Source organism: Dermochelys coriacea, chromosome 2 (genome assembly GCF_009764565.3).
Source record: "Dermochelys coriacea isolate rDerCor1 chromosome 2, rDerCor1.pri.v4, whole genome shotgun sequence".
Lineage (NCBI taxonomy): Eukaryota > Metazoa > Chordata > Testudines > Dermochelyidae > Dermochelys > Dermochelys coriacea.
In genome coordinates this window covers 171,868,823-171,926,146 of record NC_050069.1, presented here as the reverse complement: position 1 = coordinate 171,926,146, position 57,324 = coordinate 171,868,823, and the positions used below count along the sequence as shown (strand labels likewise).

At 44.2% G+C, this 57,324-nt stretch overlaps 2 long non-coding RNA genes across 2 annotated transcripts; one reads left to right on the top strand and one right to left on the bottom strand.

Annotated features, from left to right (window-relative positions):
- Positions 1-220: 220 nt before the first annotated feature.
- On the bottom strand, positions 221-15,990 carry LOC122458873. Its single transcript, XR_006279174.1, has 3 exons — positions 15,979-15,990; positions 4,239-4,242; positions 221-503 (listed from the first exon to the last, which is right to left on the bottom strand). It is a non-coding gene; the product is annotated as an uncharacterized LOC122458873 (long non-coding RNA).
- Positions 15,991-31,407: 15,417 nt separating this feature from the next.
- Positions 31,408-49,157, top strand: LOC122458872. Its single transcript, XR_006279173.1, has 3 exons — positions 31,408-31,536; positions 34,200-34,205; positions 49,148-49,157. It is a non-coding gene; the product is annotated as an uncharacterized LOC122458872 (long non-coding RNA).
- Positions 49,158-57,324: the final 8,167 nt, after the last annotated feature.

The window sequence follows — 57,324 nt, the reverse complement described above, 5'->3', positions numbered from 1 at the left end:
TGGTTGGCTTACCCCGGAGTGGAACAGGGGGCGTGCGGTCACCGGAGATTTGTCCCTCCTTTGGGGGGAGGATGGCACCGGGAGGTGCATGAGGTCCGTTGCCGCCTCTAATGCCTCCAGCGTCGATGGTGGTTGTATGTCCACCAGATGGTCTGGGGACTGAGGAGGGTTCGGACTAGAGCCCGGCCGGGGCAAGAGTCAACGAAACCCTGGATGGAAGCGAGGCGGAGGCAGTGTGTCCCAAGCCACTCGCAGACGCCGCCGGCCCCTTAGGTTTCAAGGGGGGCAATTGGTCCCTCACCGGCCTCTTCTTCTTTACCGGCACCGGAGATGGAGAGCGCTGCCAAACTGAGGCTGACGCCCTATGGCCCGAGGTGTGGCGGTGCCGGTGGGCTTTAGAGTCTTTAGCTGGGCCCATTTTGCGCGCCGTTGGCATCGGAGCACTGTGCACCAAAGAGGATGTGCTCGGTGCCGGGTCGTTGGGTCCCGGATTGTATTGTGGTCTCAATGCCCTCTCCATGAGCAGGAGTTTTAGTCTCTGCTCTCTGTCCTTAAGGGTTCTTGGGCAGAAACCCTTGCAAATGCGGCACTTGTCCTTTTGATGAGTCTCACCGAGGCACTGCAGGCAAGACGAGTGAGGATCACTCTTGGGTATAAACTTTCCACAGGACTCACAGAGTTTAAACCCTGGAGATCCTCCAAAGGGGAAAATGAACTATCTAACAAACCACTACTAACTATATGAAAAAAGTACAACTATAGAGAACAACTATTGAACTATGTGCACTAGGAACAAAAGATGCTGCTAAGGCGCTTGCTGTAAGAGCGAGCAAAGCTCCAGCTAGCCGTCACAGGAGGCAAGAAGGAACTGAGGGGGTGGGAGGGTCGGCGGGTCCCTATATTGGGCGCCATGAAGGCGCCACTCCAGGGGGCACCCAGGCCGAGCCTACGGATGCTGCTAGGGGGAAAAATCTTCTGGCTGGCATGCACGCGGCGCGCACAGACCTGCTTGAAATGGACATTAACAATCGCTCGAAGAAGAAATAAATATTATGTGATGGTGTTTATGTAGAAAACAACTGGGGATAAATTATAGAATCTCTCCCATCTTTTTCCTGGTGCAGAGTCTATAGTCATTAAATGCAAGTAACTGTGTGAAAGCAACAATAATTTTACTGATAAAATCCAGGAAATGAAAAGGTCTCCATAGCAACATTAGCTCACCCACAATGCCCACCAAATATTTTGATTACTACTAAGATCGTTAAATGCAAACCTAAATATACAGTATGTGGGTAGTGTCAGAGAGAGTTAATATTGTTTGAAGTGAATGGGGCTACTCAGGTGAGTAATGGTTTGCAAAAATGGGGTTATAACAGAAGCCAATTTTAATCTTAAATTGGGCTTGCAGAAATCAAATACTTTTAGGATCTATTTCCATTATCTTCAAAGGGTATATCCACCTCAGATTAGGCTCTGTGGAACAGATAATAAAGCCTCAAGCTGCATTACATTTTCCTTGAAAATGCTGCTGGGCTAGATAATATACATCTTCCACTCTAACTCTGTGCTTTGAACAATGGACCGAGGACCCCAATATTTGGGATGAAGCAGGGAGACTTATTGCAAGCTAGCAAATTGAACATCACTGCTGTCACCCTGATCTACAGACTCTGAAATCAACAGTAACGTATAGCAGTGGTTCTCAGCCTTTCCAGACTACTGTACCCCTTTCAGGAGTCTGATTTGTCATGTACCCCCAAATTTCACCTCATTTTAAAACTACTTGCTTACAGAATCAGACATAAAAATACAAAAGTGTCACAGTACACTAGTACTGAAAAATTGCTTACTTTCTCATTTTTAACATATCAGTATAAAATAATTCAATTGAAATATAACTATTGTACTTACAGTACAGTGTATAGTACTGTATATAGAGCAGTATAAGTAAGTCATTGCCTGTATGAAAATTTAGTTTGTACTGACTTCGCTAGTGTTTTTAGTGTTGTAAAACTAAGCAAATATCTAGATGAATTGATGTACCCCCTGGAAGACTTCTGCGTTCCCCTGGGGTACGTGTATCCCTGCTTGAGAACCACTGATGTATAGGATTCATTTTAATATTTGAATAACTCTCTTCTCTTTTTTATATTAATAAACCTTTAGTTTTCAGTTTACTAAAGGACTGGCTTTTGAGGTAGAAAATAAGTATACTCTGAAGTGTACTTTGAAGTATACTCTGACCTGGGGTCAGCGGCTGGCTCTCTGGAGCTGGAAGAAACTAATATATGTGATTTCTGGTTTTAATAATCATTTATCACAGAAATCTGGTTTGTCTGAGTGGTGCATGAGGGGCTAGAGGGCCTGATGGGGACTGTCAGTGGCTTCACAATAACTAGTATAGTATTTTGGAAGCACAATGTGTTACTGGCTTGGTGACATCTTGTGGTAGAGTATACCACCAGTCTGGGGTATACATGTCCTGTATTCTGGCAGTCTGACCTGAGACTTAGCTTTGTCCCATACCAGGCAGTGTGACAAGTCCCTTCAGGTGAGTTCATACAAAACAGCCAGAGGCTGGTGTGGAGGAACCTTTCTTATAACCTGACTGGTTAGGGGAGTCAGCTGGGATGTGGGACACCCCTGGTTCAGGTTCCCCTCCTCCTCAGGCAGAGGAGGGATTTGAACCACGATTTGCCTTCTCACAAGTGCGGTGCCCTAAACACTGGGCTATAAGGTCATTCAAACTTTTGCTAGCCCAATTAATATTTAATTATTCATTTAACTAAAGTGGAACAACTTCACTAGGAGACCCCTCCACCCCATCAAAATATTCCATAGGCCAGTGGTTAAGGCACGCCCCTGATTGTCTCCCACAGGCTAGCTTAGGCGGTTCCCCACCTAGCATGCTGCTTTTGGGAAGCACAATGTTGTTGCTGTGATTTTTCTAGGCATCTAAAAGTTAGGTGCAGCAATGCTCAACCTAAATCCCTTTGAGTATCCGGGCCAAAACCACCCACCCCCAAAAAACTGCTGTCCCTGCTGTACATAGTTTACAATTTAGTAACAAGACAACAGGTGGGTAAAACAAGCTAACTAGGGGAGGACAGGACAGTAGTGGAACACACATGACTAGCATAATAGGCAGCAACCACAGAACACCAACTGTTTAGCCATTGTCAAACCCCTACATCTGAACATCACTGAACCTGGGACTGTTTGAATTCAAAAGCTGATATTCATGGCTTGAGTCCATCACTATAGAAAACACTGGACAAATGTCTGGTACTCAGCGATGCTTATTAATAAGCCCTGGGGAAGGAAAGAGAAGCCGACAGAATCAATGATGCAATGGTATTCGTGGGAGGCTCACTGACGATCAATAGAACACACTGAGCAGAACCCAAAATAGAGGCCAAATAAAATACAATAAAATAACCATTCAAAATGGAATCCCTTGGTACAGTAGCTTATTTTCCCCTCTTTTCCAAGCAGCTTCAGACACTGAAGAGTTGTGATCTTAAGTTATCAGTGCTGAATAGCTCTCTTGTTTTAGACCATGAAAATGCTGGCTCATAAAGCAAATTATCACGTAAAAGCTAAGCAGTCTACAAAGTAATTCCTTACTTTTTGCTTCCACCTGTACACGAAATACTGAAAAAAATAAAATTACCATTTGTCCTTATGATCCAAATGAGTTTCTTAGATAAATGTTCAGCATTGCATTTTCTTTCTCCCTTAATGTCAGCATTTATTCATAAACAGAACAACGGTTGGGCTTTACAAATATTGAGCAAAGGTTTAATTAAACACATACAAACATAAACTAATAATAATACTTGGACTGTTGAAAAATTTTTAATTTAAGTTGGTTACCAGCTAAAAGTGTTAACTTTTGACTTGCTTTTGGCTGCATGTAACAGAATATGGACTATTTAAACAGGACTTGCTTTGTGTTTTGGATATGAGAACCTGGATTTACACCTGCAGGTGGGGGAGAAGGGAGAAGGAAAGAGCATTATCACCAAGGCTCAATTAATTTTGTCCTCTAAAAGTTTGCTTTTCATTGTGACTGCACAAACTTGGCTGAATTTAGTATCACTGTGTAGTTTCCAAATCCAATAAAATGCCCCTTGTGCCAGGCTGGGGGAGGATAATACTTCCAATGTCTCTGCCACCATTGTGCACAGTGAAAGTGCCCTAGGCATTCAGCTAAAGGACTTCCCTCAACCCACCTTGCTGTAGCTATGGCAAGAGAGTTCATGACTCCCCATTGCCAGTGACTGGGAACGTTTAGCTGGTCCAAACAGTGGCTGTAGGACTTTCACACTATGGACATTTCTCTTTCCAGACTCCACTTCCCCCGGAAAATGCAATGGCTTCATCTCTAATCTCATCATCATGGTATCTGATCACCTTCTAAATCTGTGGCATTCTGGAGTATGCTGCATGCCCATTAATGATTCAGTGCTATGGGGATGAGTGCTTTGAGAAATGCATTTAATAGAATCATAGAATATTAGGGTGGGAAGAGACCTCAGAAGGTCATCTAGTCCAATCCTCTGCTCAAAGCAGGACCAACACCAACTAAATCATCATTTACAACTACTACTACTACTACTAATACTTGGACTGTTGGAAAAATATCTATAGTATCATCTAGTACAGTGTTTCTCAATGACTGGTCTGTGGACTGGCGCCAGTCTCTGAGATTTCTCTGACACAATTTAAAAAGGTAGCAAGCCGGTCCCTGGTATGAAAAAGGTTGAGAAACACTGAGCTAGCATAAGTATCGGAACTAGATAAAGAGATCCTTTAGCTCTGATTTTGCATTTTGTGTATTTTTGGTTTGCTTTTCATTCCTCATGGGGGTGTCACATGAAGGCAGCAGACTTGCCCCCCAAGGGAAACAGCATAGTCACAAAGCCTTCACCTTCCACAAAGCCTAATAGTTTTCTAGATCAAGGCCACCCTTCATCTAATTTGCTTTTTGGGTTGCCTCTTCCTCCAAGCAAAAAAACATTGTGTTGCCACTAACTGGAATGGCCTAGCTCAGCAGAAAGATGGTGGATAGAAGGACTGGCAGTTTCAGGACTGGATTGGATAGAAAGTTGAGGTTATAGGGTGGAAGGAAGAGAAGGAAGGCTCCCATTACGAGCTCTTTAAAGGGATTTACAGATACCAAGAGTGGAGGCAGGGAGAGAGACTATTTCTAAGTAGAGCTGTGCAGGAAGTGGAAATTCTGGAATTTCGACATTTGTTTTGTTCTGATTTTGAAATTTTCCATTAAATGACATTTTTGGGGAAAAATTGTTTTAGGTCCAATGAAACAATCAATTTAATCAAATACAAATGTTTTGTTCCCTTTTTATTTTAAATAATATAATTGACCATATAACATAAAATAAAATAAACTTCACAATATGAATTAATTTCAAATGAAAAATCAAAATGTTTTATTCTGATAAGGTTGAAAGATTTGAAACTGCATTTCAATGTTCTTTTTCAAAAGAAAAATTTGTTGAAATCAACACGGTCCCACAGACAGTTTGGATTTTAAGGCAATGGCATTTTCTGATGGAAGATTGTTCCACTGGAAATTTTTCAGCCAGTTTTAGTTCTGAACCTATTTGGCTTGATAGTACAGGAACTTAATTTGTGAATGTAATTATTTGGGCTAGCACCATAGGTATACCTGGTGTTTTACACCCAGCAGGCACACCACAGACCTTGGAAATATTAAATACAAATACAATCCACTGAGGTCAAATTTGCTTTCTTCAGGGCTGAAATTGGCTCCTGCCACATAAGAGGACAATGTCTCCTCCCTAAAATGTTTGCAATCTAAGGTAGGCAGATAGTATAAGGATTAATGACAACAAACAAAGGTGGGTGGGGATATAGTGAAGTAGGAGAGAAAATGGAACAATTTTGAGATGAATGGGTCAGGGACTGGATGAGTGAAAGAGGAAAATTGGACTGTGGGAGCATTTTGCTTTGAGGATGGGGTGTTGCTCTACAATCTACTGATTGAGGGTCCAACCTTGCAAGATGCTGAGAACTCTCAATCCCTGCTGACTTTGAGGAGAGTTGGGGGCACTTGGCATCTTTCAAGGACTGAGTCCTGAAACAAGCATCTGAAAGGGAGAGGGATTTAGCTAGATGAGCCTATACACAAGCTGCACGGCTTTTTCCTCTCAAACATATTTTTGTTTGTTTTCTTTTCAAGTGAAAAAGGCAGGTTTATATGAGCCTATCTGATATGAACCTATTCCAGCACAAAGAAGAGAGGAGGAGTCCAAGGGGCAGAGTGTCTTGTAAGAAGTTTAAAGAAATATTTCAAATATTTTTGGGTTAAATTCTGATCTCAGTTACACTGTTGTAAATCCAAAATAACTCCACTGAATTCTGTGGCGATTCTCTGATGTAACTGAGCTTAGAACCTGGCTCTTTTTAAAAAAAATAAATAGGTTTGCGTAAAACCAAACGGCTTTGTTTTGATTTGAGCTTGCAACTAAAATAAAGTTTCATATAAGAAAGAATGAAGATACTTTGGGATTTAGCAGATCCTGTCAAAATTCACCTAACTGCCAGAGTGGTGTTTTCTGGAAGCACTGGGAGAATGACAAACAGAAGGATTTGCATCGCAGCAAGAGGGTTCAAACTGAGTAACGTCCAATGGCTGAGGGACTAAACATAGAATCGTAAGACTGGAAGGGACCTGGAGAGGTCATCTAGTCCAGTCCCCTGAACTCAAGGTAGGACTAAGGCGATGGCTACACTATGAGGCTTTTAGTGACATGGCTGTGCTGCTACAGCCGTGCAGCTCCCTCCTGCAGACAAAAAATTTCCAACCCCCCACGAAAGGCACAAGAGCGCTCCTGCTGAGAAAGCACTGTTCACACCAGTGCTTTTCACTGGTAAAACTTTTGTTGTTCAGGGTGTGTGTGTTTTTTTAATACCCCTGATGACAAAAGTTTTGCTGACGAAGTGCCAGTATAGACATATCCTAAATATTATCTAGACCATTGCTACCAGGTGTTTGTCTAACCTCCTCTTAAAAATCTTCAATAACGGCGATTCCACAACCTCCCTAGGCAATTATAACCTGACAGTTAGGAAGTTTTTCCTAATGTCCAACCTAAACTGCCCTTGCTGCAATTTAAGCCCATTGCTTCTTGCCCTATCCTCAGAGGTTAAAGAGAATAATTTTTCTCCCTCCTCCTCGTACCAACCTTTTATGTACTTGAACACTGTTATCATGTCCCTTAGGCAATAGACTTGGGGGTGTCCTCCCTTAAAAGAGCTCTCTGAATATGATTTTTGATGCAATTTGGCTCACTCCAGTAGCAAAATAAATACATTTAAAAAGTGCTGCTTTGAAGCATCTTTATTAACCAGAGACTGAAATTATGCCTGGCAGGAATGGCTTTCCAATAGCCAGAGAGGGGATGAATTCCGTTGGAGCCAGAGACATTATTATCCTTCTCCCCTGCTCCTCAGTTTACATGCTGATCAGTTGTACAGCAGTAAGCAATTCCTGGTGAAAAGCTTCCCCTACGCTTCTCCTGCTCTGTATAAACAAAGGAATTTGCTGTGTTATAAGATGCACAATATGTGTATGTCCCTGGATGTCTCCTGAATGCAGAAGTGCAAACTTTCGACTTTGTTAATCCACATATGATTGATTCTAAACTTTTCATTTGTTAGGTAAAAAACTATATTTTTCAGACAGTCTGGGAGCAATTAATAACCCTTTAGTGTCTCTATAATTGAAATTAGGTTGCTTCACTGAATTTAAAAGCCTAAAGGCATGAATTTGAGCCCATCTTTTGTAATCTTCCATTTGTACTTTGCTGTGCTAATTTACATATCATTTACCCATAATGCAGCACACAGTTATCTCAAACTGAGGAATTCACATGAAAATAAATGCATTTACATTTTAAATATATTTATTATATTACATTTGAAATGAATGATATAAAGATATTATAATTTAAAGTGGCTATCTGAAAAACTACCATAAGCTGAAAAATATAACAATTTCAGGACTATATATACTTAGTGTGACCACTATAACTTCTGGCTGGTCCGATTGCAGTGGAATTTATAATTAATTGATCACAGTCAGTTACAGATTTCTTTGTTCTTTCTCCACTCCTACTGCTTCACTTGACTAGTCTTTTGCTTTTGATGCTTGACATTTTCAATGATGTGATGTATATCAGTGATTCTAAAACCCGAGGACACCCATTTTTATTTTAAAATGTTGGGGACCCCCCAACTGCCTCCCCGTTCAGTCCCAAGCCCTGCCGCCACTTTCCCCCAAGGCCCCACCTCAACTCTTCCTGCCCCCCGCTCACTTCATCCCTGCTCCCTCCATCACTCACTCTCCCCCACCCTCATTCACTTTCACCAGGGGGTTGGGATACAGGAGGTGGTGCGACCTCTGGGAGGCAGTTTGGGTGTGGTGCAGGAGGGGTGCAGGCTCTGGGAGAGAGTTTGGGTGCAGGAGGAGCTGGGACAGGGGGTTGGGATGAGGGATGGAGTGCAGACTCCCGCAGAGTAGTGCTTACCTCGGGCGGCTCCCAAAAGTGACTGGCACATCTCTCTGGCAGTGGCTCCTAGGCAGGGGGGCCAGGAGGTCTCTGTGTGCTGTCCCTGCCCATAGGAACTGCCCCCACAACTCCCATTGGCCACAGTTCCCGGCCAATGGGAACTGTGGAGTCCGCGCTCAGGGCGGAGACAGTGCATGGAGACCCCACTCTCCCCGGGGGCTGCAAGGACATGCCCGCCACTTCCAGGAGTCACACAGAGTCAGGGCAGGCAGGGAGCCTGCCTTAGCCCCGCTGCACCACTGGATTTTTAGCACCTAAAATAGAGGTGGGCAAACTATGGCCCGCAGGACCGTCCTGCCCGGCCCTTGAGCTCTCGGCTGGGGAGGCTAGCCCCCGGCCCCTCCCCTGCTGCCCCCTTGCCCCCACAGCTACGCGGCTGTGCAGGCAGTGGGGCTTGCACCCGCCCACCTCCCAGGCTTTCCAAAAAGCCAGTCGTGCCGCTCTGAGAGGCGTGGTAAGGGGGTGGGGAGCAGGGGGTTGGATAAGGGACAAAGGATCCTGGGGAGCAGTCAGGGGACAGGTAACGGGGGGGGGTTGGATAGGGGGTGGAGTCCCGGGGGGGCAGTTAGGGGCGGGGGGTCTCGGGAGGGGGCGGTCAGGGGACAAGGAGCGGGGGGGTTGAATGCGTCGGGGGTTCTGACAGGGGCAGTCAGGGGTTGGGAAGTGGGAGGAGCGGATAGGGGGCAGGGGCCAGGCTCTTTGCGGGGGCACAGCCTTCCCTACCTGGCCCTCCATACACTTTTGCAACCCGATGTGGCCCTTGGTCCAAAAAGTTTGCCCATCCCGAACTAAAATCTCCCGGTTTGGCTTCAGCAGCCTCCGGGAAAAAGAGGGAGGTGGAGGAGTTGAGGGAGGGAGAGGGAGGAATTGATCAGCGGTGTCAGCAGACTCCCTGGAGTTCCCTTGGGGACCCCAGTTGGAGAAACGCTGATGTATATTGAAAGCATAAGGTTGGATGATCACAGGAGAAAGTAATGAATAAAACACAAGTACAGCAATATCTCTGTGCAAAGTTAATTCTATTTTCACCATTTTGATCATCTTAAATGCCTACTGCTTTTGTGTTCCCACATTTTCTGATGGCTCCTCTTCCTTTTAGATACTAAATTGAATGATGTTGGATTTTTGTTTTTTTTGTTAACCCTTCATCCCACAAAATGAACATGCATCAATGAAAGGTCACTTAAAATGTATTCAAGAAAAAAATAAAAATAATAATAAAAACAAAAAACAAAAACCTTACCTTACCTCATTGTGGGCTATGTCTCCCTGTCCAGTATATCTGTGAACCCTGTACCTACTATTTACTTCAGCATGACATTGGTGCACCAGTGTTTTTCATCCAACCATTATGACCATAAAATATGGCCATTGTCTTTCAGAGGTATGTATACAAAGGCAGCTGAAGGGATTAATTGTTGTTGGGGGCAGTGGAAGAAGGAGAGGTCATTCCACCAGATGTAGCCAAAGATTCTGTCCTGATAATATGCTTTCCCGAGGCCGAATAATAAAGTACAGATGACTAAGGCCTTGTCCACACTGACACTTTAAACCGCTGCAACTTTCTCTCTCAGGGGAGTGAAAAAACAACCCCGCGTGCTGCAAGTTTCAGCACTGTAAAGTGGCAGTGTAGACGATGCACCAGTGCTGGGAGCTACTTCCCTTGTGGGGGTGGGTTTTTTTACATTGCTGGGAGAGCTCTCTCCCAGTGCTGGTGCCACAACTACACAGCCATGTTAAAGCGCTGCTGCGGCAGCACGTGCTGAGAGTGAAGACATACCCTAAGTATGACATTCATCTCCCTTAAACCTGTTAAGGCCATTCAGGAGAGCTGAATTTAGGACAACTTTTTTTTGGATACATTATTCAGATATTCTAGTTTATTAACATATCAGACAACCACCAGGGTGGAGTCCCCAGTGGTATTCATTTTCTGTTTGCGTGTTCCACCCTTGCTTCTTATCACCCGCAACTATTTCTTTGATGGTAGGTCCCTACAGTGGGTCTCTTGAAGCCCATATTTTCAAACCCCTCCCCTCACTTCAAGCTTTTCCTATAGCCTTAACAACTATGCTTTCACAGGCGGATTGTCTTGAGAAGAAGGTCAACATAACACCAACTCAGTCAAAGCAGAAGGTTTTATGCCCCCGCACACACACTTCCTCCTTCCAATAGTTTCCTATTGCCTATTTCCTATTTCTCCTCTCTACATTATTTTCAGAGTGGTATACCAGACAGAGCACTGAACTGACCTTGGGCAAGTCACTTCAACACTACATGCCTCAGAATCCCCATTTGTAAAACGGAAATGATACTGACCTCCTTTGGCCTGGTCTACATGGAAAAATTAGATTGCCCTAACTATGTCACGCAGGGGTGTGAAAAATGTACATCCATGAGCACTCTAATTAGGTTGACCTAATGCCCAGTGTAGATGTGGCTAGGTCACTGGACGAATTCTTCCATCAACCCAGCTACTGCCTCTCAGGGGCACCATTTAGGGAGGACGGGTGTGATGGGGGTGGGGGGACAGTTTTATACCACATTATAATTTTACAAAGAGGGGTAACACAGGGGGAGCTATACCCACTTCAGCATTTCCTTAGTCCCCTCTCCAACCCAGCCACTGAGGGACGGAGAGGTTTCCCTGGGCCAGCACTGCGCGGGGGCTTTGGCAGATGCAGGACTTGGCTCCTCCTGGCCAGTGCCCTGGGCTGGAGGATCTTGGGCTTTCCCGGGACACTGGCCCAGCCAGAGGCAGTGGGGGAAGGAAGGAACCTGTTGGCCAGGCTGTTAGTGAGCTGAGTGCTCCGACCAGGGGCTGGTTCTCTGCACAGCACTGGGTGTGGGATGCGCCTCGCCATGGGGGGATATGGAGCAGCTGAGGGGGATATGGAGTTAGTGTTTCTGTGGTGTGGTGTGTAGTTGCTGGTCAGTATTTGCTTCAGGTTGGGGGACTGTCTGTAAGCAAATACTCACCAGCAACTACACACCACACCACAGAAACACTAACCCAGAAACCAATCCCTGTAGCAAACCTCGATGCCTACTCTGTCCCTATAGCTACTCTAGCAACACCATCAGAGGATCCAACCACATCAGCCACATCATCAGAGGCTCATTCAGCTGCACATCTACTAATGTGATATATGCCATCATGTTCCAGCAATGCCCCTCTGCCATGTACATTGGCCAAACCGGACAGTCCCTACGTAAAAGAATAAATGGACACAAATAAGACATCAGGAATGGTAACATACAAAAGCCAGTAGGAGAACACTTCAATCTTTCTGGACATTCTATAACAGATTTGAAAATAGCTATACTTGAACAAAAAAACTTCAGAAACAGACTTCAAAGAGAAACAGCAGAACTAAAATTCATTTGCAAATATAACACCATTAATTTGGGCTTGAATAGGGACTGGGAGTGGCTGGCTCATTACAAAAGCAGCTTTGCCTCTCCTGTAATTGACACCTCCTCATCTGTTATTGGGAGTGGATTACATCCACCCTGATCATATTGGCCCTGTCAGCACTGATTCTCCACTTTTGAGGTAACTCCCTTCTCTTCATGTGCCAGTATATTTATGTCTGCATCTGTAATTTTCACTCCATGCATCTGAAGAAGTGAGGTTTTTACCCACGAAAGCTTATGCTCAAATAAATCTGTTAGTCTTTAAGGTGCCACCGGACTCCTTGTTGTTTTTGTGGATACAGACTAACACGGCTACCCCTTGATACTTGAAATCAAATAATAGTATCCTTCTAGAATGTAAATTTAGCGTGTACTCACCTTAGCACTGCCAGTTTAAAAAAAAAAAATGACCTAAACACATAACTTTAGACACTGTGCAGATGAAGGCTGCTTATTTTCAAATTGTATTTTTAATTATATCTTTAAAATAACAAAATTTGTATGAAAATAAATGCGGTTCCTTCCAAGTCCCATACTAATAGTAATGATGAAGTCAAAAGTTAGTGAGTTACGTACATGACTGTGATTGGTAACCATAAATGCCAAAATAATTAGAAAAATTAATTCCTGTTCTTAACAAAAGAGAGAAAAAACAATCACGTATGTTAACATTAAGTAAATACTTTTTAAGGGAGTGAAAAACAATTGACTAAAATAGAGTAGATAATGGCAGTAAAGATAGTGTACAAATGATCAAACATTCACCTTTGTGCAGCACACCAGCACACTGTGTGTGGTTCCTTTGTAGAGAGCTGAATTTCACTCTCAATGCATGTGCTGTCTGCAAAACACTATTTTTTGTGAGCCAGCCAGGGACTGCCACTGAGGATTCCTCCTCTCTCTTGCTCTCTCTGAGTTCTTTCTAGGCCTGGGGAATCAAACTCCTCCTGTATGGAAGGAGAGCTGAATTCCATTTTCAATAATGGTCCAGTGTAGGAACACATACTGCACTGCGCTGAGTCCATAGCAAACCGCTGATTGGGGTCCCTGTGAGTTTTGCACAAAGATAGTGGGTAGTATGTGGCCTTTTTGTAGTAACTAAACTTTTAGTTATTAAAACAGTTTAAGTGCCTCTTTGCAACATCCACTATTGTTCCTCTTTAGAGCCACCAGCCTTACATTTCTATGATTCTATATTTTTCTGATCATTTCTGCTATTTCCTCCCTTCTTCTTTCTCCCTGTTCCCATCTTTCTTTCTTTCTTTCTTTCTTTCTTTCTTTCTTTCTTTCTTTCTTTCTTTCTTTCTTTCTCTTTCCTTTAGCAGCTCCCAATTTGCACTCTGCATGGGCTTCATTGTCATCCTCCTGCTCCATTAAAACCAATACAATCAGCAATCAAATAGTTAACACTGACATTTAAAGTGGCCTCTCACTTTACACCCCAATTAGTGGAGGTTAGGGGAGTTCACACCTCTTGGAGCTATTGAGTCAAGCTGTCTGCAGACATGGAGGACAACACTGCATTTGTTTACACTTGGTTCACCCTTGGAAGAGTTTCTTTGTAACCATGAGAGCTTGAAAGTTTGGTTTTAAATGAAAGCTGGGAAGCTGCACAATTTAAGTAAGCCCAGAGGACCACATAAATGCTCCAGATGGACCTGATGAAGGGTGGAGTGATTTCAATCAAGGCAATTTGAATAGTTGATTTAAATCACTTGATTTAAAAAAAAATCAGTTTGAGTCTCCATAAAACTAATTTGAACATTTGTGCTGTTGCAATTTTAAATCTTACTAATGAACAAAATTATACATGCTTTTTTAAAAAAAGGTCACTACTGGTAGGGTGACATGGTGGGCAAGGTAATATCTTTTATTGGACCAACTTCTGTTGGTGAGCGAGACAAGCTTTCAAAGAACTCTTCTTCAGGTCTGGGAAACTAAGGGCTTGGCTACATTTGCAAGTTAGAGCGCAGTAAAGGAGCCCCGGGCGCACCAGCTCACTACCCATCCACACTGACAAGGCACGTAGAGCGCTCTGACTCTGCAGCTAGAGCGCTGCTGGTACTTCACCTCGGCAAGTAGAATAACGTTTTGTGTGCCCCCACTGGAGCGCCACGGCGCCAGTATGGACACCCTGGTCTATTAATGCGCTCTGATCGGCCTCCAGAAGTGTCCCACAATGTCTGTTCTCGCCACTCTGGTCATCACTTTGAACTCTACTGCCTTGCCCTCAGGTAACCAACCATCAGACTCGCCCTTTAAATTATCTGGGAATTTTCAAAATCCCCTTCCTGTTTGCTCAGCCAGGCGTAGAGTGCTCTCAGTGCAACTTTCCAGGTGACCATGCCTCCACATGCCAGGCAATCCCCAGTATGGAGCAATGGCGAGGTGCTGGACCTCATCAGTCTTTGGGGGGAGGAAGCTGTCCAGTCCCAGCTGTGCTCTAGCCGTAGGAATTACGAGAGCTATGGGCAGATATCAAGGGACATGATGGAAAAGGGCCATGACCGGGATGCTCTGCAGTGCAGGGTTAAAGTGAAGGAGCTGCGGAATGCCTACCGCAAAGCCCGCAAGGCAAACAGCCGCTCCGGTGCTGCCCCTGCAACCTGCTGTTTCTACAAAGACTGGACGCAATACTTGGGGGCGACCCCACCTCCACTCCGAGTACCACCATGGACACTTCAGAGCCCAGTTCAAAAAGGCAGGAGGAGGAGGAGGAGGAAAGCGGGAGCGAGGGTGCTGAGGCAGAGGAAGACACCCCGGAATCCCGAGATGCACGCAGCCAGGAGCTGTTCTCAAGCCAGGAGGAAGGTAGCCTGTCGCGGCAGCCAGTGCTTGGGGAAGGACAAACACCAGAGGAGATTCCAGGTAAGCGGCTTTTATTTGGGGAAGGAAGTTATTCGGTGCGGGCTCTTGGGGCAAGGAGGGTTAGGGCTTCATGCATGCCTAGATGTGGAATAGGGCGTTGATATGCTCTCTCACATCGTGGTAATCGGCCTCAGTGATCTCTTCAAAGGTCTCATCCAGAACTTGGGCAATGCGCTTGTGCAAGTTTCTCGGGAGAGCCACTGTGGTCCTTGTCCCAGTAAGGCTAACTTGTTCATGCCACTGTGCTGTGAGGGGCGGGGGGACCATTGCTGCACACAGGCAAGCTGCATATGGGCCAGGTCGGAAGCTGCATTGTATTAGAAGACCCTCCCTTGCTTCCCAGGTCACCCTCAGCAGCGAGATATCTGCCAGGATGAACTCCGGTGGAAAATGTGGGGACAGTGTTCAGTATAGGGGCCTCCTGCCACTGCTGGCTCTCCCCAAGGACAGTACAATGAAAACAATCAGTTTTCAGTGAAACAATCAGTCACGCTTGACCCTGTGCTTACTCACCATTTTGGAGCTCCCGTGGGTTATGTGCGCTCGCTTTGAGACGGGGAAATTATGCTATTGTGTAGACTGTGCTTGCCCTTAAGTACAGGGGAATCGTTACTCTGTCTGGTGTGACCAATGCTGGCTCTGTTAAGTGTTGCATTTTGCCTTTACAGATGCAACCTTGAGATCTCAGCCGTCTGTTTTATCACCGGCCAAAAGACTCCAAAGAATCAGAAAGAGGCCACGTAGAAGCAAGGAAGTCATGTTGCATGAAGTAATGCAGCATTCAAATAATGAAAATCAAAAAGTGCAGGAGTGGCAGGACAGTGAAAGGAGGATCCGCCAGCAGAATGAGGAATGCCCGCACAAAAGCACGGTGCTCTGGCATCAAAACACTGATTGGCTGATAAGCATAATGGAGCGCCAAGCGGACTCTATCCAGGCGCTTGTAGCCATGCAGGCGGAGCACTACCGTGCCCGCCCCGCCCTTGCAGCCCTTGCTCCAAAACTCTTTCCCTTGTGCCCCCAGTCACCTCAAACCCACTTTCCCCAGCATCCAGGTTCTTACCGCCACCAGCTGCCTCCAAAACCTGTAGCTTCACCACCCAGCCCTGAAAACTATAACCCTTACCCACGGCACTCAACCTCCATCACCATGCAGTATAGCCATTCTGAAGTGCAGCACTCATTGCACTGCATTCCAGACAGGAAGGCTGAGTATGATAACAGGACATATGCAAATCTGTGATTGTACCGTGCCCCACCCCACCCCCTTGCCCTGTTTCCCAAGCAGTTGTGTTTCTTTTCAATAAATGGATTTTTTGGCTTTGAAAACATTCTTTATTATTGCATAAAGGAAAAGATACCTTAGCCCAGAAAAGAAACAGGCATTGGAAGTCAGCGTAGCAAACAGAGATTCCTACTAACATTGGAACTACTGCACTTCACTCCCGTGCAGGGCACCAGACATTACTGGTGGCTTTCAGCCTCAAATTGCTCCCTCAAGGCAACCCTAATCCTTGCAGCCCCGCGCTGGGCCCCTCTAATAGCCCTGTTCTCTGGCTGTTCAAATTCAGCGTCCAGGTGTTGAACCTCCGAGTTCCATGCCTGAGTGAATCGTTCATCCTTCCCTTCACAAATGTTATGGACGGTACAGCACGCGGATATAACCACGGGGATGCTGCCATCGGCCAGGTCCAGCTTCCCATACAGAAAGCACCAGCGGCCCTTTAAATGGCCAAAAGCACACTCCCCAGTCATTCTCCACTGGTTCAGCCTATTGTTGAACCACTCCTTGCTGCTGTCAAGGCTCCCTGTGTAGGGTTTCATGAACCATGGCATTAAAGGGTAAGCGGGGTCTCAAAGGATCACAATGGGCATTTCCACTTCCCCTATGGTGATTTTCTGGTCTGGGAAAAAAGTCCTGGCTTGCAACTTCCTGAACAGGCCAGTGTTCCGAAAGATGCATGCGTCATGCACCTTTCCGGGCCAGCCTGCGTTAATGTCAATGAAATGCCCACGGTGATTCACAAGCGCCTGGAGAACCATAGAGAAATACCCCTTCCAAATAACATACTCGGAGGCTAGGTGGGCTGATGCCAGAATTGGAATATGTGTGCCATCTATTGCCCCTCCACAGTTAGGGAAACCCATTTGTGGAAAGCCATCCACAATGTCATGCACGTTACCCAGAGTCACGGTTCTTCTGAGCAGGATGCGATTAATGGCCCTGCAAACTTGCATCAACGTGATTCCAACGGCCGACTTTCCCACTCCAAACTGGTTAGCAACTGATTGGTAGCTGTCTGGAGTTGCCAGCTTCCAAATTGCAATAGCCACCCACTTCTCCACTGTCAGGGCAGCTCTCAATCTCGTGTCCTTGCGCCAAAGGGTGGGAGCGAGCTCCTCACACAGTCCCATCAAAGTGGCTTTTCTCATCCGAAAGTCCTGCAGCCACTGCTCGTTATCCCAGACTTGCATGATGATGTGATCCCACCACTGAGTGTTTGTTTCCCGAGCCCAAAAGTGGCATTCCACGGTGGTGAGCATGTCTGTGAATGCCACAGGCAAACTCGTGTCATATGCGTTACTTGAGTTGATACCATCGTCGGAGCCCTCACTGTCACTTTGGATCATAAGGAGTAACTCGACTGCCAAACATGATGTGCTGGCGAGATTCTTCAGCATACTCCTCAGCAGTTCAGGCTCCATTCCCGCAGACCGAAAGGGAAGACAGAGCGCGCAGTACAAAAAACGTTGAAAGACAGCACCAAATGTGGTTGGAAGCATAGGGATTGCTGGGACGCAAACCGATGCATTACAGGGCATTGGGACAGGACCCAGAATGCCCCACACCCCCTGCACTCTTCCCACAAGCCACAGCACCAGAATGGGAAGAGGTGCTCTGTGGGATAGCTGCCCATAATGCACCACTCCCAATGCCGCTGCAAGTGCCGCAAACATGGCCATGCCAGTGCGCTTGTAGCTGTCAGTATGGACAGACTGTAGTGCTTTCCCTACTGCGCTCTCTGAAGGTGGGTTTAACTCAAAGCCCTCTACATCTGCAAGTGTAGCCATGCCCTAACTCAGGGTATGTGTACACTGAGGGTATGTCTACACTACAAAATTAGGTCAAATTTATAGAAGTCGGTTTTGTAGAAAGTGTTTTTATACAGTCGAGTGTGTGTCCCCACACAAATGCTCTAAGTGCATGTAGTCGGCGGACTGTGTCCACAGTACTGAGGCAATAGTCGACTTCCGGACCTTTGCACTGTGGGTAGCTATCCCACAGTTCCCGCAGTATCCACCGCCCATTTGAATTCTGGGTAGAAATCCCACTGCCTAATGGGGCTAAAACATTGTCGCGGGTGGTTCTGGGTACATATTGTCAGGCCCCCGTTCCCTCCCTCCGTAAAAGCAAGGGCAAACAATCGTTTTGCACCTTTTTTCTTGAGTTACCTGTGCAGACGCCATACCACGGCAAGCATGGAGCCCACTCAGCTAACCATCACCGTATGTGTCCTGGGTGCTGGCGGACGTGGTACTGCATTGCTACACAGCAGCAGTTTATTGCCTTTTGGCAGCAGACAGTGCAGTATGACCGGTAGCCGTCGTTGACGTAGTCCTGGGTGCTCTTTTAACTGGGTGCCTGGGCAAACATGGGAGTGACTCAGCCAGGTCATTTCCCTTGTTTCGTCTCATGGCGATTGAGTCCTACCGGCAGTGCACTGTCTTTTAATTTGCAGCCAGCAGAAGACGATGGCCAGTAGTCATACTGCACCGTCTTCTGCCAGCATGATGTATAAAGATAGATGAAGTGGCACAAAACAAGAAATAGACCAGATTTGTTTTGTATTCATTTTCTCCTCCCTCCCTCTGTGAAATCGACGGCCTGCTAAACCCAGTTTTGAGTTCTATCCTTGAGGTTTTGAGTTCTATCCTTGAACGGCCATTCAGTTTCTTGCAAAGCCACCTCCTTTGTTGATTTTAATTCCCTGTAAGCCAACCCTGTAAGCCATGTTGTCAGTCGCCCCTCCCTCCGTCAGGGCAAGAGCAGACAATCGTTCCGCGCCTTTTTTCTGTGCAGACGCCATACCACGGCAAGCATGGAGCCCGCTCAGATCACTTTGGCAATTAGGAGCACATTAAACACCACACGCATTATGCACCAGTATATGCAGCACCAGAACCTGGCAAAGCGAAACCGGGCAAGTAGGCAACATCAGCGCGGTGACGAGAGTGATGAGTACATGGACACAGACTTCTCTCAAAGCACGGGCCCTGCCAATGTGGGCATCATGGTGCTAATGGGGCAGGTTCATGCGGTGGAACGCCAATTCTGGGCTTGGGAAACAAGCACAGACTGGTGGGACTGTATAGTGTTGCGGGTCTGGGACGATTCCCAGTGGCTGCGAAACTTTCGCATGCGTAAGGCCACTTTCATGGAACTTTGTGACTTGCTTTCCCCTGCCCTGAGGCGCAAGAATACCAAGATGAGAGCAGCCCTCACAGTTGAGAAGCGAGTGGCAATAGCCCTGTGGAAGCTTGCAACACCAGGCAGCTACCAGTCAGTCGGGAATCAATTTGGAGTGGGCAAATCTACTGTGGGGGCTGCTGTGATGCAAGTAGCCAACGCAATCAAAGATCTGCTGATATCAAGGGTAGTGACCCTGGGAAACGTGCAGGTCGTAGTAGATGGCTTTGCTGCAATGGGATTCCCTAACTGTGGTGGGGCCATAGACGGAACCCATATCCCTATCTTGGCACCGGAGCACAAAGCCAGCAAGTACATAAACCGCAAGGGGTACTTTTCAATAGTGCTGCAAGCACTGGTGGATCACAAGGGATGTTTCACCAATATCAACATGGGATGGCCAGGAAAGGTACATGACGCTCGCATCTTCAGGAACTCTGGTCTGTTTCAAAAGTTGCAGGAAGAGACTTTCTTCCCAGACCAGAAAATAACCGTTGGGGATGTTGAAATGCCTATAGTTATCCTTGGGGACCCAGCATACCCCTTAATGCCATGGCTCATGAAACCATACATAGGCAGCCTGGAGAGTAGTCAGGAGCTGTTCAGCTACAGGCTAAGCAAGTGCAGAATGGTGATAGAATGTGCATTTGGACGTTTAAAAGTGCGCTGGCGCAGTTTACTGACTCGGTTAGCCTCAGCGAAACCAATATTCCCACTGTTATTACTGCTTGCTGTGCGCTCCACAATATCTGTGAGAGTAACGGGGAGATGTTTATGGCGGGGTGGGAGGTTGAGGCAAATCGCCTGGCTGCTGGTTATGCACAGCCAGACACCAGGGCAGTTAGAAGAGCACAGGAGGGTGCGGTGCGCATCAGAGAAGCTTTGAAAACCAGTTTCATGACTCGCCAGGCTACGGTGTGAAAGTTCTGTTTGTTTCTCCTTGATGAAATCCCCCGCCCCTTGGTTCACTCTACTTCCCTGTAAGCTAATCACCCTCCCCACCTCCCTTTGATCACCACTTGCAAAGGCAATAAAGTCATTGTTGCTTCACATTCATGTATTCTTTATTAATTCATCACACAAATACACAAATAGGGGGATAATTACCAAGGTAGCCCAGGAGGGGTGGTGGAGGAGGGAAGGACAAGGCCACACAGCACTTTAAAAGTTTAAAACTTATTGAATGCCAACCTTCTGTTACTTGGGCAATCCTCTGGGATGGAGTGGCTGGGTGGCCGGAAGCCCCCCCACCGCGTTCTTGGGCATCTGGGTGAGGAGGCTATGGAACTTGGGGAGGAGGGTGGTTGGTTACACAGGGACTGTAGCGGCAGTCTGTGCTCCTGCTGCCTTTCCTGCAGCTCAACCATACGCTGGAGCATATTAGTTTGATCCTCCAGCAGCCTCAGCATTGAATCCTGCCTCCTCTCATCACGCTGCCGCCACCTTTCAGCTTCAGCCCTCTCTTCAGCCCGCCACCTCTCCTCCTGGTCATTTTGTGCTTTCCTGCACTCTGACATTGTCTGCCTCCATGCATTCATTTGTGCTCTGTCAGTGTGGGAAGAGAGCATGAGCTCAGAGAACATTTCATCGTGAGTGCATTTTTTTCACCTTCTAATCTTCGCTAGCCTCTGGGAAAGAGAGGATTCTGTGATCCTTGAAACACATGCAGCTAGTGGAGAAAAAAGAAAGGGACAGTAGTATTTGAAAAGACACATTTTATAGAACAATGGGTACACTCTTTCACAGTAAACCTTGCTGTTAACATTACATACATAGCACATGTGCTTTCGTTACAAGGTCGCATTTTGCCTCCGCCCACCACGTGGCTAACAGTGGGGAACATTTCTGTTCAGCCATAGGCAAACAGCCCAGCAGGAACGGACACCTCTGAATGTCCTCTTAAGTAAAGCACTCTATTTCAACCAGGTGACCATGAATGATATCACTCTCCTGAGGATAACACAGAGAGATAAAGAACGGATGTTGTTTGAATGCCAGCAAACATACACTGCAATGCTTTGTTCTACAATGATTCCCGAGTACGTGCTACTGGCCTGGAGTGGTAAAGTGTCCTACCATGGTGGATGGAATAAGGCTGCCCTCCCCAGAAACCTTTTGCAAAGGCTTTGGGAGTATATCCAGGAGAGCCACGAATGCCAGGGCAAATTAATCATTAAACATGCTGGCTTTTAAACTGTTTATAGTATTTTAAAAGGTACACTCACCAGAGATCCCTTCTCCGCCTGGTGGGTCCGGGAGGCAGCCTTGGGTGGGTTCGGAGGGTACTGACTCCAGGTCCAGGGTGAGAAACAGTTCCTGGCTGTCAGGAAAACTGGTTTCTCCACTTGTTTGCTGTGAGCTATCTACAGCCTCCTCATCATCATCTTCCTCGTCCCCAAAACCTGCTTCTGTGTTGCCTCCATCTCCATTGAAGGAGTCAAACAACACAGCTGGGGTAGTGGTGGCTGAACCCCCTAAAATGGCATGCAGCTCATCATAGAAGCGGCATGTTTGGGGCTCTGACCCGGAGCGGCCGTTCGCCTCTCTGGTTTTCTGGTAGGCTTGCCTCAGCTCCTTAAGTTTCACGCGGCACTGCTTCGGGTCCCTGTTATGGCCTCTGTCCTTCATGCCCTGGGAGATTTTCACAAATGTTTTGGCATTTCGACAACTGGAACGTAGTTCTGATAGCACGGATACCTCTCCCCATACAGCGATCAGATCCCGTACCTCCCGTTCGGTCCATGCTGGAGCTCTTTTGCGATTTTGGGACTCCATCATGGTCACCTCTGCTGATGAGCTCTGCATGGTCACCTGCAGTTTGCCACACTGGCCAAACAGGAAATTGAAATTCAAAAGTTCGCGGGCCTTTTCCTGTCTACCTGGTCAGTGCATCTGAGTTGACAGTGCTGTCCAGAGCGGTCACAATGGAGCACTCTGGGATAGCTCCCGGAGGCCAATACCATCTAATTGTATCCACAATACCCCAAATTCGACCCAGCAAAACCGATTTCAGCGCTTATCCCCTTGTCAGGGGTGGAGTAAGGAAATCAATTTTAAGAGCCCTTTAAGTAAAAAAAAAGGGCTTCGTCATGAGGACGGGTGCACGGTTACATCGATTTAACGCTGCTAAATTCGACCTCAACGCCTAGTGTAAACCAGGGCTGAAACTAGGCACTTGTGGCTAGTCTCTTCCAGTTGACTTGGGCTCCCAGGGCCTGGGCTGCATGGCTTTCATTGCAGTGTCGATTTCCAGGCTTGGGCTGGAGCCAAGGCTCTAGGACCCTGCCCCACAGCCCAAGCCCCGTGTGCCCAAGTCAGCTGGCATGGGCTAGCCCCAGCTTTAGACATTCCCTCAAAGTGTCATTGCTAAATACAAGATTTGAACAGAGAATTTAGCATAAGCAATTAACACATATTTCAAGGGATCATTCAAGGTGAAGTGGCCCATTAACACTGTTCTAGTCATAGGGGGGAAGAGGAGGGGGGTGTTGTTAGTGGGTTACAGACTGTTGCAACAAGCTATAAATACAGTGTCTCCACTAACAATCCCACCAGCTGCTTCTCCCACTCTTCCTTTCCTACCTATGACTGGTGGGGTGTTAACCAGTCACTTCATCATGAATGATCCCTTGAAATACATATTAACTACTTTATGCTAAACAATCTGTTCAAATCTTGTATTCAGCAGTGACACTATCAATTTACAGAGCAGCAGCCGTGTTAGTCTGTATTCGCAAAAAGAAAAGGAGTACTTGTGGCACTTTAGAGACTAACAAATTTATTTGAGCATAAGCTTTCGTGAGCTACAGCTCACTTTCATCAATGCATCCGATGAAGTGAGCTGTAGCTCACGAAAACTTATGCTCAAATAAATTTGTTAGTCTCTAAGGTGCCACAAGTACTCCTTTTCTTTTTACTATCAATTTAGTGTTTGAGTTTGTGTTGTTCTCATGATAAAGATTTTAATAAGGCCTTGGGCTTTTCTATTTCAGTATAGATGTGCAATTCTAAGTGTGAAACTTCATAGAGATGTTTTTTCTATTACATCAGCCCTACACCTTTGCCCTGGCCGAGGCACCCTCTGGCCAGTTGCTAGATGGTAAAAATTTTAATGCAGAAATGGCAGAAGTGTTCAATAAATAGTTCTGTTCTGTATTTGGAAAACAGCAGGATAGTAGACTTGTATCACATGAGGATGATGAAATACTTTCCAGTTCATTAGTAACCAAAGAGGATGTTAAACAGCATCTATTAGGGATAAAACTTTTTTAAATCAGCAGGCCCAGATAACTTCAATCCAGAATCCTGGAAGACTTGGCGGAGGAAGTCTCTGGCTCGCTGATATTAATTTTTAATAAATCTTGGAATATTGGGGAAATTCCAGAAGATATCAGGATAATTAACGACGGGAACAACTTATTAAGGGTTCTGTTGGATTTTCCATCACCAGCAATTTTTAAACCAAGAGTGGATGTTTTTCTATAAAATATGCTCTAGGAATTATTTTGGGGAAGTGCTAGAGTGTGTGTTATACAGGAGGTCAGACTAGATCAGAATGGTCCATTCTGGATTTATAATTGATGAATCTATGAAATCTGAAATTCTACTAACAATTAGGAAACGTATTAAATAAACAAGCACAAAACATCCATTTAAAAAAATTAAGACTCTCAAACAGGAAGAAAATTAAAAAAAATAGCAACATAGAACTAACATTTTTAAAGGTCAATTAACTTACTTTTTAACCCTGATTTTACTTATTTTTATTATTATTTTAAATACACCCTGGCCTGATGCCTCTGATGTAGGCCACAAGAGCTTCCTACTGTGGCACCTGTAGACTTTGCATATCTCCAAGGCTATATGAGGCTGAATTTTTTTTTTTTGCAGGCTTCAGATGCTTTTTCTTGTCACAAAAATGCCACAATTATCCTCATTCCAGGATCTCATTCTTTTATCTTAACAAAATGACAAAGCAGAGAATTGTTGTGGAATCCCATGAGGGTTCCTCTGGGGGTCACATTATTTATGGGCTGCTGCTAAGAGCACAACAGCAACCAGGAGGAGGAGGAGAGTAAAGCTCTTCTTTAAAATGGGAGGATTTTCCCCCTCTTCCTAATGTTGGCTCTTCCAGGACTGTGTGTGTTTGTGAATGTGTGAGAGAGAGGAGAGGGAGAGAGAGAGAGAGAGAGAGAGAGAGATACATAAGAATGGACATATTGGGTCAAAAAAAAGGTCCATCTAGCCCAGTACCCTGTTTTCTGACAAGAAGAAAAGGAGTACTTGTGGCACTTTAGAGACTAACGAATTTATTTGAGCATAAGTTTTCGTGAGCTACAGCTCACTTCATCGGATGCATTCTGTGGAAAATACAGTGGGGAGATTTATATACACAGAGAACATGAAACAATGGGTTTTATCATACACACTGTAAGGAGATGATCACTTAAGATGAGCTATTACCAGCAGGAAGGGGGGAGGTGGGGAAGGAGGAAAACCTTTTGTGGTGATAATCAAGGTGGGCCATTTCCAGCAGTTAACAAGAACGTCTGAGGAACAGTGGGGGGTGGGATGGGGAGGAGAAATAACTTGGGAAAATAGTTTTACTTTATGTAATGACCCATACACTCCCAGTCTCTATTCAAGCCTAAGTTAATTGTATCCAGTTTGCAAATTAATTCCAATTCAGCAGTCTCTCGTTGGAGTCTGTTTTCGAAGTTTTCTTGTTGAAGGATAGCCACTCTCAGGTCTGTAATTGAGTGACCGGAGAGATTGAAGCGTTCTCCGTCTGGTTTTTGAATGTTATAATTCTTGACATCTGATTTGTGTCCATTCATTCTTTTATGTAGAGACTGTCCAGTTTGACCAATGTACATGGCAGAGGGGCATTGCTGGCACATGATGGCATATATGTGCCAGCAATGAGTTTAAATCATGGTTTAAAGACTTCAAGGAGCAGAGAATCCTCCCTCAAGTGACCCATGCTCCATGCTACAGAGGAAGGCAAAAAACCTCCAGGGCCGCTTCCAATCTGCCCTGGAGGAAAATTTCTTCCCGACCCCAAATATGGCGATCAGCTAAACCCTGAGCATATGGGAAAGATTCACAAGCCAGATACTACAGAAAATTCTTTCCTGGGTAACTCAGATCCCACCCATCTAATATCCCATCTCAGGGGATTAGGCCTATTTACCCTGAATATTTAAAGATCAATTAATTACCAAAATCCCATTATCCCATCATACCATCTCCTCCATAAACTTATCAAGTAGAATCTTAAAGCCAGATAGATCTTTTGCCCCCACTGCTTCCCTTGGAAGGCTATTCCAAAACTTCACTCCTCTGATGGTCAGAAACCTTCGTCTAATTTCAAGTCTGAACTTCCTGTTGGCCAGTTTATACCCATTTGTTCTTGTGTCCACACTGGTGCTGAGCTTAAATAATTCCTCTCCCTCTCCAGTATTTATCCCTCTGATATATTTTTGAGGGCAATCATATCTCCCCTCAACCTTCTTTTGGTTAGGGTAAACAAGCCAAGCTCCTTGAGTCTCCTTTCATAAGACAAGTTTTCCATTCCTCGGATCATCCTGTACCTGTTCCAGTTTGAATTCATCCCTTTTAAACATGGGAGACCAGAACTGCACACAGTATTCCAGGTGAGGTCTCACCAGTGCCTTGTATAATGGTACTAAAACCTCCTTATCCCTACTGGAAATACCTCTCCTGATGCATCCCAAAACCGCATTAGCTTTTTTCACAGCCATATCACACTGGTAGCTCATAGTCATCCTATGATCAACCAATATTCCAAGGTCCTTCTCCTCTTCCGTTACATCTAATTGATGCGTCCCCAGTTTATAACTAAAATTCTTGTTATTAATTCCTAAATGCATAAGCTTACACTTCTCACTATTAAATTTCATCCTATTACTATTACTCCAGTTTACAAAGTCATCCAGATCCTCCTGTATAATATCCCGATCCTTCTCTGAATTGGCAATACCTCCCAGCTTTGTATCATCTGCAAACTTTATTAGCACACTCCCACTTTTTGTGCCGAGGTCAGTAATAAAAAGATTAAACAAGATTGGTCCCAAAACTGATCCCTAAGGAACTCCACTAGTAACCTCCCTCCAGCCTGACAGTTCGCCTTTCAATAGGACCCATTGTAGTCTCCCCTTCAACCAATTCCTTATCCACCTTTTGATGTTCATATTGATCCCCATCTTTTCCAATTTAACTAATAATTCCCCATGTGGCACGGTATCAAACACCTTACTGAAATCTAGGTAAATTAGATCCACTGTGTTTCCTTTGTCTAAAAAATCTGTTACTTTCTCAAAAAAGGAGATCAGGTTGGTTTGGCACGATCTACCTTTTGTAAAACCATGTTGTATTTTGTCCCATTTACCATTGACTTCAATATCCTTAACTATTTTCTTCTTCAAAATTTTTTCCAGGACCTTGCATACTACAGATGTCAAACTAACAGGCCTGTAGTTACCCAGATTACTTTTTTTCCCTTTCTTAAAAATAGGAACTATATTAGCAATTCTCCAATCATATGGTACAACTCCTGAATTTACAGATTCATTAAAATTTCTTGCTAATGGGCTTGCAATTATAGGTGCCAATTCCTTTAATATTCTTGGATGAAGATTATCTGGGCCCCCCGATTTAGTCCCATTACGCTGTTTGAGTTTCGCTTCTACCTCAAATATGGTAATATCTACCTCCATATCCTCATTCCCATTTGTCATGCTACCATTATCCCTAAGATCCTCTTTAGCCTTATTAAAGACTGAGGCAAAGTATTTGTTTAGATATTGGGCCATGCCTAGATTATCCTTAACCTCCACTCCATCCTCAGTGTTTAGCGGCCCCACTTCTTCTTTCTTAGTTTTCTTCTTATTTATATGGCTAGAGAACCTTTTACTATTGGTTTTAATTCCCTTTGCAAGGTCCAACTCTACTTGACTTTTAGCCTGTCTCACTTTATCCCTACATGTTCTGACCTCAATAAGGTAGCTTTCCTTGCTGATCCCTCCCATCTTCCACTCCCTGTATGCTTTCTGCTTCTTCTTAATCACCTCTCTAAGATGCTTGCTCATCCAGCTTGGTCTACAACTCCTGCCTATGAATTTTTTCCCCTTTCTTGGGATACAGGCTTCTGATAGCTTCTGCAGCTTTGATTTAAAATATCCCAAGCCTCCTCTACCTTTAGATCCATAATTCTTCAGTCCAATCCACTTCCCTAACTAATTTCCTTAATTTTTGAAAGTCAGCCCTTTTGAAATCAAAAACCCTAGTTGCAGATTTATTTTTGTTAATCCTTCCGTTCAGTTTGAACTGAATCAGCTCATGATCACTTGAATCAAGATTATCCCCTACAACCATTTCTTCTATGAAATATTCAGAATCTATCTGTTCCATAGTTTGTGTGTGTTATATATCCTTGTCAAATTCACTCTTCTGTTGAGCAGAGTCATCTTTATATATCCATACTGGCTACCATTGTTGAATAGGGATCTCTAGGCATAAATAGTTTATCACTGATTTTCTTACTCTAATCTCCAGTAGTTTTTCTTGCAGCTAGTGAAGATTGCTGATGCACAATTTTCAGGCTCATGCTGGTAATATGACACTAAACTGTTTTCATTGTTGTAGATTATTATATGCATTTATTATCAGATTAATGCAAGTTTCTAATTAATTTGCCTCCAAGGTTCAGGTAGCTTTAGAACTGTCTGACTGGCTTGTATTTTCTAATTTTACTCTTTGCCTCCTTCACCATCATGGAGATCTTTATTTACTGTTCATCCCTGGAGGTATCTCAGTTTAATATTCTGCTAATCCTGTGAAGAACTCACCTTTCTGTGACCGAGTTTAGTAAATCACTAAAGCTATCTGAAAATTTAAACAAGGACTCAAACAAACAAACAAACAAACAAACAAACCCTTCTTTAAAACTGACTTCTGGGGTGAAGTTCATCCCAAAGTAGAAGATTTGCACCAAGGTCCTGTGCACTTAGGGTGACCAGATGTCCCGATTTTATAGGGACAATCATGATTTTGGGGTCTTTTTCTTATATAGGCTTCTATTACCTCTGACCCCCGTCCCGATTTTTCACACTTGCTTTCTGTTCACCTGATGTGCACTGTATATGCCCCACTTACATCTGTTATGTCGAGCTTACCTGATTGATTCCATACAGCTTAGTTTGATGGGGTAGAGGAAACAATCACAGTAAGCTGAAAAGGCTGCACTATCCTGAATACTAGAATTGGTCAAAAAATGCAAATATAAATAATTTTATGAAGGCTTTCTTCCAAAATATATAGAGTTTTTGGAGTGGGGGATGGGAGAAGGAGGCATTATTTGAAAACTGATTTTTTTATTTTTTTGTCATATTCAAAACATTTCAACCATCTCTATTAATCACACAGCTGTGGTCAACATCATGGTTACTGGCTTGATAATTAAAAATTGTGTTAAAACAAGGTTGTTTGGGTATGACCTTGGTTATAATACTTGAGGTAGGTTGAACTGCAAGGGTAATGGACAGTGTATTTGAGAGTCTGTATGAGAAGTGAGCTGTAGCTCACGAAAGCTTATGCTCAAATAAATTTGTTAGTCTCTAAGGTGCCACAAGTACTCCCTTTCTTTTTGCGGATACAGACTAACATGGCTGCTACTCTGAAACCTGTATGAGAAGGTGGTGTATATCGCTTTTCACTTTTTGGGGGTGGGGTGGGATACCTTTTTCTTTCTTTCTCCCTGTGGTTTTGTGTTATGCATTGTTGTCAATCAGCAACCTTAGGTATTTCGCCCGCAGGCATCATCTACGTTTGAATGTAGACAAAATCACATCATTTGCATTCTGTGAATCTTTCAGCACTCCAAATGTTGTATCACAAATACTTGCATAAGCATATTTTAGCACGGATATTCAAACATTCACTAACATTTTTTTTTAACTATTTGAATGTAAAATTCACAGTTTCTTCTACATTGGTTAGATAAACCATATGGTATCATTTGTATTAACTTCTTAAATGTATTCACTTCTTATTGCTAATGCCAATTGTTCAAAAATCATGAGACAGGATGCCAAAAACAATGATATTGGCTTAAAAATAATACATTTGGTATTCTTTTGGTTTGTTTTGGCATCTGCACCTCTAGAGTGCACTTAAGTCACGTTTTAAGCTTTTTTCCATAATCATAAAGGCTGAAAACTTTCATTATTTAAAAAAAAAAATACCCTGAGATTCTCATAATTGCTTGCCTCCAGGATTTCGGTCTGTAAGAAAAACACCAAATTTCATCCAAGGGATCATAAAAATCAGCAATACTGGATGACAAAGATAACTAACCAACACAACAGGAGTTTCAAGTGATGGTGATTTGTTGCAGCACTTCTAGGATCTGTTCGGTTATTGGGCCTTGTGCTACTTTTCTGACATGATATTCATTATGCTTTTGTTATTCATTACACTTGTTCATTCATTAGTAATGGGCCTGACCTAAAACCCACACCTAAATATCACCAGATTTTAACATTTAGAGCCAGCTCCTGATCTGAATTTTGTAGCTCCCCTATTTCTGAAAGGTGCTAACATAAACCCCAGGATTATAAACCACCCTAAATTTTGGGAGTTCAACTCTGGATCTAAATTTTTCAATTCAGGCCTCTCTTTAATACTCAGAAGCCTTCATGTAAGAAAGTGTTATGAATAAAACTTTATTCTTTAATTAATGGAAGATCCTATTAAAAGCAATGTGTAGCTGAGATTCTGTTCTCTGGTATATCTGTATTAAGCCAGAGTAACCCCACTTACTTCAGTGAGTACAACTAAACTCAGGCTCTAGCCCTCACTCTTTCAGTTTTCAATACTTTGATACTCAATTTCCATGGGCTGCTTTCACTTCCTTTCTAATTCTTTCTTTTTGGAGATGCCATTCCATATTTGTTTGACTAAAAACGTGCCAGACACACACGAATGTTCTAGCTGAGATGGTGAGAGAACTGGAGAAGCTCTGCAATAATTTATGTATACTGTATGTTGACCTGATCGCCAGGATGTGCACGGTCTGAATATATTGGTTTCGTTTAATAGGGGGCTGTAAGGAAAAACAGGCAGGAAGTGAAAGAATGGCTCAAGATAAACCACCTTTCAGCAAACACGTGAGGGTTGTTAAGGGACAATACCCGGACAGTTAATTTGAAGATTTTACCTCCTCCACTAGAAAACCTGCAAAGCTAGTTTTGTCCGGACGGTTCCAAAGCCTGGGAACACAGAAGAACAAAGGAATGCTGGCAGTTTAGAAAGGGTCTCTCTCAAGAGGGGTAGAGAGGTTGTTTGGGGGAATTTGTCACAGTTCAGGGCAACTGCACCTATATTCCCTATCCAGGGGTCACCAAGGGCCCCCCCTTTTAGACTTCCAGCTGCCAGCAATTACAGAGACCCACAGCTCTCTCCCTCTTGACCAGGATATTTCCAAAGTTCCCTGCCTACACTGTGATATTCCCAGCAAGCCAGACTGTTTAAAAGGCCAGTATCTGTGCTTTGCTTTCTCTCCAGAGGCTGTGCCACATAGCTATTTATAACCAAACATATTTATTGTTAAGGTGAAAGTATTATCGAGAAAACATATTTAAAACAATGAAAGAACCTACACGCATGCTAAAACTATTACTAGCCAGCTCCAACTTTGGGCTCTGGTAGGTATCAGTCCTTCAAAACCCACAGCTAGGTTTTCCCTATGGTTGCAAGTTCATAACTGTCTCAGATTCAGAACCAAAGTTATCACAAATTGTTCATCTTTCTTTTATGCAGCTTGGACCTTTTATCTTGACCTCATGTTACAGGTGATCAGCAGACAGTAACTCATTCCTCAAAGCATAGTTTCAAAAGGCTGGGTATTTGCATTCACCCCTGAGATAGTCCCCAGCAAAACCATTTAGCACTTTTTGTTTCAAAAGTCCATTCTTGTCTGACACATTGTTTAAAATAGTCTGTTTACTATGTTACATACAATCCAGGCCCACAGTAATACATAAACCATTAATTTAATACAATAGGCCGCAAAGATACTTAAACTTAATTCAGTAAGATCTCCCAAGGGTATTGCAAGAAGTTGCTGTATCTGTTAGAGTTTGGGAGAACCAGACTAAAGCAATGGATGGGTTATCTGAAGAAGTTAGGCCTGCCTAGGTTACCATCAGGTAGGTTATGGTAAGCCTTTAGATAAGCTAGCTATGCATGCAGTCTGCACGTTGTTCTAAAATCATCTATCTAACTGCCGTGTTCCTACTGCAAAACAAACAATACTTGGGTTTAAGAAGGCTGTTTGGTCACTCTATTTGCTACTCGTCACAGACACCTGAAGAGAAGAACTGCAGGTACCAAACACCATAGGCGCTGACTCTGTGGTTGCTCGGAGGCTGCAGCACCCATGGAAAAAAAAATAGTGGGTGCTCAGCACCCACCAACTGATCAGCTTTTTGGTGGCCCCTGCCAGTCAGCTCCTCCCCCTCCCCACCCAGCACCTCCTGCTCGCCGCTAATTAGCTTTTCTGCAGGAAGCGTGGGGGGGGGGGAAGGGGAGGAGCGAGGGAAGGAAGAGGTGGAGTGAGGGTGGGGCCTTGGGGAGAGAGTGGGGCGGAAAGAGGCAGAGCAAGGCTGGGCCTTGGGAGATGGGGTGGAGTGGGGGCGGAGAACTCCTGTGGAAAGCTGAAAGTCAGCGCTTGTGCTGTGCTAAAAGACAATCACATCTGCTGAGTAAGCACAAAGTACTGTAGCCCCAGGCCCAGCCTAAGAGTGGGAGAATTGTGGAATTCCACCCCAGGAGGGGAAAAGGCACAACAGGTGAAGGGGTGCGGGAGATGCCAGGAAGGGGACAGAGGTGCAGCTAGCCCTGTGACTGTGACAGAGTCTCTCTCAGTGAATTCCATGTGATGATATACGCTCATCCCATTCTGCATCTGGATTGGGATACACAAATGCAAGCACATGCCAATCAAAAATACTTACTTTTGACCTCGTTAGTCCTCTCCATTTTTATTGTTGCACACCTGTATTTATCTGCTATTGTCAAAGCTAATCTGGAGGACCCTGAAAAATGAGTCATCTGCATTCCATGCAGACTCACACAAACATACATCAGGCCAGACGTGTACGGAAGGAGGGCTGGTAAAATCACTTGTCTAATATTTGCTTAAAGGGGAACTGAAATGCTCTATTGTAAAATAAAGAAGTAAATATAACATGTTGTTTAAGATCCCTAATCACTAAGCCCGTATGTACAGTAAGTAATGGAACTGGTATTAACTGATCTAAGTATTATGTAGTTCTCTTTGCTGTAGTGTCCAAATACCTCTCCAGTACTGAACTGTAATCGGTAAAATCCACCAGCAGCAAATATACCCAATTTGTTTCAAACCCAGGAGTCCTGATTCTGCCACTGTCCAGAAGCCCTGCTTCTGATACAGTTTCCCTACCCCCACAGCCAGATTGGGATAGTATCAGCTTTGGTTTTTGTGGGTGGGGAAAAAGAAAAAGTACAGCATGTAACCTTTTCTCTCCCCATATCCTCCAACCTCTGATGTCATGTTAGCTCTGGGGAGGAGGTGTTCAATACCACAGTGATCTGTGTGAGATACTAGATAGGTAACATATCCCAGAGCTGGTGTGTGTATTTGTGCAGGGTATTAGAGAAAGAGTGGGTGGAAGTTTTCTGCTAAGTAGAGGAGAGGGGAATCTGCCCTGTGCCCAGCCAGGGCTCTAACACAGGGGAGCTGTCACCACCACGGAGCAATGGGTCAACACATGCGACTGGAGCATAAGAATAATCATCATGTTGGCACTGCTGGGGTCCCTAAGCTGCTGGTTTGTTTTGTTCTTCTGCTGAAGTATCCTGTTATCAAGAGTTGGAAACCTGCAGGGAGATACTGACTCCTTCTGTCTCACTAGGGAAGGTGCAGCTCCTTAACTCACCATGGATATAAAGGAGGAAGGCAATCAGAAATCCCTTCTGGTTACTGGAATCTAGTATAAGGAGAAACCCAAGGAAAGAGACAAGCCTGCAGAGATGGCTTTGGCTGAAATGTCACTACGTTTAAGTAAGATATGAGTGTTCAATGCAGTAGTGATGACAACCCTGTTCTGTGGAGCAGACACATGGCCATTAAAAACATCTGAGGATAGGAAACTAAACAGTTTTCAGTGTCAAAAAGTAACAGCATATTCTCAACATATGGGTTGGGGTTTTTTTTTGCTGCACATAAGGAGATACATAGACAATCCTGGCAACTGTGAACAAGGTGACTGCAAGGGTGGGGTCATGTCCAATGTGTAGAGCAGAAGGTACGCTTTTACTGAAGCGTTATAGAGCTGAGGTTGAAGGAAATAGAGCACGAGGCAGATCACAAATGAGGTTGGAAGATGCAATTTTGAGGGATTTAAGAAGCATAAACTCTTCCATACAGTCTCTTGTCAAAGGAAGACCATCTAGGATAGACTGTTTAGGATAGAAGTCCCTTCTATATACCACCATGGCTACATCATAGCCACCTGAATCTGCTGTTGATGTTGCTTATTTTGTGTTAATAAAGCCAGTGTCTGGGAAGGGAATGAGTTATTGAATACAGACTAACACGGCTGCCACTCTGAACCTACGAAGTGTATGTTGACTGTTTTGGAACAACCAGGGGCATGCGTAGGAATTTAAATTTGACCGCTTTTGGAGGGGCATGTTCTGTGCCCGCACTGCAGCCCCAGGGCCGAAGGAGCCCACTCTCCTTTCTGTGGCCCTGGAAGAGTTCTGTGCCCTCACTGATTATTGCGGGGGCTTGTGCCCCTGCTTGCCGCACCTTGTGCATGCCCCTGGGAACAGTGTGAAAGTGCCCCCTACTAACAGGCAGCCTAGCTATTGTGAAGGTAATGTAAAGGACCAGCTACCCTTTCAGGATGGCTCTGTCTTGTTTTGTGAAATTATATCCCCATCCAGAGTTTAACAATGCAGCAGCTGTTCTGCCAGGTGTTCTTCTTTGGAGAGTCAACATATTTACATCACAGGAAAAGAAACTATGACAGCATCAATTCTATCCTTTTTCCCTATGAGGAAATGAATATTTAGCAGTATGATTGGAGTGGAAATAATGCACTTAGTTTCTCCCCTGAGGTGACATCCATATTCATTTCTGTGTCCTGGCAACTGACAGAGACTATTATATGCTACTTCAGTCTCAAATCATGAAACAGTGATTATATGCAGTAGCTCTCTGCAATTCTTTACCAGCAAGATCAAGTGTTCACAGCAGAATTCAAAGAGGCTTGGGTGTCTGATGTTACTGTTTCTCAGCCAGATTAGTAGGAGATTGATGGCCAGCTCTTCTTTATAGTTCTTCTAAACAACGTTTTTAGCATATCTCAAGAGGAAACTGAATAACTGCTGACACCGAGAACCTAGGGATTGCACAGGGTGAAATTCACTATGTGTTCATAAAGCCATGATAACTGAGCTTTATCCAAGTAAAATATGTAAGGGATTGGTAGTAGCAAAATCCGCACCCTGAGATCAAGACAGGGGACTGCAAAAACCCAACCTTGCTGACACTGTTCCTACTTATGGGCTAGAATAACAGCCTGTACTGCTTGCATGGGGTGCTAACGTCACTGGATGCACGTACTAAGCACAGGACCCCTGGTCTGCCCCATTGCTGCCTTATGCTCTGACCTGCGTGGGGCTGACATAAGCACTCTCTGTGGAGTGCAAGAGATACAGAGAACTGCTACACAGCCACTTAGCCAGAGGCTATCCTCACATAATCCCACCCTGGGACTTGGGAGGTACAGAGGGTCTTGTTTGGGCCTTTGGCACGAGGGTGTATTTCACCCCAACATAATATGGCAAAATCTCAATAGTCTGAACCCTCATTAACCAAAACTTTTATTTACATCAGTGCCAGATATATCCCAACAAGTTTGAATGAAGCTCTGATCCTCAAGCTTAAACTGTAGATCGACTAAGTGTAGAAGGAATGACTATGTTGGCTATGAATAGGCTATGAGAAGGTCAGCGAATGCAGTCATATACATTATGGAAGGTCATCAGGTACTACAGGGATGGAGGGGGTATTAAACAAACCTAGAGAGGTAAGTAGGTAGATAGGGTTTTACTGGTCATAACCTATCAAAACTGTAAATCTTGCTTATATATTTTAATAATGACTTGCTCTCTGTTGGAGTCTGTTGAAGTACCAGTACCTCTAAGAACAAATAGACCCATAGATGCAGTGTGTTGTTCCAAAACTGAATTGCCACCTGGAATCAGTAGGAATGTGTTGAAGATTTTCCACTAACGTATACCAGAGCTATCTGGGTTATCCACGTGTTAAAACAGAGTGATTAAAATAGGAGAAAGGAACACCTGGGACAAATTCTGCTGTTCTTACTTGGGACAGGATTCTACTGAGGACAGCTCAATGCAGGAATCACTGGATGAAATCTATGGTCCGCATTATGTAAAAGGTCAGATTAGGTGATCTGTATAGTCCATTCTAGCCTTTTTTAAAAAAAATAAAAATATATATAAAAAAAAAATCTATGAATCTCTAAAGACTGAAGGATTCGGCTCCTTTTCTTTCATTTTGTTCAGAAACATCAGAAATTATAAAGTCACGTAAACCAGCAGCACTTACAGGGAATAGAGTCACTGTTTAAATGGGTTTTGTTTTTAAATTATTCTGCTATTTATCTCTATAGAGAATCCCCTTTCCTCCTACAATACCGCGAACCTATGAAATTTGTATCTATGATGATGGACTTTAAATACTATTTTTATATCCACTGATAATATGTCTTCCTTGATAGTCTAAGAAAAATATATAGTTTAATTAATATGCAACATAGTTACAGCACATTTCACATGTATAATTTTAAACAACCAAGAACTTCCCCTGGTCTTAGCACTTGCATTTTGTTTTCGGTTGGTCTAATTGAAATTGCATTGCCAATTTTCAACTGGTTTCTGTTAGTCTCAAAAGGCCAAGCTGGTTTTGGAACAGAAATTTATTTATTTATAGTTCTTCCAGCTGAAATGAATGGGGGCCATCAGAGCAAAAGAGATATGGGGCAATATTCTAATAATTTCTAATAGGAAGGAGGAAATCCACTCCCTAGCCTCCATGCCAAGTGCCTTGGTTGGCCACTGTAAAGACCCATGAGGAGAGAGAGGAATCCTCCCACCAAGGCCATAGTATACCATCAGAGCACAGATTTCAGAGTAACAGCTGTGTTAGTCTGTATCCGCAAAAAGAACAGAAGTACTTATGGCACCTTAGAGACTAACAAATTTATTAGAGCATAAGCTTTCCTGGGCTACAGCCCACTTCTTCGGATGCATAGAATGGAACATATAGTAAGAAGATTATACACACACACACACACACACACACACACAAAGGTGGAAGTTGCCATACAAACTGTAAGAGGCTAATTAATTAAGCTGAGCTATTATCAGCAGGAGAAAAAAAACTTTTGTAGTGATAATCAAGGTGGCCCATTTAGACAGTTGACAAGAAGATGTGAGGATACTTACATGGGGAAATAGATTCAATATGTGTAATAATCCAGCCACTCGCAGTCTCTGTTCAAACCTATCAGAGCACAGTGAATGCTATTCCTATCTACGAGCCCTAATGCTGCCCCACCTGGGGAAAGAAGCAAATCGTCAGCATAATCACAGAACCTCAGTCTCCAGGCCCCAAACCCCTTCCCTGGCTTTTCCCTGCCCCCATTACACAGCTGAGCCCCACTGATACCCAAGCTAAAACATACGCACGCTGATTGTGGCCTCCCCAACCTGTATACCCTAGTACCATGGAACCACAGACATTCCTCTGCCAGAAGGTCTTTTACATCTGTGGACTAAGAGACAGGATTGGGCCCATAATAAGGCTCAGACAGAATATTGGCTCCTTTTCTACCTCCACGTGATTAGTGCAGTCACTGCCCCTCTGCCATGTACATTGGCCAAACCGAACAGCCTCTACGCAAAAGAATAAATGGACACAAATCTGACATCAGGAATCATAACTTTCCAAAAAAGGAGAACACTTCAACCTCTCTGGCCACTCAGTAAAAGACTTAAGGGTGGCAATTCTGCAAAAGAAAAGCTTCAAAAACAGACTCCAATGAGAAACTGCTGAGCTTGAATTAATATGCAAATTAGATACCATTAACTTGGGTTTGAATAGAGACTGGGAGTGGCTGGGTCATTACACATATTGACTCTATTTCCCTATGTTAAGTATTCTCACACCGTCTTGTCAACTGTCTACATGGGCCATCTTGATTATCACTACAAAAGTTTTTTTCTGCTGCTGCTAATAGCTCAGCTTAATTAATTAGCCTCTTCCAGTTTGTATGGCAACTTCCACCTTCTCTGTATGTGTATGTATATATATCTATATATATATCTTCTTACTATATGTTCCATTCTATGCATCCGATGAAGTGGGCTGTAGCCCAGGAAAGCTTATGCTCTAATAAATTTGTTAGTCTCTAAGGTGCCAAAAGTACTCCTGTTCTTCTTACTGCATCATTATTGGTGCATATTCCATGATGCACACAGTAGTTTGGAATGAAATGTATACATACTTGAGCCAAAAACAATGAACAAATATTGAAACAAACGGGAAACCTTTTGCTAAGAGAAGAAGAAACATTTATATATAGTAAACTATCTGAAAGTTTTATCCTTTCACTAGTGTTTGTTTTAAAAATTAGTTTAATAATAAATTATTTGCTTGACTGTTCATTGTTACAAATAATAATGGTAACTACGAAGTATCGTCAAGTCCGTTTCAAAGACCTGAGGCATTCCTTCAGGATGAGCTGCCTAAAGAGAAAAGTTAGAATTGTTCAACTATAGAAATAATCCACAAAAAATAAAGTAATTTTAATTCATTCCCAATAGGAAAAAAAAATGAAACTAACCCTCTGGAAAGTTTCAGCACAACAGGCAAAAGAAAAACAGATTAGTAACAAGAAAAGGAGTACTTGTGGCACCTTAGAGACTAACAAATTTATCTGAGCACAGCACAGCTCACTTCATCAGATGCATGTAGCTCACGAAAGCTTGTGCTCAAATAAATTTGTTAGTCTCTCAGGTGCCACAAGTCCTCCTGTTCTTTTTGCGGATACAGACTAACACGGCTGCTATTCTGAGATTAGTAACAGTAGATGGACTCACACTTCTTTCTCCTTCAGAAAATCAGATTGTAATAACAATATGAAAACAGGTACCAAAAGGTTACCTCTCTTAAGACTGACACTCAAACCTTGAACAGGAAAAAGTTATGCCCTGATCATTATATCTCATATATTACTGCTCACAGCCCTGGCTTCTGTATACATGAGACATAATCCTCTCAGTTGTCTAGAGAATAAAAATCCGTATTAAAAATATTCTCTCCCCACATCTTTTTTTAAAAAGAAAGATAAAGATCATTTTTTAAAATGTATCTATTTGGGCAGGGGGGCTGAGAGAGGAAGGTATGCACTTTCTTTTTTAAAAAAAGATTTGGGGAGAGAATATTTTTAATATGGATTTTTATTCTCTAGACAACAGAGAGGATTATGTCTCATGTTATACAGAAGCCAGGAATGAGACCAGTAATATATCACTCCATGCAGAAAATCCACATTCCAACCTGGTGTATTACCTAAGGACATCCTCCGATGTAAATGAGCATAGCTTCATTGACTGTAAACTCTTCAGGCTATGGGACTGTCACTTACCATAAGTTTGTTCTGTGCCTAGCAATGGGCTCCTGATCTTGACTGAGGCGTTCAGGTACATTTTTAATGCAAATAATAGGTAATAATTGAAGTTAATGGAGCTATGCAGTTTACACTAGCTGAAGATCTAGACCCAACTGTCCAAAAGTATAAAAAACAAAATGGAGACCTACTGCACATGCTGGTTGAAACTCAACCGCTACTGAAACGGTATAGTAAAACATACTCACAGAAATGCAAACCTCATCCCTATGAAAAAGTCAAATAGAATTTAACAGGGATGAACTCAATTCACTTGCAAAACTTTCCTTTGTTATGGAAATCTCCAGAGTCACCAGCAACAGAACACTAGACTCTAGGTAGTCAATACATTCTACCATGGGGAAAGGCTATTGTATAGCTAGAGGCCAAGCTACAAACTGACCATATTTGGTTTCCTTTAATTGATTCCAGGAAGAAAACAACCATGACCCTCTCATAAACAAGTTAAAAACAAACAAACAAACCCACAACTTAAAGCTTATTCAATATGTAGTGATGAAAAACAAAGATTAAAACAATGACTTTCCTGAAATCATCAATGCCTTCTATGGGACAAAGGGAGAATAACTGATACCAAAACCAGTTTAGGAGATCAGCACTCTGATTCCTGGGATCAAGTCTTTTATTGCAGATTAATCTCTGGAAATCATGATAAAGATCTATCATGAATATTTAAATTTTGGAGGTATAAGGGCACTGCAGTTCCTTCTCCCAAATGAAGTCAAAACATCACTGGCGGTAACCTGCCCAAACAATTTAGCATTGATCTTTAAGCCTTACCAATTTATTATAGTACCTAGCAATTAATTTACTTAAGAGTTTCTTCAACCTGAGAAAAACTTAAAAAAAAGAGATACATAAAATATCAAAGTAGAAGAGGCATTTTTCCAGGGAATATTCCCCCTCAACATTCCTAACCAGGACTTTGAAACAAATACACTAGAGGTCGCTCTTGAAGAATTCATAGGTTTACCTTAATTTTCGCTCCAAGTTTTAAGCAAAGTTTTAGTGCTGTGGAAAGGTGCTGCTTTATTTGATCCCCATGTTCTGGGCAGAGCCCTGTTGATATGTACTGAATTAACAGCCCTGGATACTGAAGTCCTATGCTCATGGAACAGGTATAGCATGGATCGTGGCAGGACAAGCAGTGGGACAAATTCAGTTCTTCCTCCACTCTCCCTATCTTGGGTAAACAGTGCTCTTCCACAGCTCCCCCTCCCCTTTGGGCAGCGTGGTGACACACGTGGTGACAGCGTGGTAACTTCTTGTTACAATCAACTTTAATCACTGCCTGCAAGGTTCCTGGCTCCTCTCTACCTATGCATAATTGTGCCTCACTCCTCCTGACCTAGAGGGGCCACTTCTAGGTTTGAGAGAAAATTGTTCTGTGCTCTTTCACTCGCTGGTGTTTATTCTAAGTTTGCTCACAACTGGTCAGTTGATAATTGTGGTTTTTAACACTGGGACTTGACCTGTAGGAACTGGAATGGGCCCCTAAAACTGAGTTCACAAAAGCCATCACAGAGCCTTTTGCCATATCACGTTTTCTCTAGGATCTATGCTGCAACAAAGCATTTTGAGAAGCTTCAATCAGCTTTATAGAGAAGCCCAACCAAACAGGAGGCATTCAATAAGGTTGATGTTCTTGACTTTAAAAAACAACCTCTTATTTTGTAAAAACTAAATCCTCAGTAGAAATGAGCATATACAGGCCTGTAGAAAATCTTAAGAGAAACTCCCTAAGTCCAGAAAAAAACCTTCCTTTATTAATCACAGTCCCAATGGAAATAAAGGCAGCTACTAGCTGGGGTCAATTTAGCACAACTGCTTTCCTCTCATTACACTGATTATGGGAGCAGGAAAGGCACTTGTGATCGGATCAGGACTGTGGTGGAAAACAGATGGGGCCTAGTCTTCTAATAAATGAGGCTCTCCTTAGCAGGGATCTTCTTATTGTTAACCATGCTTTTTATGGTATTGCCTAAGGACCAACCAAAAAAGGGACCTCCATTGTTCTAGGCACTGTAGAAACAGAGGAGCAGATGGTCCCTGGCTGGAAGAGTTGACAGACACCAGGTCAGGGAATGGGTAGAACACACAAGGAGAGTGAACAATCGGATGATAGCAAACAGCATGTTAGTGCCCCAATTGTTTGTCGTTGGTTTTGGTGGGTTTACTCAGAAAGGGATCAGCTAAACAGAAAGAAAAGGGAAGAGCAGGGGAGAAGAGAATAAGAGGGGTAGGTGAGGTGTTAAGATGACGTGATGAGACTGTGAGCAAGGGGGAGGGATGGAGCAATCAGCATGGGGCAGAAAAAATCTAGATGAAACTGGCAAGGTCTCTGAATGTCCAGAAGTCCCTACTTTGTATGCTTCTGTGCCTACCAACTGGAGCCTCTGGCTGGCTCTTCTCTGCACTTTCGCCTAAGGCTATATGATGGAGGAACTGAAGGAAGTACCACCTGGGTCCTAAGGGCCCAACAGTATTTGATGTGTGGGGACTTTCCTGCACTGTTCTGGGCTGGTGAAGGGGTGGCCCCAGCTGGGCCCTATTTTACCCCCCACACCTGAGCCCAGCTGTCCCTCTGTAGTAGAGTTACCAGATAGCGACTGAGAAAAAATGGGACAGGGGGTGGGTAGTAACAGGTGCCAATATAAGAAAAAGTCCCCAAAAATGGGACTGTCCCTTTAAAAACAAGACAGATGGTCACCCTACTCTGTAGGGACATTCAGTTGGCTGAATGAATCTGTGGCTTGGGTGTGTATTCTGTTTTGTATGTTGAGTCTGAGTTGAAGCGGCTGGAGACAGGACTCAGGAAATGTGCTCAGACTTCGTTTTTGCTAAAAGAAAAGGAGTACTTGTGGCACCTGAGAGACTAACAAATGAGGCTGCTGGAAAGTAATTAAATGAAAAAATTCATTCCTGCAAAAGGATATTTTTGTTTGAAACCCAAAAGCCTCGTGTGACTCTTTCAATTTGAGAGATTGAGAGAAATTGAGCCTGAAATGAGGCCTGCTTCATTTTCATTAGGTGGAAAGAATACTTATTTGGAAGTTGGTTTCAGAATAGGTCTTCGTTTGTGTACACAAGCAGCTGGATTGGCACAAAAGACTATGGTGCCTACAGGAGCTGTTATCCTCCAGATGGAGGATAACTCTTGATTAAAAAAACACTATCGTATCTCTGGTTGTGTCAAAAATCCTCTTTTAAAAATCTGTGACTGATATGGATAATTTGCATTCAGAGTTACTCAGACTAACTATGGATTTTTTTAGAAAGCATAAAAATGGATGACTCTTACATATTTTGCAGTCTTTCAGTGTTGGACAGACTATTGCAAATTTAATTTTCTGCTAGCGGACCACAGACCATGAGTAGAACTCTATTAGCTTTCCTGGGAATTAAAATACCTGAAAATAACGGTATTCTTGCCAATCATGTGAAGTGCACATCTAGCAAAAATACGTGCAAAGCAATATTATCTCATTATACAGTAGCTGCCTAAAACCCACTAAAGACTTGGAGTGATTACATTACATCTCATTTTTATGGTATCTTTTTTCTTCTCCCTTTTTTCCTAACTTCAAGCTCCTATCTTGTGTTGTCATCTTTAAGTTTAGAGCTGTATCTCTTATAATTGCTCACTAAAGTAATGTTACTGCTTGCTTCCTTTTTATATCGCACTGAGATGTCTTTGATGCTTCTACTACTGATGTATTTTTAAGTTTACTCTTTACTAGTCCCTGCCCCAATTATATACAGTATATGAAGCACCAGCTCATTAGTGTAAGTGTTTTTTTTTTTTAATGTGTGTAATTTTTTTTTTAATGTCAGAATAAACAAAAACCTCTCTCCAGCAAGGATTTGAAGGAGTTACTGGGAGGAGAGGGTGCGGGGGATGAGGTACATTGACATGTTGGATTACGAGATGCAGTGTGGCCAATTCCAAATATTCATAAATCATCCCCTCCAAAAACAGTAAGATTGTCTTAAATATCATTAGTTTTTTATATTTTAATTTTGGGTTCTTATTTACTTTCCATTTTTTGACTCTTTAGCATTCACTCAAATCACATTTTCAAGTTTTTCTCTGCAACTATGAAAGCTAGAAACTTTTTTTTTGTTTTTAGGCAGCGATTCTTATGTATTTAGGCTTTGGAAGGATTAGATTTTTATTGGTAAATGTTGTAAACATCAATTTCACCATATGCACAAAAAACAATGAAAAATATTCTGTTGATAAGAATGGAAATTTACAAATAGGCAAAGTAAGAAAAATGTGGCTTACAAACTTTGTTCAATTTAAGAATATTTACTTTGTATATTTTGACATGTAATGTTGATAATTTGAGTTTTAGTGGTTACAAAGCTTTAACTTTTTGAATCTCAAGTTCCATGGTCATTAAATACTTTATTGTCTGACACACACACACCCCCCAGGAAAAAATCCTACAACTGTGAATATTTAAATAAATAAAAATTTAAAAAAATGCTTAAAAAGAAATGTGAATGTTATCCATTGACATTTATATATAAGTTCTGCCAAGCCTACATATATTCACATGACTCCTGGAGCTGAGGCTTTAGGGAAAAATGCCAAATATCATGAGACTCTTGATAAAATTGTGATAGCTGTCAATGACTGCAAGGAGGTAGCGGTTGGGGAACACAGGCCGAAGGGGGAAGCCTCCAACCTTCCACCACCCCCAAAGCAAAGACAAAGTGGAAAAGTCACAAGCTGCCTAATGGAGAGAGAGAGAGAGAAGCCCCGGGGCCCCTGGCCATATGCCCTAGAAAAAGAAAGGGGAGAGATGTCCCCCGAGTACACAGACTTACCTGAAGTCCAGGAAGGGGTAGGAGGCGGTGGGCCTTATTTAGTCCTTATCCAGTAAACCCTGCAGCTAGGCTGAGCCAAATGCTGAACTAGGGAGTTGAGCCATAGACCCACCAATAGCTTTGGTCATGGGTCGTTATCCAAATCCTAACCGTACTGAGCTCCGGATAACAGGAGAGATTCTCATTAAAATGCCCCCAAATTCAGCCAGATGGACAAATGTCCCTCTGATGCCCCTCCAGGTTATTTGAAGAATTGGATTCCCCCTCCCCTCCCCCCCCTCCTCCCCTCCCCTCCCCCACCCCCCCATGGCTGCTTTGTGAAAGGGGATATGGCAACAGCTGAAGCTTTATGCAAAACCTGCTGGTTCCGAGCATGTTGCTCGGGGCAATCGCGCTCCCGGGCGAGCAGCGCCACCTGTTGGTGAAAGATAGTCTGAGATATAAACTCGGGGCTCCTTTAGTCTGATCTACGCCCCGGGCTAGCAATATACGCGGGAAGCGATCCGATTGGGCAGCACGCCCAAGGCTTGTCTGCCTTTCATACAGCAGAGCCGTTGGAGCGGCTGGACTTTAATTTGCATAGCGGTTTCCCAGCATGCAGCTCCGAAGAGCCGATTTCCCAACTGACCTTGTTTTCTTCCTGCCGTTTTCCTTTGAGTTGCTCTCATGTCCTTGTGACCTGTGAGAATAAGAAATATATGAACTCTGTGGTAAGCATCGCATTACCCTAGTATCGCTTTGAGGTCGCCATGACAAGAAAAAGAGCGGAATCCAGGAGTTTTAAATACCTGCTGAGGCAGCTTTTTCTCTTGGCTGGTCCGAAGGTAGTGGGTTATCTCAATTGATTGTTCACAGTCAGTTACAGATTGATCTCCTCGTTCTCTCTTTCCCCCCTTCCCACTACTGCACTTGACTAGTCTTTTGTAGCTAGGGTTGTTAAATATTTTCCTTTCTTAATGCTATTTACATTTCACTCAGTCAGTCAGTCAAAACAGAAAATGTGATGTGATTGAAAAATTGAGCTTTCAGCTTTATTCTCAAAACCTTAAGCTAGTACCTATAATCTCAATTTGCCCTGTATTTTATTTTTACTAAGTTCATCAATACAATTACAATACTACACTTCCAGTCAAAGCAAAATAGCTCAGTTTACTCAACCCTGCCTGCTGGCTATGAAAAAAGGAATATAATCTGCTAAATACTTCTGAATAGCCTGAGGACATATGGAAATGTTGTTGTATGTGGATCAGGGGACAACTGCGTCCTAACCATGACATGATTGTGTTTGTATTGTAGACAGGGCCCTATTCTCCAGGGCTGTTAATATCACATTGAATTTAAAAACAAAAAAACAGACTCAGAAGAAAGCGATTGTTTTTAAATAAAAGGGAACAGAAGGGAGTAATTCCTTTTTTGTTTGTTTGTTAGACAACAAATGCGCCCACAGCCCAATTATATTTTATATTTGTGAGTGCATCTGCCCCAAAGTGGCTAACTCTTTGAGGTACCCTGAGTACAGTTCATGAAGCACCTCAGCTTAGCACGGCTGTGTTTGCCTGTTGTAGACGCCCTTGTCTTGTGTTTAGCAATGCACTTTGGGATTTCTGCTCTGTCTTGCTGTGAGGCAAGGAAGATGTCCTGACTATGGGGCAGCTTTTGGTTAAGGGATCAACAGGAACAGACTTATGGAAGCCATAGCTATTGTAATACATGTTTCTAATGTAAATGTCATGTACAATCGTTTTATATGATTATGCTTCAGACCTGTTTTGGAAAGTGTGAAGAAATTATAGTGTTGCACATGATAAACTTAATCTGTTTTATGAGTTCGTGCATTGCAAAACATAAAAACCCACCTTGTTTCCATGTTTAATGGCACCTTTAAACTTATATAAAACTGCTTATTTTTTTTGCAATCCTCAAAAAAAATGCACTTTTGTTTTGCCAACGTCTGTAATACTGTGTGATCACAAATGTACATATATTTGGTCAGGGATAGTCTGAAAAGAGAAAAATCTTAACATTAGGAAGTGGGCTTTCAAATTTATTGGGACAACCAGACAATCATATCTGTAACCTCAAACTGAATGATTTTTCTCTCTTCAACATATCCCTTGATTAATGTCATGTACATTTTAGTGCTACCACACACTTTTACAGATCTAGCTATAACATCTGATAATGGTTATGTAGATGATGAGTTGTAATGTCTCTTAATGACTGGCTAAGACATTATTTTTGTTTCCCTGGCCCTCCCCACTTGATTCCTTGTCTCATCCACCATTATATCTTGTCTTTGGGGCAGAGATGGTCACTTACTTTGTAACTGTACAGTGCATAACCCAATGGATCCTCCTCAGGCAGAGGCTTCTTGGCACTGTTGCAATATATATGTTTAATAATACTTACTGATGCAGGTTTCAACAAGTTGCCCATACTTGTTATTTGAGAGACCTAAACATTGGCAAAATCAAGATGTATTGTTAGACATAAAAGAAATGTTGACATGACTATGGGTTATGCACCCCTGACATTTGTTGTCACATTATTGTGATCAAAGAAAGCAAGCCTTTTTGATCTTTACCACCACTTTCTTTGTTTGGCTATCTTCTAGTAGTGCATGGATTATTTACTCTATGATATCATTACAAGAGTTGTGATAACAAATAAGAGTCTAAGGTACCCATCACATTGCATTGCAGTACGGTTTGGAATGGAAAGAACATGAGATGTAGGAGAAGGGACGCTGGCAGCGCTGCTCAGCGCGCAGAGCCATGTAGCTCCACCTCCATTTAGGAGCCAGAGGGAGATGCTGGCAGCTTCCCGGGAGCCTCCTGAGGTAAGCACTGCCCAGAGCCTGCACCCCCTCCTGCACCCCAACCCCCTGCCCCAGCCCAGAGCCCCCTTCTGCACCCTAAACCCTAGCCCCACCCCAACTGTCTGCCCTAGCCTGGATCCCCCTCCCACACTCCAACCCCCCACCCCAGTCGGGAGCCCTCTCCTGCACCCCAAACCCCTCATCTCCAGCCCCACCCCAGAGCCTGCACCCCTAGCTGGAGCCCTCCCCCCAACCCTTTGCCCCATCCCAGATCCCCCTTCAGCACCCTGAACCCCCATTTCTGGCCCCACCCTGGAGCCCATACCCCCCAGCCCAGAGCCTGGAGCCCCCTCGCACACCCCAACCCCCTGCCTCAGCCCAGAGTTCCCTCCCACATCTCTGTTTCTCTGCATAGAAATGTGGCCATCCTAAAGGGGCAGGACCAGTCACTTCTCATGCCGGCTGCTCCGGGTCACTGCAGCGTGGCAGCTGCCTGTGAGAGCTCAGCTGGGGAGGAGACAGCCCGCTCCCTGCCAGGGCCCGGCTGCTGGGGGCAGGGGCTGAGCGAGCTGGAGGTCCCCCCACCTAGCACATTTCCAGCTCGCTCAGCCACTGTCCTCAGCAGCCAGGCCCGGGTAGGGAGCGGGCAGCTGCTGCCACCACTTACCCAGCCAGGTTCTCTCTCAGGCAGTGGCTACACAGCACAGAGCAAAAAGAAAAGGAGTACTTGTGGCACCTTAGAGACTAACAAAATTATTTGAGCATAAGCTTTCGTGAGCTACAGCTCACTTCATCGGATGCATTCTAGATTCTTGGGTCCAGATCCGATGAAGTGAGCTGTAGCTCACGAAAGCTTATGCTCAAATAAATTTGTTAGTCTCTAAAGGTGCCACAAGTACTCCTTTTCTTTTTGCGAATACAGACTAACACGGCTGCTACTCTGAAACACAGCACAGAGCAGTGACCCAGAGAGGCCAGCTTCTCCCTCCTGCTCCCTGCCCAGGAGCTGACAGGGAGAGCAGCTGAACATGCCCCAGGGCAGGAGCAGGACAGAGCCCCCACCCCGCTGACCCTGCAGGTACCTCTGGTGGGGCAGGGAGAGCATGGCGGCCACGGGCTGGGAGCAGGGCAGAGGAGACCTATGGGGCAATCACGTCCTCCCATTTTGATTGTGCCACCCCAGGTGTGAGGTGTAGCTCAAGTAGCACAAATTGAGCTCAGTTTTCTATATACACAAATATATAAATTTATAACCACAGTCTGTATACATATCTCATAATGACCATCAGGTCAGAACATTACAGGCTTATAAAAGACCTTAATCAATATACTTTTATAGTACAATAATAAAGTCTGCAAGCAGTTGGTTTTAACTGCTCATTTTTGGCGGTTTAAATCTGTTCTCCTCCTAAGGTGTCTGGACTCTGATTGTCACAGTGACTAAAAGAAGAGATTGAGCAGAACCTATTGTCTCCTTGATTTAAACTGTTAGGCAAATATAGGGTCTGAATCCAATCAATTAACCGACCACAGTCACTGAATTGTAAAGGCAACCTGGCAGAAAAGTGGAAAAGCAAGTCTGCTTATACACTGTAATGAACTGGCTAGTGTACAAACCAATGCCTTCTATGGATTGGAATCTGAAGTACTCACTTATGTGCAAACAGAGATTTTTCCTTCTGTTCATCTGGAAGGGGCTGGAAACAAATGGAAGCATAATCTATTACTAAGGTATCTATGGAGTTTGGCCTGGTTGTGGTGTGCTGTGCTGTAACCTAGTTATATTAGTATAGTTCTGGGTGACCATTAGTTGTTATATCTTCTTGCCACAGCAAAAAAATCAAACAATTAAAAAAACCCCAAACACCTACATTGCAACACACTTCATCACTGTTCAAGGGAATAACCATAGGAAGTGTATGAGACATTTAATATGACAAATGAGACAACTGAGTTCCCAAAACAGAAATTTGCTGAATACTGTTAGTAATGCCACCAAGGGATATCGTCAACTTTATGGATGTGTCCTTGTGTCTCCTTGATTTCAGTAAAGACTGTTGCAGTGTCTGCAGTGGTAGGGTCATGTAGCAAATACCCAGTGGGGTGCCTTTTTAGATGATGTACTTTAGTCAAACACAAATTATTGGGCTCCAGAGAGGAGTAACTGGATGAAATTCTGTAGCCTGTGATACACAGGAGGATACACAGACTAGATGATCTAATGGTCCCTTCTGGCCTTAAAACTTATAAATGTAAGACCATTCAGATCATAAATTGCCTTTACTAAGCCTGTCTGCTCTGTTTTCCCTCTGTGTAGTGTGACAAAGCTCTGTCCTTGCCTCCATGGGTCCCACATTTCCTGGGGGATTTCGCTAGCCTCAGAGGCTCACTGTGACCCTCCACATAACCCTTCTTTCTCTAGGGACAAGGGTCACAGTCTACTGAGCCATTTTCATCATAGGCCAACGAGGCAGGGGAGGAGAAGTTATCCTTCCTTGCACAGTCTCTGTTGTCTCTCAGTCTCAGTGATTAAACAGGGGGCAAAGGGGGGGGGGGAGCCAGGGCCCACCCTCTACTCCGGGCTCCAGCCCAGGGACCCTAATAGTATCAGCTATAGTAGCTGACCTTTTAGAAACATGACATGTACAATTTCCTGGGCTACATCCCCCACAGCAGCCCTCACTTCCTCAAGCTTCATTTCACCCTTACCTTAGAGCCTCCTTCCTTGTGCCTGATATGGTGTGTACTACTCAGCCTCTCCAACCGCGCAACTTCTTCCCACAGCTCCTGACATGCACCCCCACCTGACTGGCTGGGAGGCTTTTAACTAGTTTCAGCCAGCCCCTGATTGGCTTCAGGTGTCTCAATCAACATAGCCTTCTCCCTGCCTTCTGGAAAGTTCTTAATTGGCCCCAGGTGTCTTATGGAAGCTGCTCCAGGTCAATTTTCACTTAACCTGGTACCAGGGATTTGTTTAGCCTGGAGCTAATATATCTATCTCCCACTACTTTTCTATAGTCATCTGGCCTTACCCCGTCACATATTTCCCCCCCCCCCGCTCAACACCATAGAGTTGGGCAACTTGGGATGCCAGGCAGTATGCTCGTGACAGACCATCAGCGTTGCCATGGTGGCATCCAGCCCTGTGCTGTATGTGGAACTGGAATGGTTGGAGGGATAAGAACCACCTGGTGACCCTTGCATTCTTTTCCTTACTCCACTGCATCCACTGGAGGGGTGCATGGACCGTCACAAGAGTAAATCGCTGGCTTAAGAGGTAATTACGCAGTGTCTCCACAGCCCATTTGACAGCAAGGCATTCTCTCTCGACTACTGCGTATTTCTGTTCTCTTGGGAGAAGCTTTCTGCTTAAGTATAGGATCGGGTGTTCCTCTTCTTCCACCATTTGCGACAGAACTGCTCCCAACCCCACCTCGGAAGCGTCTGTTTGTAAAATAAATTCCCTGTTAAAGTCTGGGGCTATGACTACGGGGTCATTAAAGAGGGCTGGCCGAAGGTCTGTAAAAGCCCTGTATGCTGCGTCGGTCCACTTTACCATGTCTGGACCTCGGGCCTTCACCAGGTCTGTTAGGGGACTTGCTCTAGTGGCGAAGTGGGGAATAAACCATCGGTAGTAGCCTACCATGCCTAGAAACGCACGGACCTGCTTCTTTCGGGTCGGCCGGGGCCAGTTTTGAATTGCCTCTAGCTTATTCATTTGGGGCTTCACTATGCCCCTTCCCACAATATCCCAGGTACCTAGCCTCTGCTAGCTCTATGGCGAATTTAGCAGGATTAGCAGTGAGGCCAGCCCGCCTTAAGGTGCGCAGTACTGCCTCAACTTTCTCCAAGTGGGTTCCCCAGTCTGGCATATAGATGATGATATCATCTAGGTATGCAGCAGCATAACTAGTATGGGGGCGCAGCAGCTTATCCATGAGGTGTTGGAATGTGACTGGGGCCCCATATATCACCAAAAGGGAGGACGGTGTACTGGAATAGCCCATCGGGGTGGAGAATGCTGTCTTTTCTTTAGCTTCTTTGGTCAGAGGAATCTGCCAGTACCCTTTTGTCAGATCCAGTGTAGTCAAGAATCGGGCACTACCCAGTCGGTCAACCAGTTAGTTGATGCGTGGTATGGGGTATGAATCAAACTGGGATATTTCATTCAGTCGGCAAAAGTCATTACAGAATCTCATGGTACCATCAGGTTTAGGCACTAGAACACTTGGACTGGACCACTGACTGTAAGATGCTTCAATAACCCCTAATTCTAACATTTTCTTTACTTCGGCCTTGATTTCCTCTCTTTTGGCTGCTGGGATTCAGTAGGGTCTCAATGTTACCTTGCCTCCGGGGGATCGTGCGGATATGGTGATAGGTCTCAGTCGTCCACCCTGGTTTCGTGGAGAACACATCTCTGTTGCGATTATTCATGTCAGCTGTCTCGATCTTTCGGATCGGTGTCAAGTCGGATGATTTCCTCACTTGCTTGTGTAAGTTATCCTCCTGGGGAAGGGTCTCCTGCATGGACTAAGCATGCCTCTCGATTGTGCCAAGGTTTTAGAAGATTGATGTGGTAAATTTGCTCCGATTTCCGGCGGCCTGGCTGCCGCACCTTATAGTTCACCTCTCCCATGGCTTCAATTATTTCATAGGGTCCCTGTCACTGGGCCAGCAGTTTACTTTCTGCTGTGGGCACCAGTACCATCACCCGATCCCCTGGTTGGAACCGTCAAAGCTTTGCTTGGTGGTTATCATGGGTTCGTTGGGTCTCCTGTGCTCTCTCCAAGTGTTCCCATACAATGGGCGTAACTCAGGCTATCCGATCTCTCACCTGCAGTACATGCTCAACTATGTTCCTTCTGGGATTTGGCTCCTCTTCCCAGGCTTCACTGGCTATATCCAATATGTCCCGAGGGTGGCGCCCATATAGTAGTTCGAATGGAGAGAAACCAGTGGAGGCTTGCGGAACCTCCCGGATGGCAAACATGAGGTAAGGCAATAGGGTATCCCAATCTTTCCCATCCCGGCTCACCACTTTCCTGATCATGGCCTTGAGGGTCCTATTGAACCTTTCCACAAGGCCATCTGTTTGCGGGTGGTATACAGAGGTCCATAGGGCTTGTATATGGAGCAATGAACAGAGATCTTTCATCAGCTTGGACATGAAAGGTGTCCCTTAAATCAGTCAATATCTCCTTGGGTAGCCCAACCCAGGCAAAAAACTGTACTAGCTCCTTAGCTATTGTCGTGGAAGCTGTGTTGCGCAGGGGAACAGCTTCTGGGTAGCGGGTTGCATAGTCCAGTACAACAAGCACATGTTGGTGGCCCCGAGCTGTCTTCTCTAGGGGCCCTGCCAAATCCATGGCTATCCGTTCAAAAGGAACCTCTATTATTGGAAGAGGTATTAAAAGAGCCCGCAAGCGTGGGCAAGGGCTATGTAACTGACACTCCGGACAAGAGGTGCAGTATCGCCGGACATCTTCATGTACTCCTGGCCAGAAGAACCTCCGCAGGATCCGTGCCTGGGTTTTCTCTACCCCTACTGTCCTCCAAACAGGTGACTGTGGGCGAGACTCAGTTCGACTTTTTTATATTTTCGTGGCACCAGAAGTTGTTGCATCTCTTGCTCCTGCATTTGCACCACGTGGTACAGGAGATCTTTCTTCACTATAAAGTAAGGTCCGGGAGCCCCCTTCCACAGGTATCCCATCGATCTCAGCCACCTCTTTCCTGGCATTATCATATCTAGGGTCCACCGCCTGGTCCCGCTCAAAAGTCTCTCTCCCGGGACTAACCTGCCCAAGCTCCCAGGGGCGGCTTCTGCTTCTTCCAATGGCTCACCGCCGTCATGGCTGGGGGCAGCTTCTGGCTCACCTTCTGTGGTGGAAGTTTCTCTGTTGGCTGCTCACATCCATCTGCCTACTAGGAGGTCTTCTGGCCCTGGGTCAGGATCCAGGTTCCCAAGGCCTTCGCGGCCTTCCTCTCTTTTTTTGTCTTCTGGGTCTTTTGGGGGGCTGAGAACAGATCCTGAGAAATCTCAGTGTACATCAGGGGTTGACATTCCCCCGGTGACGAGTTGCTGTCCTCAGGGTCCCCACCTCCCTCCAGCCTCTCCGGGGGGAGTAAATTATCAAACTCTGGATAGTCCCTCCCAATGACTACAGGATATGGGAGTTTAGGAACTATGCCCACAGTCACCTCAATGGGGTTTCCCTGAACCTCTATCTCCACTGAGATGGTCGGGTAACGGCCCCATGCATGCACGTCACTGCTTCGCGTTTGGCTTGTAGCAGCTGATTGTTTTTTACCAGCTTACCCAATATGAGGGTGATAGCACTCCCAGAGTCCACAAATGCTGTAGTCTCTGTTCCATTTATCCTCACTGGCCTGGTGTAATTATGCGGGACTAATGCGACTCCCAGGAGGTAGATAACGGAGCATGGGACCTCCCAATCCCCCAAGTTACATTGCATAGGCTCCTCGGTGCTGGGACACTGTGCTGCTAGGTGTCCTCACTCCCCACATGCATAACATCTATAATTGCTTTTAAATCACTCCCCTAACCCAGGAGTTAGGGGGTTTAGTCCCAGGGTTCCCCCCACTCAGGCCAATCCCTTCCTTCTGGGGTCCCCACTGGTTTTCGGACCCCCCCTTCTTCTACCTAGGACTCCCCGGGGATTTGGCTGCCCAACCTTCCAGGGTTGGGGTCGGGTGCTTGCTTCAAAAGGGGCCTTCCTTGGGTAGTCAGGTCAGATCCCTGGCTGTCATCCGTCTTTCTATCAGTTAATCATCTCGTCGTACATGGATGGATCATTCTGGCCTACCCATTTGCGGAGATCTGGCAGCAGTCCCCGCATGTAATGGTGTATGACCAGGGTCTCCAAAATCTCCTCCGGCCTGCACACCTCGGGTTGTAACCACTTCCGTGCGAGGTGTCTGAGGTCGAATAGCTGGGACCTTGGGGGTTTGTTCTCCTGGTATTTCCACTCATAGAACCTTGGGCCCTTACTGCTGCCGTTACCCCGATCGTGCTAGGATCTCTGCCTTCAGATGGGTATAGTCAGTGGCATCCGTGGCAGGCAAGTGCCTGGGCCTCTCCACACAAAAAGGGGGTGAGAATGCTGGCCCACTGCTCCTGGGGCTACGCCTCACGCTGAGCAGTCCTTTCGAATGAGAGGAGATATGCCTCTATGTCATCTCCTGACATCATCTTTGGCAGAAAACCAGTGGCCCTCAGGGTTCGAGTCCTGTCGGACCCCTGGGCCTGGGTAGTGAGGATCTTCAGCTGGTCCACCACGTCTCTCAAGAGGGCACGATCTTGGGTCGCCTGGCTCATCAATAATTGTTTGGTTTCCTACTGTAGCCGCATAGACTCCTGTTGTGCCATTGCCTGAACCCGAGTGGCCTCCTGCTGTGCTGCCGTGGCTTGTACCAGAGCTCTTACCACCTCCTCCATTGTGGTATAAAGCAAACAAACAAAAAATCCAAACCCCCAGCGCACTTTTTTTTTTTTTTTTTAAAACCTCTTTCTTCCGCCACGCTGTGAACAAAATCCCACTGCTAACACCAGTTGTGACAAAGCTCTGTCCTTGCCTCCGTGGGTCCCACGATTCCTGGCAGATTTTGCTAGCCTCAGAGGCTCACTGTGACCCTCCACATCACCCTTCTTTCTCTAGAGACAAGGGTCACAGTCTACTGAGCCATTTTCATCATAGGCCAACGAGGCAGGGGAGGAGAAGTTATCCTTCCTTGCACAGTCTCTGTTGTCTCTCAGTCTCAGTGATTAAACAGGGGGCAAAGGTGTGGGGGGGGGGGGAGCCTGGGCCCACCCTCTACTCAGGGATCAGCCCAGGGATCCTAATAGTATAAGCTATAGTAGCTGACCTTTTAGAAACATGACATGTACAATTCCCTGGACTACCTCCCCCACAGCAGCCGTCACTTCCTCAAGCTTCACTTCACCCTTACCTCAGAGCCTCCTTCCTTGTGCCTGATATGGTGTGTACTACTCAGCCTCTCCAACAGCACAACTTCCTCCCACAGCTCCTGACATGCACCCCCACCTGACTGGCTGGGAGGCTTTTAACTAGTTTCAGCCAGCCCCTGATTGGCTTCAGGTGTCCCAATCAACATAGCCTTCTCCCTGCCTTCTGGAAAGTTCTTAATTGGCCCCAGGTGTCTTAATTGACCTGGAGCAGCTTCCATTTCACTTATCCTGGTACCAGGGATTTTGTTTAGCCTGGAGCTAATGTATCTATCTCCCACTACTTTTCTATAGCCCTCTGGCCTTGCCCCGTCATGGTAACTATATCACTTTGGGCTGTGATCTTATGGGATCTCAAATAATTCTATTCTGGTATAAGGACACAATTTCAGATTGATTTATATAGTTTGGCAAAGTGAGCATGTGTCAGTCAAAATCAAGTTGAAAATGCATAGCAAGTAGCAACGGTGAAGAGCCACTAGGCTCTTCAGAATTAAAGTATGTAGAAATTCAGTTGAAACTTTATTTCTAATGGACTGGATCACCAATAGTGAAAGTGTGATGAAGCTTCCTGCATCCTTGCCTTGCTGGGTGAAATGCAACTTTATCTCACGTTTCCTTTCTGGAACCACACTATATTGTAGTGGCGTTTCTGAAAGCAAAGTATCCTCAATAATTCAAAAAAATAAAGTCATTACCCATATTTCATCTTGCAGAGTGCAAACTGGAAAATGGCCATGTACCTTCAGCTCTCAAGAGGTTCAACTTAAGCAGTGTTATCCAGCATATGCAGTGAAAATGTAATTTAAATTTTATCATTAACCCAGAGGTTGCTCAGATGACCAAACAGATTGAAACAGTGCATGCTGCAAAAGTCCATGTAGCATGGTACTTTTGTATAAAGTAAGGTGCCCTAGCATGGAAGCTCCAGTGCTAATATAGGAAGTATGCATGACAATGATTCAAGAAACTGACAACTGTATGGTGTAGTCTTCCTAAGGCCTGTAAAAGCCAGCATGTAGACTTTTGAACTCCATGGGATTCCTAAAATAGGCATAAGATGCATTTTAGAATTATGGGCAAGATGTGGCTGTGCAAGGGAGTGAGGAGTATTCTCTTATTTATCCCGGCATTGGCATGTGGATCATCTTTGTTTGTGGGAAAGAGCAGAGGTGCACATCTGACACCCATGATGGTTGGGGGAGAGGTTGGATCCCTGGGCTCCTCACCCTCCCCATGGAACTAAGTAAGGTGCATTCAACTTATTTTTTGTAAGGAATTGACGTAAGCAAATTTCAGTATAAGCCATTTTGCAATTGATTTAAGAGCATCTACATAGAGTTTTGCATCAGTTTAGCTAAATTGGTTTAAAAGAAAATAAAAATATAAACCCCAACACATCTTGAGGCTGCAGCTATACTAGAAAGTTTACAGCAGCGCAGCTGCACCAATGCAGCTGTGGCACTCTAAGCTTAATTACTCCAGCCGCTGCGAGCAGTGGTAGCTATGTCGGCAGAGAAGTTCTCCCACTGAGAAGCACCATCCACACTAACACAAAACACCCACGTTCACAATTCCAAATTTATTAACAAATGGATTCATAGCATAACATTTTTTACAATTTTTAAATATACATTTTATGGCTGTAAAATATTTGTGGTAGTTTATTTTTAATTTTACGTTATTTTAAGTAGGCTTTTAATTTTTAAAGTAAGTTTGTTTGTTTTTATCCCAGGGTCTTTTTTTTTTTTGGTTACCTGAAACCTGTAATCCATGGGCTTCATTACTATTTGATTAATGTTAAGGCTTAAGGCTACAATGGGAAAAAAACATTATTTCTGCATCAGACATTAGTAAAACAAATACAGGATTTAAAGAAATCACTGTATTATGGTAAAATTTACCATTTTTTCAAAACCAGGATTGCACAGCTTGTTTAATCTCTTGGTGGATTTTTTTTAAAATAATGCTCCCAATTTTCAATGGGACTATTCTGCTTATACCCTTTCAAATTATTATATTAATAATTTACATTTGCATGCATGTCAGGGTCAAGAAACAAACACTCTGGAGGGCATCAACAGCCTGCAAGAGGCAGAGGTGATCCTTTATTTGGGATTGCTTTTATTCCTTTAAAAGCTGTGCCAACCCATCCTGTATGCAGTTTAGCTGATTTAAGGATACCCTCAGGGGCATGGCTAAATTTTTTAGGTATCGCTCCATGGCATTTATTTTATTTATAACCATTTTTTAATTTATACTATTAAGAACTTTTACCCCAGTATCAATTGCTCCCAAAATATTCTTTTTCCTCCCAGTTTTTGTGGGATTTGGATTATAAAGCTTTATTTAATTCCTTCAGTCCTTATATAATCGTTGGACAAACTTTCACAATAGGGTTCTATTTCTGAGATGTCTACTAAGGTGAGGTTCACAATACCTTTTTTTAAAAT